The sequence below is a fragment of the Elephas maximus genome, chromosome 3, assembly GCF_024166365.1.
Source record: "Elephas maximus indicus isolate mEleMax1 chromosome 3, mEleMax1 primary haplotype, whole genome shotgun sequence".
NCBI lineage: Eukaryota > Metazoa > Chordata > Mammalia > Proboscidea > Elephantidae > Elephas > Elephas maximus.
Genome location: NC_064821.1, coordinates 196,461,180 through 196,533,268, shown reverse-complemented (window position 1 = coordinate 196,533,268; position 72,089 = coordinate 196,461,180). Strand labels below are relative to the sequence as shown.

General features: G+C 40.2%; 2 protein-coding genes and 1 pseudogene across 2 annotated transcripts; all 3 read right to left on the bottom strand.

The window, feature by feature from the left end:
• Nucleotides 1–7,906: 7,906 nt before the first annotated feature.
• LOC126071503 (olfactory receptor 10R2-like) lies at nt 7,907–9,939 on the bottom strand (annotated as a pseudogene).
• A 23,582-nt stretch (nt 9,940–33,521) lies between these two features.
• On the bottom strand, nt 33,522–34,463 carry LOC126071502 (olfactory receptor 10R2-like). The gene has a single exon (XM_049875690.1). It carries the CDS (start codon nt 34,461–34,463, stop codon nt 33,522–33,524), a length of 942 nt encoding a protein of 313 aa, XP_049731647.1.
• A 21,600-nt stretch (nt 34,464–56,063) lies between these two features.
• LOC126071501 (olfactory receptor 10R2-like) lies at nt 56,064–57,005 on the bottom strand. The gene has a single exon (XM_049875689.1). It carries the CDS (start codon nt 57,003–57,005, stop codon nt 56,064–56,066), a length of 942 nt encoding a protein of 313 aa, XP_049731646.1.
• Between the last annotated feature and the right edge of the window lie 15,084 nt (nt 57,006–72,089).

Here is a 72,089-nt window from a genome sequence, read left to right as displayed (position 1 = left end):
TCCTCCCATCCCCCCTCCAGACAGGAGATGCCAACACAGTCTCAAGTGTCCACCTGATACAAATAGCTCACTCTTCATCAGCATCTCTCTCCTACCCACTGTCCAGTCCCTTCCATGTCTGATGAGTTGTCTTCAGGAATGGTTCCTGTCCTGGACCAATAGAAGGTTTGGGGACCATGACCACCGGGATTCCTCTAGTCTCAGTCAGACCGTTAAGTATGGTCTTTTTGTGAGAATTTGGGGTCTGCATCCCACTGTTCTTCTGCTCCCTCAGGGGTTCTCTGTTGTGCTCTCTGTCAGGGCAGTCATCGGTTGTGGCCGGGCACCAACTAGTTCTTCTGGTCTCAGGATGATGTAAGTCTCTGGTTCATGTGGCCCTTTCTGTCTCTTGGGCTCATAGTTACCGTGTGACCTTGGTGTTCTTCATTCTCCTTTGATCCAGGTGGGTTGAGACCAATTAATGCTTCATAGATGGCCGCTTGTTAGGATTTAAGACCCCAGATGCCACATTTCAAAGTGGGATGCAGAATGTTTTCATAATAGAATTATTTTGCCAATTGACTTAGAAGTCCCCTTAAACCATGGTCCCCAAACCCCCACCCTTGCTCCACTGACCTTTGAAGCATTCAGTTTATCCTGGAAACTTCTTTGCTTTTGGTCCAGTCCAGTTGAGCTGACCTTCCATGTATTGAGTATTGTCTTTCCCTTCACCTAAAGCAGATCTTATCTACTAACTAATCAGTAAAAAAACCCTCTTCCACCCTCCCTCCCTCCCCCCTGGTAACCACAAAAGTATGTGTTCTTCTCAGTTGATGCTATTTCTCAAGATCTTATAATAGTGGTCTTATACAATATTTGTCCTTTTGCCTCTGGCTAATTTCGCTCAGCATAATGCCTTCCAGGTTCCTCCATGTTATGAAATGTTTCACAGATTCGTCACTGTTCTTTATCGATGCATAGTATTCCATTGTGTGAATGTACTACAATTTATTTATCCATTCATCCGTTGATGGACACCTTGGTTACTTCCAGCTTTTTGCTATTGTAAACAGAGCTGCAATAAACATGGGTGTGCATATATCTGTTTGTGTGAAGGCTCTTATTTCTCTAGGATATATTTCGAGGAGTGGGATTTCTGGGTTGTATGGTAGTTCTATTTCTAACTTTTTAAGATAACACCAGATAGATTTCCAAAGTGGTTGTGCCATTTTACATTCCCACCAGCAGTGTATAAGAGTTCCGAACTCTCCGCAGCCTCTCCAACATTTATTAGTTTGTGTTTTTTGGATTAATGCCAGCCTCGTTGGAGTGAGATGGAATCTCATCATAGTTTTAATTTGCATTTCTCTAATGGCTAATGATCGAAAGCATTTTCTCATGTATCTGTTAGCTGCCTGAATATCTTCTTTAGTGAAGTGCATGTTCATATCCTTTGCCCACTTCTTGATTGGGTTGTTTGTCTTTTTGTGGTTGAGTTTTAACAGAATCATATAGTTTTTAGAGATCAGGCGCTGGTCGGAGATGTCATAGCTGAAAATTCTTTCCCAGTCTGTAGGTGGTCTTTTTACTCTTTTGGCGAAGACCTTAGATGAGCATAGGTGTTTGATTTTTAGGCGCTCCCAGTTATCTGGTTTCTCTTCATCATTTTTGGTAATGTTTTGTATTCTGTTTATGCCTTGTATTAGGGCTCCTAATGTTGTCCCTATTTTTTCTTCCATGATCTTTATCGTTTTAGTCTTTATGTTTAGGTCTTTGATCCACTTGGAGTTAGTTTTTGTGCATGGTGTGAGGTATGGGTCCTGTTTCATTTTTTGCAAATGGATATCAGGTTATGCCAGCACCATTTGTTAAAAAGACTATCTTTTCCCCAATTAACTGACACTGGGCCTTTGTCAAATATCAGCTGCTCATATGTGGATGGATTTATATCTGGGTTCTCAATTCTGTTCCATTGGTCTATGTGCCTGTTGTTTGTACCAGTACCAAGCTGTTTTGACTACTGTGGCTGTATAATAGGTTCTAAAATCAGGTAGAGTGAGGCCTCCCACTTTCTTCTTCTTTTTCAGAATGCTTTACTTATCCGAGGCTTCTTTCCCTTCCATATGAGGTTGATGATTTGTTTCTCCATCACATTAAAAAATGACATTGGAATTTGGATCGGAAGTGCATTGTATGTATAGATGGCTTTTGAGTACCTTGTGTCTTTGGTGTTCTTCATTCTCTTTCAGACCAGGTGGGTTCAGACCAATTGATGCATCTTAGAGGGCCACTTGCTAGCATTTAAGACCCCAGACACCAGTCTCCAAAGTGGAATGCAGAATGTTTTCTTAATATATTTTATTATGCCAATTGACTTTGGTGTCCCCTGAGACCATGGTCCCCAAACCCCCACCCCTGCTATGCTGGCCTTCAAAGCATTAAGTTAATTTAGGAAACTTCTTTGCTTTTGGTTTAGTCCAGTTGTGCTGACCTCTTCTGTACTGTGTGTTGTGTTTCCCTTCACCTAAAGTAGCTCTTATCTACTATACCCATCTCCCTCCCTTCCTCTCTTCCCCCTGTTGTAACCATCGAAGAATATATTCACAGTTTAAGCGTTTCTTGAGTTCTTATAATTGTGGTCTTATACAATACTTTTCCTTTTGCAACTGACTAATTTCACTCAGCTTAATGCCTTCCAGATTCCTCCATGTTATGAAATGTTTCACAGATTCCTCACTGTTTTTTTTATCAGTGCGTAGTATTCCATTGTGTGAATATACCATGATTTCCGTTGATGGACACCGTGGTTGCTTCCATCTTTTGGCTATTGTAAATAGTGCTGCAATAAACATGGGTGTGCATATATCTGTTCGTGTAAAGGCTCTCATTTCTCTAGGATGTATTCCAAGGGGTGGGATTGGTGGATCCTATGGTAGTTCTATTTCTAGCTTTTTAAGGAAGCACCAAATTGATTTCCAAAGTGGTTGCACCATTTTAGATTGCCACCAGCAGAGGATAAGTGTTCCAGTCTCTCCACAACCTCTCCAACATCTATTATTTTTTGTTTTTTGGATTAATGCCAGCCTTGTTGGAGTGAGATGGAATCTCATTGTAGTTTTGACTTGCATTTCTCTAATGGCTAATGATCGTGAGCATTTCTTCATGTATCTGTTACCTACATGAATTTCTTCTTAGTGAAGTGCCTGTTCATATCTTTTGCCCATGTTTTACTTGGTTATTTGCCTTTTTGTAGCTGAGTTTTTGCAGTATCATGTAGATTTTAGAGATCAAGTGCTGATGGGAAATGTCATAGCTAAAAACTTTTTCACAGTCTGTAGATAATCTTTTTACACTTTTGGTGAAGTCTTTGGATGAGCATAGGTGTTTGATTTTTAGGAGCTCCCAGTTATCTAGTTTCTCTTCTGCATTGTTAGTAATGTTTTGTATACTGTTTATGCCATGTATTAGGGCTCCTAACGCTGTCCCTATTTTTCTGCCATAATCTTTACCTTTTTAGATTTTATATCTAGATCTTTGATCCATTTTGAGTTCGTTTTCGTGCATGGTATGAGGTATGGGTCTTGTTTCTTTTTTTTTGGCAGATGGATATCCAGTTATGCCAGCACCATTTGTTAAAAAGACTGTCTTTTCCCCCTTTTAACTGTTTTCGGGCCTTTGTCAAATATCAACTGCTAATATGCAGATGCATTTCTGTCTGTGTTCTTAATTTTGTTCCATTGGTCTGTGTATCTGTTGTTGAACCAGTACCAGGCTGTTTTGACTACTGTGGCGGTATAATAGGTTCTAAAATCAGAGAGAGTGAGGCCTCCCACTTTGTTCTTTGTCAGTAATGCTTTACTTATCCAAGGCTTCTTTCCCTTCCATATGAAGTTGGTGATTTTTTTTTCCATCTCATTAAAGAATATCGTTGGGATTTGGATCGGAATTGCATTGTATGTATAGATTGCTTTTGGCAGAATAGACATTTTTACACTGTTAAGTCTTCCTATCCGTAAGCAAGGTATGCTTTTCCACTTAGGTAGGTGTCTTTTGGTTTCTGGCAGTAGTGTTTTGTAGTTTTCTTTGTATAAGTTTTTACATCTCTGGGAAGATTTATTCCTAAGTATTTTATCTTCTTGGGGGCTACTGTAAATGATATTGATTTGGTGATTTCCTCTTCGATGTTCTTTTTGTTGGTGTAGGGGAATCCAATTGATTTTTGTATGTTTATCTTGTATCCTGATACTCTGCTGAACTCTTCTATTAGTTTCAGTAGTTTTCTTGGGAATTCCTTAGGGTTTTCTGTGTATAAGATCATGTCATCTGCAAATAGAGGTAATTTTACTTCTTCTTTGTCAACCTGGAAGCCTTTTTTTTCTTTGTCTAGCTTAATTACTCTGGCTAGGACCTCCAGCACAATATTGAATATGAGTGGTGATAAATGGCATCCTTGTCTGGTTCCCATTCTCAAGGGGAATGTTTTCAGGCTCTCTCCATTTAGAATGATGTTGGCTATTGGCTTTGTATTAATGGTCTTTATTATGTTGAGGAATTTTCCTTCTATTCCTATTTTGCTCAGAGTTTTTATCATGAATGGATGTTGAACTTTATCAAACGTCTTTTGTGCATCAATTGATAAAATCATGTGATTCTTGTCTTTTGTTTTATTTATGTGATGGATTACATTAACTGTTTTTCTATTGTTGAACTATCCCTGCTGGTATGAATCCCACTTGGTCATGGTTAATTTTTTTTTTTTTGACATGTTGAATTCTATTGGCTTGAATATTGTTGAGGGTTTTTGTATCTAAGCTCATGAGGGATAACCCCCCCCAAAATAAAAACAACTGCTGTCAAGTTGATTCTGACTCATAGCGACACTATAGGACAGGGTAGAACTGCCCCATAGAGTTTCCAAGGAGCATGTGGTGGATTCAAATGGAGAATCATCCCCCACATGTCTCTGAGGAAAGCATGTCCCTGTTCCCTGGAGCATACAGGTGGGTGGGTTCTACAGACAGACCATGGGCACCCAATGCTTTTGGTTGTTCTGCGTTATTGCCTCATTTCCTTCCTGGTGTCTTGAAGGATTCTGTTTATGAAACTTTTGTATTCTGCCTCTGGTAATTCCAGGAATGCACTTTCATTTAGAAGATCCCTGGATTCTTTGTTTTGAGAGCTTGTTGAGGTGATCATGGTCTGTTTCTTTATGTGACTTGATACTGACTGTTGTCCCCGAGCCATCTATAAGTTTTAGTTTATTTTATGTTTGCTTACTGTGTCATAGCCCCTGCTTTGTTTTGTTTTGATACGCCCAAATGGGTTGCTTGAGTGAGCTAGCTTGATAATTTTCACCCTTGGAGCTCTGATGTCCTGTCCCCAGATGGCTAGAGCTGTTATCAGGTATATCAGTCTAAGAGTCCATTCACTTTTCTTGTATGAATTCAGGTCAGGTGTCCAGGTAGCTGATCATCAAGTGTGTGGGACGGGCTCTGTTCTACAGTCTTACTGGGGCAGGGTGATTGGTGTAGGTACCAGCATCTGGTTGCAGCAGAGGATCACACTTTGAACAAGGCTGAGAATCATCCCCCACATGTCTCTGAGGAAAGCACGTCCCTGTTCCCTGGAGCATACAGGTGGGTGGGTTCTACAGACAGACCATGGGCACCCAATGCTTTCGGTTGTAAGAACTGGAAGGTACCAGTTATCCTTGGACCTCTGTCATGGGTGGCTGGGTGACCTGAGTGGAGTTATCAGTCCTTGGGCCCCTGATGTGGGTAGGTAAGGACCCTATTTAATAAGCAAATCAATGCCGAACATCAAATGCCCACCTTTCTGCCACACAGCTGAAACGGTTGGAGTCTGCCAACAAGGGCCTATTCTCCTGAAATAGGCCCACACAGGTCCTTGCAGATGGAAAATTTACTCTAAGTCCATGGACCGTTTATGCTCGGACAGGAGCCGCTTCTGTCCTGAGCTCCCCAGTTAGTGTGGGTGGCAAATTATCTTTTCCCCTAATTGCAAATTTATTCCTCCTTCATGGCTGGGAGGATGGCTCTAGGCTCTCAACAGGGCCTATCTCAGGCCCAGGGAAATCAGCCGCTGAAGCTGGCTTTGGGGGGTGGGGGCACGGTAAAATATATACAAGTACTTAGCTTTTGCAGGGAGCACCATTCTTCTCTGGGTCCTGAGGTGTGAGTAGGCTGTGTGGCTGGCTGTTTCTCCCTGAGGAAACTGCAGCCGAACGCTAGTTCCAGCCCAGTGCCACTGCTGCCACTCCCGGGAATGGTGCCTAAGGGCTCCCTGCAATTCAGGTCCAGTAACTCCTCTCTGCTTCTGAACCATCTCTTCCTCCTCCTGCCCCTCAGTTCATTTTCTAAGCTTTCTAAGTTCAGTGCTCCTAGCTGTCATAAATATACTTGTTTCACTTGTTTTTTCGGGTCTTTGTTGTAAAGAGGGCTTACCTGAAGTGTGTTTCTATTCCTCCATCTTGACTCTGCCTCAGGCCTTTCTTTTGAGGCAACTCTGAGTAGGTTCAAATGGCCGACTTTTCAGTTAGTAGTCAAGCACTTAACCATTTGTGCCACCCAAGGGAAAACCGTGGTGGCATAGTGGTTAAGTGCTATGGCTGCTAACCAAAGGGTCGGCAGTTCCAATCTGCCAGGCGCTCCTTGGAAACTCTATGGGGCAGTTCTACTCTGTCTTATAGGGTCACTATGAGTTGGAATCAACTCGACAGCACTGGCTTTGGTTTTGGTTTTGCCACCCAAGGCCACCATTCATAAGTATAGGGTTGTACATAAATAACATAAATTTTTTTAGCCTAGAAGACCTAGGTTTCAGAGAAGGGCGCACTGGTAGGGAAGTAATAAAAACTTAGGCTGCATTAACATAAAATTGACTTCCAGAACAGGGAAGGTGGTCATTCCAGCCTTGTCTATAGTATCCATGTCCTGGTGATTTATTTTAAGAACACAAAATGGGAACCTTGGCAGCGTAGTGGTTAAGACCTATACCTACTAACCATAAAGGTCAGCAATTTGAATCCACCAGGGGCCCTTTGGAAACCTATGGGGTAGTTCTACTTTGTCCTATAGGGTTTCTATGAGTCAGAATCGACTCCATGGCCTCAGGCTATTAACAAAACAGGAAATATCTAGAGAAGAATTCAGAGAAAGCTGATTAGGATTTTGAGACGTGTGGGAACTGTGATATATATCATGAAGATCAAAGAAGTCTTCAGATAGGTTAAAAGTGTTGCAAGGGAAGCATACATTATCTGTCTTCAAACGTTTGAATGGCTGATTAAATATGAGCTATGCATCGCCAGAGGTAATAACTACAACCAAGAAAAGGAAGATATACAAAGCTGGAACTTTTTAACAATCAGAGATACTTAACAGTGGTATGACTTCCTATTTAGCAGTTAACCAGAAGCCAGGATGCTTCGAGTTAAACTTGTGCAATATCGAGCAATTGAAAGTGATAGCCTTGGGTTCTCTCCAACGCTGGTAGCTCGTGATTATATAAACAATGAAAAATTATATGAACTGATTACATTTTCCTCATGATCTTTTCATGAAGGGTCTTACCATGATTTTCATAAACCCTGGAGGAGTTGTAATTGTTGAATCTAAATTACCATTCACATCATGTTACTTATCCTTCATTGAAGACACTAAAATAATTTTTTAACTCAGTATCCTGAGTTATTTGTGCAAGTTTGAAATTGTTTGAGGTTAGGGTCTAATTAAAAATCAACCCACTTTTAAAGCTACACCCCACAAGGCCCACCAAAATAATACCATGGAAAAGCTTGAAACGTGAGGCCAGTAAAGGGTTATCTAAAGGAAAGACAGCAATGTTATTAATATTGTAACTATTGCTATATTCTCTGAAAGGGTGTTTCAAGTGATGTAAAAAATTCTCATTGTAGAACCTTAGGATAAAATCCTCCTCGGCCAATCACTTTCCAAATGGCCATCTGGACATCCTTGTTCCTGAGGCTATATACCATGGGATTTAATAATGGAGTAACTACTGTATAGGTCACTGTTACCAGCTTATCTTTGCTGGATGAGAACTTGGGTGATGGTCTAAGATAGACAAAGGAAGCACAGCCATAGGGGACAACAACCACAGTGAGATGGGAGGCACAAGTAGAGAAGGCTTTTCACTTGCCTTCGGCTGTTGGGATTTTCAGGATGGTGCGGACAATGAAGCCATAAGAGATGCAAATGAAAGTCATGGGAACCATGAGTGCTAGAACTCCACCAATGAAGATGATCAGTTCGTTGATGTTGCTATCAGTACAGGCAAGTCGGATGACTGGTGAGATGTCACAGAAGTAGTGGTTGACCTTGTTGGGGCCACAGAAAGGGAGTCTAAAGACTAAAAGGGTTCCTACCAATGAGAACAGAAAGCCAATCCCAGCGCAAGAGGCTGCCAGTTGTCCACATATCTGCCAGCTCATAAGAATGGGGTAGCGAAGTGGATGGCAGATGGCAGCTTAGCGGTCGTAACCCATCGCTCCCAGTAGCATGCAATTAGTGACAGCAAAACCAAGGAAGAAGAACATCTGAGTGGCACAGCTAATAAATGAGATTGCTCTGAGTACAGACAACAGGTTTATGAGCATCTTGGGCAAAACAACAAATGTATAGCATGTCTCAGAGATGGAGAGGATCCCTAGGAAGAAGTACATAGGAATATGGAGGTTGCAATCCAGGCGGATGACAGTGACAATGGTGATGTTCCCACTGAAGATAATCAGGTACAGGCAGAGAAAAACAGCAAAGAGAATGAGTTGAGTTTCTCCAAGGCTGGAGAATCCCAGCAAGAGGAACTCTGTGACAGAGGAGACATTAGCTTGGTTGACCTGATTCTGGGAATTGACCTAAGGAGAAGAGGAATGAAGCAACAGATTATGTTAACCCTGAAAGACGCAAAAAGGTGGTCCACTACAATTTGAGGAGCAATAAATAGGAGAATGGAGAAAGACAATTACTCGGAAAAAGCATCTTATTGATTATGTGACTTCATGGAATTGTTTCAAAACACTCGGAGAGATGACAGCTATTTCCTGTGGTATTTCTACGTCTCTAAAAATACTGAAGTCTAGGTGATTTGTTCATGCCACCTACTTCAAATAGTAATTAGGGAATGGAAATAAAAACTTCCTTTGTAACAACCTTCGTTCTATCATTTACCAGCTCATTAATCCTCTGTGTCTCAGTTTCCTCATTGGTAGAACAGAGATACTAATAGGACCTCTTTCTCTATCCTAAATTTTTATTAAAATTAAAGAACTTAGCCGACCACATGCACATTGCAATCTTTCAGTAAATGTCAGCTTTTGCTACATATCATGTTATTTGATTTTCAAGAAGTGGGTGCTGATTTTTCTTCTTGGGGTTCCTTTAAGCTTCTCTCCTTTTAACGTTTTTTTTTTTTTAATTTTAAATGGTATTATTTTATTTTCACATGAACTACTGGACCAACATTGGACCTCAACTCCTATTCCTGCATGTTTTTAGTGACAATAATATTATATTGCCTTCATTTCATCCTTTCAGTAAATCACAAAACCTATCTTTGACCCACTTGATAGGAGTTGGAAGAGACCTTAGTGCATGTATAGGCAGTTGGTACACCTAAGTAGCTCTAGAAAAACAAAGTTATAACAGTCAGATCAGTCATTGATTCTACTAACTTCTTATCATCCTGCCAAGAAGATGGACCTGATTTAGACTTCCCCTATAATTGTAGTGCTAACCTACTATAGTGCTGACCTAGACAAAGGAGGAAATCCAAGCTACCAGGCTTCTTCTCAAAATGAGCTATTACATCTCTTCATCACAATTTTCTTGGATTTCAAGCAGAGCCCATTATTGACCATGTCTGACCTCTAGGCATTACAGCTCCTCCAATTTCTCCTAGACTAATAGTGGGCAGATCCATTTCCCCTTAATTCAACTCGAATCAAGGGTAAATTCCATAAAGCAATTAAGACCCATTGAAAATGGCCAAATAAATTAAAGAATATAAAAACACAGAAATTGATCATAAAATCAAAGTTCTTTAGCTAATGTAACTGAATTCAAGAGACCCACTGATTGCTGATCCTACACAATTTAGGTGTAATTCTTTCATCCACTACCATTTCTGAGTGTTTTCTATTGGGTATTTCCACTTTCAAAGAAGGGATTGGAGCGGAAATATCAGTTTAGTTTTTCTATCCAAGTGGATCATAGTATAACCAGTAGGTCAACATTTGTATGTTACTTGAGTAGGCAAATTTTTACTTCCACTCATTTAGTCATTCACCAATGTGTTAACTTATTAAGAAATTAAATTACTAAATGCATACTAAGTAGAAGGTCTGAAAAGGAAGATCATTCAGTTAGAAACTCACTGTTTTTGCTCCTTAATTAGCTATTATACTTTTCTTTTAAACTTTTGTCACCAGAGAATATTTTCATGTGGCATCCAAAAACTGATGATGAATGAGGTAGATGTTTAAAACTCATTCTTGAGAGGGAGTTATGGGAATCTTGCCTTTCTTTCTCGATTCTTTAGTAAAGACTTCCTAAAAAAAAAGGAAGCATTTTATCAGACACAGATGATGGAGAGGGAGTCAAGGCCATGGGCTTACGAGAGCATATTTTATGGTATTTCTTTGAACACCTCCTGATGCCTATCACAGCTCAACTGGTAATGTTCTTTTTTCCTACCCCTCAAGCCCTGTACTATTCTTCATTTTTTTAAACCTACCATACATATTTTTACCTTGCTCGTCTTACCATCACTAAGCAACTAGATAGACTAAAGCTCAGGGGATAATTACAGTATTTCTAAAATTATCACTGGTATCACTTCTCTATCAGTCTCTATCAGACACCAAATCCTATCTTCACTCAAATTTCCCACATAAAATAAACCAACAAGGGCATTTCCTCACATTCCCTAACACATAGTTATTAGAACTCAGTGAAATCCAGAATCTTCTAATCAAATGAGGCTACAAAATAAATATTCTCAGAACCATTTCTATTCTGAAGTGGCACTATTCTATTCTTTCTACCACCGGCATCTCAATGCCCCAAACTGTGAATCCCTACCTGCTCTGCTGAGAATTCTGAGAAGTATCCCCAAAGCATCATTAAAGAACTTTTCTTTTGTCTCTTATTAGTTGTGGCCCCAACATGCTGGTTGATATTTATACTTTTCAAAACTCCAGGGGGCCATTATTGCAACATTTTTTTTGGTACAGTTCCATCTCTGCCCCAATTAGTGAAAAGAATGAAAAAATACTATGGGTCCCACAGGAAAAAAGGAACAGGGGAGAAAAACTGGCATTGGCAATCAGTTGGTTGTCTCTCCCAGGTTCCCTGATGGTTCATTAAGGAGTTGAAGACTGCTGCAAATTAAAGAAGAGGAAGTAACTGTGGAAAACCCACATTATAGAAGGTAATGCAGAGCTATCTTTCTGAGGTCTTTTTAATGAAGGGGAAGGCCTCTTCTTAGGCTTCACCATGAAAAATACTTTCTTTATCTTTGTCAAAGAAAAAACAAAGTTCTTTAAGTCTAGGTTCATCTGAAACCTCTAAATTCAATCTCTGCAACAAGGAGAGAAGCATAGTGTGAGGAATAGGAAAAAGAGTGATGTCTTGGCGGGCAAAGTTGAAATCTTAAAGACTAGCTATGAAGAAAGATACAGGGACTGAGGGAAAGTTGTGTAGTGTTTAAGTGTAGGTCACAGAGGTGATAATCTGTTTTTCCTAGCTTCCTGGAAATTAAAAGACCTAAATGTCCATCAGTGGATGAACGGATAAGCAAAATATGGTACATCTGTACAATGGAATATTACTCAGCCATAAAGAGAAATGAAGTCCTGATCCATGCTACAACACAATGAACCTTGAAAACATTATGCTGAGAGATACTCCAAACTCCCATAAGGATCAATTTACTGGGATGAGGGCTGGGGACCGCAGTCTCAGGGGACATCTAGCTCAACTGAAATAAGATAGTTCATAAGGAAAATGTTCTACATCCTACTTTGGTGAATAGTGTTTGGGGTCTTAAAAGCTTGTAAATAACCATTTAATATTCTCTGACTGGTCTCAGCCTGTCTGTAGCAAGGAAGAATGAAGAAAACCGAAGACACAGGGAAAGATTAGTTCAAAGGTTAATGGAATACAACTACCACAGTCTCCAACAAGACTGAGTCCAGCACAGCTAGGTGGTGCCCGGCTACCACCACTGTCTTCTCTGACAGGGGTCACAATAGACGGGTCCTGGACAGAGCTGGAGAAAAATGTAGAACAAAATTTTGACTCAAAAAAAAAAAAGACTTACTGGTTTGATGGAGACTGGAGAAACCCTGAGAGTCTGGCCACTGGACACCCTTTTAACTCAGTCCTGAAGTCACTCCTGTGGTTCACCCTTTACCCAAAGTTTAGATAGGCCCATAAAACAAGCAATAATACAGGTAGCTCAACCATGTACATGAGATTAAATGGGCACACCAGCCCAGAGGCAAGGATGAGAAGGCAGGAGGAGACAGGAAAGCTGGATGAATGGAGCCCAAGGTCGAAAAGGGGAGAGGGTTGACATATCTCAGGTTTGGCAGCCAATGTCACAAAACAACATGTGTATTAATTGTTTAATGAGAAACTAAATTTGCTCTGTAAACTTTTACTTGAAGCACACACACACAAAAAAAATTATGCTGAGTGAAATAAATCAATCGAAAAAGGATAAATGCTGTATGATCTCACTTATATAAAATAACAGGAATAAACAAATGTACAGAGACCAAAGTTTATTAATGGCTACCAGGGATGAGAGAGAGGGGGAAAGTGGGAGTCATTACTTAGGAAACAGTGAGTTTCTGTTTATTATACTGGGGAATCTGGCATTATGGGTGGTGGCTCTACAACATGATTAATGTAATTGGTATCATAAAATTGTACACTTGAAAAATGTTAAACTGGCAAATGTTGGGTTATATATATTTTTGCAATAATAATACTAATAAAAGATCTCCAATCAAGTGTCTGCCTCAGAGTATGGAATAGGATTAAAGCCTGTGGGCAACATCCACAAGAAGTTGTATATTTCCCCAATCATCCTCATTCTTTCCTGCAATTCTCCGATGGTCTGACTCAGGATAGATGAGGGGGCTGTGAGGATGGAGAAAGATGAATTAAGTGCCTATTCTATATTTATGTGCCACTCTTTTCCACCTTGAATTTAAAATGAGGTTAAAGTTTAAGTTCTCTATTGCTGGACTCAACCAACACAGTGTATAGACCTTTAAGTTTCCTGGAAAGTGTTATTCTTCCTCCTCGGTGAGATAATAATGGAAAAATGCACTCTCTCTACCCTTCCTCAAGATTTCATGAGGGACTCATTAGAAGATGGCAGAGAAGATTGAAGGCACCTAGCAACAGGGTCTTCCTCAACTGAGTCTACTCACTGCAGATCCTGTCAGTGGCTCCCAACAGTGATGTTTCTGTCAGCAATTCCAGAAGTTACTCTGAGAGCAGTAGAATCTCCCAAATGAGATGTGGTTCCTCACTCAGAGCCTTTTTCAAGTTATATCAGCCATTGTGAGAAACTACCAGCAGAAACCTGGCAGCAGCTGCTGCAGCTTCCAGCAATTTTCAAATGTTCACAACAGTTTGTCCTAGGAACAGCCCAGAGCATAAGTTTTTTTGGACATCTGGTCTTCTCAGTGTATCTTCCTAAATAAATTATTTCTCCACAGGGTGCAGGCTAAGTCCCCAGCCTTTGTGTTACATAACTTTTGTGTTACATAACATAACTCAAGAAACCTGTTCAAAGACCACTGAAACTTCAGGACAGGAATAAATCTGCAAAATACTGCAGTTAGTCCCATTTCTAGAATTACTTCTTGACACAATTGTGTGGACTTCAGGCAGGATCTCAAACCAGAAACTACTACCTATTTCATTCTCATGTATTTGAGACCCACTTTCAAGGAAATTAAATACAGTCATTTCTTCTTATAATTTTTATTGTGCTTTAAGTGAAAGTTTACAAATTAAGTCAGTCTCTCACACAAAAACTTATATACACCTTGCTACATACTCCCAGGTACTCTCCCCTTACTGATACAGCCCGCTACCTCCCTCCACTCTCTCTTTTCGTATCCATTTCGCCAGCTTCTAACCCCCTCCACCCCCTCATCTCCCCTCCAGGCAGGAGATGCCAACATAGTCTCAAGTGTCCACCTGATCCAAGAAGCTCACTCCTCACCAGCATCCTTCTCCAACCCATTGTCCAGTCCAATCCATGTCTGAAGAGTTGGCTTTGGGAATGGTTCCTGCCCTGGGCCAACAGAAGGTCTGGGGACCATGAACACAGCGGTCCTTCTAGTCTCAGTCAGACCATTAAGTCTGGTCTTTTTATGAGAATTTGAGGTCTGCATCCCACTGCTCTCCTGCTCCCTCAGGGGTTCTCTGTTGTGTTCCCTGTCAGAGCAGTCATCGGTTGTGGCCAGGCACCATTTAGTTCTTCTGGTCTCAGGATGATGTAGTCTCTGGTTCATGTGGCCCTTTTTGTCTCTTGGGCTCGTAATTACCTTGTGTCTTTGGTGCTTTTCATTCTCCTTTGATCCAGGTGGGTTAAGACTAATTGATGGCCACTTGCTAGCATTTAAGACCCCAGACACCACTCTTCATAGTGGGATGCAGAATGTTTTCTTAATAGATTTTATTATGCCAATTGACTTATATGTCCCCTGAAACCATGGTCTCCAAACCCCTGCCCCTGCTACACTGGCCTCCGAAGCATTCAGTTTATTCAGGAAACTTCTTTGCTTTTGGCTTAGTCCCATTGTGCTGACCTCCCCTGTATTGTGTGTTGTCTTTCCCTTTACCTAAAGTAGTTCTTATCTACTTTAGGTAGATAAGAATGCTCCTCTCCCACCCTCCCTCCCTCCCCCCTCTCATAACCACAAAATAGTATTTTCTTCTCAGTTTAAGCTATTTCTCAAGTTCTGATAATAGTGGTCTTATAAAATATTTGTCCTTTTGCAACTGACTAATTTCACTCAGCATAATGCCTTCCAGGTTTCTCCATGTTATGAAATGTTTCACAGATTCCTCACTATTCTTTATCGATGCGTAGTATTCGATTGTGTGAATATACCATAATTTATTTATCCATTCATCCGTTGATGGGCACCTTGGTTGCTTCCATCTTTTTGCTATCGTAAACAGTGCTTCACAATCATTTCTTTTTAGTAGAGTTGAAATTCAGGTTTCCAATGAAATTAAAGTGAAGCATATTCTACTTCTGATATTTGCATATGATTTACGTATGCCAGCAAGGAAATGGCTCTGGCTTTCCTTTAATTTCATATTCAGAGAAAGGTATAAAAACTAAAATCAAATTGAGACTCTGTCCCCAGGAAACTTTGTCTTTAAATGCCTTGTATCACTTTCATTGACTCATTCCTAAACCACTGCTCTAAAAATGCCTTTCGTGGTTTTCCAAGGGTAATCAGTTACCACTCCCAATTATGCCCTATGCATAATATGTGAAACAAGGTTTCACTTGTACTTTCCAGCAATAGGAAATCAATTCTAATTTTTATAGTTACATTCTTCAGGATTCTGTGAGATAGCTCCTAAGACTCTTCATTTTTCATTCTCTTCCCTCTACCCAAAAAGCACGAGGAAGAGAAAACAAACAGATTATATTGTGTTAAAGAAAAATGGAAAAGATACTTGGTGAAGAAAAAGATGGTATATAAGAAAAACGAAGTTAAACATATTTTAAAAATAGGGAACCTCAAAGAAGAAAAAGTAAAACAGAAAAAAAAAAATCCAATGGATAGTATTAGAAAACATTCCTGAACTGAAAAAGAAATGTGTGAATTTGACAGAATGAAAGCAGTGTTTCCAGGGTACTTTTGCTACCATATTACTAAGTAATATAAAAGCTAAGAACACATACTCCATGTATAAATGATAGAAATAGAAAGATAAAAGAAGAAACCTTTTAAAATTATATTATAAAAATGGATGGCAGTGTACTAGTAGCTCCTCAGGTTTTCAAGTGATAGAAACACAATACTACCTAGCACAAGGAAAAGAATTCATTTGCTTAAATAACTGAATTTCAAGATCGTCCTTTTCAGATATGGCTTGATTCAGGGACCTAAACTACATTATTATGGTCAGTCTTGACTCAGAGTTTAAGTTTCCTAGGACTGCAATAAGAAAGTTTTACAAATTGGGTGACTTAGAAAACCAAAACCCGTCACAGTCGAGTTGATTCCAACTCATAGCGACAGTATAAGGCAGGGTAGAACTGCCCAGTAGGGTTTCTAAGGTTGTAACCTTTAGGGAATGGAAACCCTAGTGGTGTAGGGGTTAAGAACTACAGCTGCTAACCAAGAGGTCAGCAGTTTGAATCTACCAGGTACTCCTCAGAAACTCTATGGGGTAGTTCTACTCTGCTCTATAGGGTCGAGACGAGTTGGAATCGACTCCACGGCAATGTTTTTTTGTTGTTGTTGTTTTTTATCTTTAGGGAAGCAGGCTGCCACATCTTTCTCCCACAGAGAGGCTGGCCGGTTCGAACCATTGACCTTTCAGTTAGCAGCCTAGTACTTAACCATACCTTCAGGTGATGTATAAGAACTTAAATTTATTGCCTCACAGTTACAGAGGCTTGACCTATAAGAACTTAAATTTATTTCCTTACAGTTATGGAGGCTAGGAACCTGAAATCATGGTGCCAGTTGTGTTGATTCCTTTTGAGAGTTCTGAGGTACAATCTGTTTCACGTCTTTTCCTAGCTCTAAGTATGGCTGTTGGTCCTTGGTTTTCCTTGGCTTGTAGATTACTCCAAGTAAGCCTCCATCTTCACATGACCATCTTTCCTCTGTGTCTTTCTGTGTCTCTTCTCTTCCTTTATAAGGACATGATTCGTACTCTGTATGGCTTCACGTAAACTGATAAGATCTTCAGAGACCCTATTTTCCAATAAGTTCACATTCACAAATACAGGGGTTTAGGACTTCAATATATCTTTTTGGGGAACACAATTCAATCCATAGCTGAGGTGAACCTTAAAAAAAAAAATCAATCCTCCAACACTATATATCCTCATCTATAATTTTTTTTTTTATAATTTACTTTTCCTCCTTAACACGTCATAATATATGTGCATAAGTGATTATATTTTTGCTTTTATATATCTTATTTATTTTCTATCTCCATGGGTGATTTTTTTTCTGTTTTTCTAAATATTTTATCCACATCTCCTAGTATATTGCCTGACACTCAATAAATATTTGTCAAATGAATGAATAAATATTTTTCCTCTTTTATTTGAATTGGCTTCACTAATTGTTCTAGCTTTATCCTTAAGCAAGTTTTATCCAAAAAAACAGGAAACAAGTAAAAATTAATGCCTCAAACCTCCATTCTTAGTAGTAGAATTCAAAAAGGTTGAAAGATTCTTTATCTTACACACATATATATAAATTTTCATGAAGATTCTGACTGGGTACACTGGAAGATGGAGCCATGTAAGATTGAGTGCACAGGTGTTTTTACCAAGCCCTACAGCAAGGATGGAAACCCCAGTGGCATAGTGGTTAAATGCTACAGCTGCTAACCAAAAGATTGGCAGTTCAAATCCACCAGACGCTCCTTGGAAACTCTATGGGGCAGTTCTACTCTGTCCTACAGGGTTGTTATGAGTTGGAATCGATTTGATGGCAACAGGTCTGGTTTGGCTTATGGCAAGGACACCCCAGTAGTGTAGAGGTTAAGAGTTCAGCTGCTCACCAAAAGGTTGGCAGTTTAGTTCCACCAGGTGCTAGTGGTTGAGAGTTGCAGCTGCTTACCTAAAGGTTGGCAGTTCAATACCACCAGGTACTCCTTGGAAACTGTATGGGGCAGTTCTATTCTGTCCTATAGGGTCGCTATGAGTTGGAATCAACTTAATGGCAATGATTTTTTTTTTTTTTTTTTAATAGCAAGGGGTAGAGCCCTGGTTGCACAGTGGTTAAGAGCTTGGCTGCTAAACAAAAGGTTAGCAGTTGGAATCCACCAGCCACTCCTTGGAAACCCTATGGTCAATTCTACCCTGTCTTATAAAGTTGCTATGAGTCAGAATTGACTAGATGGCAATGGATTTTTTATAGCAAGGGGGTGGGTCGGGAAGGGTTTTTCCCCTGACTGAAATACTTGAAATTGTTCCTGGATCAATTAGATCTCATTGTACTGCAATAAAAGGAAAAATCCAACCTGGAGTGAGTTCAGGAGGAAAAACGGTTATATCAGAACACACACTGGAACATCAAATTATGAGCAAGTTGTGAATCATAAATTCCTGATATTACCAGAGGTTCAATGTATGTGTTTTCTTTAGAGCACACCGATAGTAATAATAATAATAATCATACATCGTACAAGGATTGCACTTACTGCTAACTTCTCATCCGAAAGTATGAAGACAAGAAAACAGGAGAACATCACCCTAAAATTTCTGAAAAAAAATTTTTTTTTAAGTGCAGAATTATATCTCCAGTGAAAATATTCTTCAAGATTGAAGACAAAATAAAGGTATTTTCAAATAATAGAAAACTATAAAATTGGTCACCGAAAGACCTGCACTGCATAAAATACTAAAGGTAGTTTTTCAAGCTATATGCAAATTATGCAGATAGAAACTCAAACATTCTGGCGGCAGGGAGTGAATATTTTCTTGTTTTTTTCATGTCGAGGGCTTTCTGAGTAAAGAAACCTGGGACCTCAGAACACACCTTGGGACTTAAAAGATGACTAAATAGTAAGAGATTTACTGCCCCTGAGGTATCAAAACAAACAAACAAAAACCACTACCTTCAATTCGATTCTGACTCATAGCGACCCTATAGGACCAAGTAGAACTGCCCGATAGTTTCCAAAGAAAGCCTGGCGGATTTGAACCGCCGACCTCTTGGTTAGCACCCGTAGCACTTAACCACTATGCCACCAGGGTTTCCCCAGAGTTATGTACGTTTAAATGGGGGGGAGGGGCGGGAGGTGAAGAAACCTAGAGCCGATGAACCAGTCATTCATATTCCAAAAGATGACAACTAGAAAGCAAATGTTTACCTCCCACTTACAGGAGTGAAGGGTGTTATTCCTATATAAGCAACCAGATTTTTAATTTCAGGATTTCGCATATGGAATACTATAGTGCATGCAGGTAGCAACTGATTCTCATCACATAGCCCCAGGTGAATTGGTTCAAAGAGAATCAATGTAGTTATTAAGTAATAATAATTTATCCTTGCTCCAGAAACCTCATGTTTACCTTCAGGATAATATAAATAAATATAGATATTAAAACCTTATCATCAAGAAGGAATCATGAGCATTAAAATAATAAATATTGGATTAAATATAAAAGACTTCTTTTGTTCTTAATATCTTTAAAATATGTATGAATAAAGCAAAAGTGTATTTATTTTCCCATGGGGTTTTTAATGTCTATAGATATAATACACTTCAGCATAAAAGACAAGGTGGGGGTAAATGAACTTACACAGTTGCAAGCTTTCTACATTTTAAATGAAGTCATACAAAGTTAACTCTAATTTCTGACCTGCTCTTCTCTGCTTGAACTTGCAGTGTGTGGAGGCTACAGCATATGGGACATCAAAAGTAGCCCTCCAGCCCAGGCAGTTTCAACAGTACGATCCCAACAGACATTTTCCCAGAAAATTCCATGGTTCAGCACCTTCTCCTGGATGGCTTTGCCCAGTACCCCAGTGGGCAACTTCTCAGCAAGTTCTAAAGCATAGCAGATTTCATAGATGGCTTCCCCCAGGAACCAAGAGGGTGGTATCCAGAGGGATTTATACTGATTTCAAGACTTATTTATAAGATACAATAAACAGGACAGTGTGGCATTGGTGTAAAAATAGACAAATAGGTCAATAAACAAAACAGTCTAGAAATAGATTCACATGTGTACGGTCAGATGATTTTCTATACGGCTGCAAAACAATTTGATGGAGAAAGTATAATCTTTTCAACAATGGTACATTTGGATAGAAAAAAATCGTGACTTTTTCTCACACTATATACTAAACTCAAAATGTATCATATGCTAGTTGCACAAGCTAATATACTATAAAACTTCTGGAAGAAAACATTGAGTGAAATCTTAGTGACCTAGGGTTTGGTAAAAATTTCTTAAATACTGTACAAAACTCATGAACTATAAAAGTCAAAATCAATAAACTGGAAATTACCAAAATTAAAGAAAACTTTTTTTTTTCCAAAAGGCACTGGTACAAAGCTAAAAGTAGGTCACAACTGAGTGAAAATATTTGCATAATACAAAAATGTGATTAAAAAAATACTAATACCTATGAAAACCCCAATCAACACCCTTTCCCCTCCCCCATCTCTGTCTTGCTAACCACAAGTTTGTATTGAGCAACATTTTTCAGGAAGTCGCAGCAGGTAGTGGTTCCATCCATTGAACTGGCCCAAGCTACACCTTGAAGCATGCGCAGATTGAAGAGATCATGACCCTCAACCAACCCCAGACCCGACTGTCACTGGAAAGAAACATATTTCCCAGCCCATGATTTCACCTGATACCCTTTAAGAAGCGAGGAGTCCCACCACACACACACATCCGACTGAAGATGATTTAAATATCAGGACCTCCAAGTATGGGCATGGGAAGGCTAAGGGTGGAGAGCTCCGGGTACCAAACCCAACCCCACAACACCATGGGAAACAAAAAGCTCCCCAGCCCCCTCAGAGGCCGAGCACGTGGCCCTATGGTTGCTAGACCCCTCCTCGCTCCTTGTATGGCAGACAATAAACTTGCCACTTTCTGTTTCCCTTGCAATTAGTGTCTGTCTTCTTTCAATCAGCTAATAAGACAGGGCAAGAACCCGAGTGGCATTTGGTTACACCTAGAAAATATAAAGAACTTTTAAAACTTAATAAGAAGATAAATGATCCAATTAAGAAATTGGAAAGACAGAGATACACCCCAAGCAGAGAATAAACAAAAGATTTCAAAAGGCACTCATATACACACAAAAAGATGTTCAGCATGATTTAGTCATCAGTGAAATTCAAATATTAACCACAGTTGGACGCCATTATGCAGCTACTTAATGGGTGAAACTGAGACTAATTATACCAAGTTTTGTTGAGTTTATCAAGCAAATAAAAACTCTCAAAAATTGTTTGGAGTGTAAGATGGCAAGACTACTTTTCATAACTGGCTCTTATAAAATATAAAGCTAACATATATTTATTATATAACCCAGGAATTGCTCACCTAGATATTTGTCCAATAGAAATGAAAAATCTCTATACAAATATGTGTGCAAAAATGTTCACCCAGCTCTATTCCTAAGAAAAAAACTGGGAAAAACCTAAGTGTTCATCAGCAGATGACTGGATAAAGAAATTGTTGTATATTTATATAATGGAATAAAAAGAATACACTTCTAAATCACATACAACGTGGGAAAATCTCAAACACGTGCTGAGTGCAAGAAGCTAGAAAGTAAAAAGTACATACGATGTGATTGTATTCATATGAAACTCAAGTATAATCAAATGTAACGTTTACTGCCAGAAAGCAGATCATTGACAGTGATATAAGGAACTGATTGGGAAAGGGCATGAGATAATTTTTTTTGGTGCTGAAAATGGTGTATATATTGATCACAGTGGTGGTTCGTTGGGTGTACATATTTGGCAAAACACATCAAACCACACACTTAAAATTGGTGCTTTTAATGCATATGTTATACCTCAATAAATTTGATTATAAGATTGTCATAGAGTAAACATCTATATTCTGAATAGTACAAAATTGAGAGATGTACTAAAAGAGACGAGACAGAACGACCTGGAAAAAAGGCTTAACTCTACGCCATGGAATCCAGGAATTCAAAATGGCAACTCAGCAGTGACATTTTATAGGAGACCACTGACTATGAAACACATTATTTGATTGGTATTTTCAAACTTAGATCATTGCAAGACATTATTTGATTGGTAACCACAGGCTTAGATCATCAAAAGGCATTGTTCGATTGGTAGTCAATCATTTTAAGACAAGGCTTCCTGTGCCCAGTTCTTTAAGGCGATTGGCTTAAAAGGGTATAGTCTCTTAGACCGGTTACGGCGCAGCAATTACACAGATATGTGACAGGGTGTAGTTACAGGGTGTAGTGACAGGGGTCACAGTGTAGCTACGTCATCATTACCGGACATTCCACTCTTAGTAGGAAAGATGGTTACCTCTAGGGTGAAAACGAAAGCGAAAACAGGGAATTCCACCCAATCTTCAAATTGGGCATTTCAGATCATAACAGGTACCTCAAATTTTTCTTCAATTCCCTTACATGAGATGAAGCATAAACAAATGAGCAGTGAGCTTCACACCATATATAGAAGTTAATGCTATAAAGCTTTTATAAGCAAATACAAAGGAATTCTTCAACCTTGGTTTAGGCAAATGTTTCTTATAGAAGACACGAGTAATATGCTATTGAGAAAGTAGAAATACAAGTCATAGACTTGTATTTTAACTTGGGGAGAATATTCACATTACATGTATCTTACAAGCAACTTTGATCTAGTATATATAAACTACTAGAATTTAATAATTAAAAGACAAACATTAAATTGGGCAGAATACTAAGACAGTTTACTAAAAAGATATGTGAATAGTCAACATGTACATGAAAAAATCACTAGGTATAATTATTTATCGGGATAATGCAAAATAAAACTAAATGAGATATTACTACTCCCCCTACTATAATTATTATTATTTAAAAAAAAAAAAACTGGCAACACAAAAAGTTGGACAGGACATGAAGCAACTGTTGGTGGTATTATGTCGTACCCACTTTGGAAACAATTTTGGCAGCATCTGGTAGAGTTAAATATAAACCTACCCCGAAAACAAACCAAACCAAACCCAATTGTCAACAAGTTGATTCCGACTCATACTAACCCTATAGGACAGAGTAGGACTGCCCCCCTGGGGTTTCCAAGGCTGTAAATCTTTATGGAAGCAGACTGCCACATCTTTCTCCCCTGCAGGAGCTGTGGATTCAAACCACGGATCTCTCAGTTAGCAGCCAAGCACTTAACCACCGCACCACCAGGCCTCCTTACGCCTAGCCTATAACACAGAAATTCTACTCCTAGACATATAGGGTCACTATGAGTCAGAATCGACTTGACAGCAGTGGGGTTTTTTTTTTTTTTTTTAGACATATAAGAGAGAAAAATGACAAAAAGACTTATATGTACAAAATATGTTCTTAGCAGGTTTATTTTTAACAACAGAATAAGCCAAATGCAAATCAACAGATAAATGGATAAACATGCTTTGGCATATCCATACAGGGGAATCCTATTCAGCGATAAAAAGAACAAGCTGCTGATACATGTCAGTATTATGTTGTATGCAAGAATTAAGACACCCAGAGTATATATCAGTCCAGACACGTCAAATTCAAGAAAGACACATGTTATCTTGAGGTAGAGAGTCAACTGGAAAGTGGCATGAGAAAACTTTGAGGGTGTTGGAATTATCGTATACCTTGACTCCTGTGGGAAACCCTGGTGGCATAATGGTTAAGTGCTACAGCTGCTAACCAAAAGGTCAGCAGTTCAGATCCACCAGGTGCTCCTTGGAAACTCTATGGGGCACTTCTACTCTGTCCTGTAGGGTCGCTATGAGTTGGAATCAACTCAACGGCAATGGGTTTGATTGGTGTGGTGGTTAAATGGATGAATGTATTTGTCACAACTCAGATAACTTACACTTAAAATACTTGAATTATATGTAAATTATTAATTAACAAATAAAGATAAGGAGCAAAGTGAATGTAAAGGGAAATTAAAACCACCATGATTAGAGGAAGAGAAGGTTGGAAAAGAGAAGAGATAGAATTTAGTAAGTAGTTACAAATTTTAAAAAACCTAATCAACAAAATATACTTAAGAAAGAGAAAGCAGAGGAAAAGAACTTTATCTGATAGTTCTAATATGGAGAAAACAACAACAAAGGACCCATGGTAATAACTTAAAAAACAGTTGGCCAATTAGAGAACATGAGCCAAAACAAGGAAAGTCTCCAATTAACAGTTGAATGCTTTTGATAACAACACAAGAGGGCACTCTACAGCCACGGAACTAGAAATATTATCAGAGACCATCTGCCAGGCGCTTCTCGGAAACTCTATGGGGCAGTTCTACTCTGTCCTATAGGGTCGCTATGAGTCGGAATCGGCTGGACGGCACAGGGTCTGGTTTTTTTTTTTTTTTTTTTTTGGTTTATCCTTCTATAAGAAAACCAATCTCAGTAAACATGAACTGTGACAAGGATTGTGATCACATACCACACAAATTTATTATAATAAAAAAAAACCTCGGCAGAACACCATCCCTATGAGAAATGACTGTGTCTGTGTGGAGAAAACTGAGATGCACAGTCCAAGTGCTACTTCAAATAAAGAACTTGTTGCCCAGCTGCTGGGAGTGCTGTCAGTAGTCAGGCTTCAGCTGTTAGCCCCTTCAGGAACTTCTCCAGCAACATAGACACCGTGCCCAAAGTAATAGCCCTTCCTGGGAAAGACCATGCCCAAACACTGATTGGCACAGGGTGTAAAGTCCTGGCCATCTTGGTCTAGCTCATGACAGCTCTGAATGGCCATTCTAGCTATAGACTTAACAGCTGAGTCAGCTGAGGCTGGGCCTGGGATGGCATTCAGCTAGAATTTTCTCTGCCCTATTCTGCTTTCCTTCCCTCCCTTCCACAGGGATTAATCCCATAGCATTTATTAATGAACTTCCTGGATGCAAAACTACAGAACGGAGTTGGCTTCCAGAGAAAGCTACCTGGAAGAGCCTAGAAGACATGCTCACAAAATAGATAAAAACTCAAGCCAAATATTTCAAAATGAGGTAAATGGAATTAAAGGAGTAATAGAAAATATGATATAATAGCAACAATCAGAATTTAAAAGAATTCATGAGTGTTTGGAGGAAAAGTAATTTGGAAAAGAGGGGAGAGAATATAGGAAATAGAAATGAAAGAAAAAATTTTATAAAGGAAGTCTAAACTTGAAGAAATATAAGACTGAATAAACATAACAGATGATATAACATGAAAAATATGGAAAAGGGGGAGGAAGATAGAGAAAAAGATAAAAAAATAATCTAGAGAATATATTTTTTCTATTTTTATTATCACAAAGCTAGAACCAGGCAAATACTAATGCGAGATATTAGAAGCCACAAGAGTGGTTTCCGTTGCAGAAGAGGGAATGGATAGTGAGTGATATTCTATTTTTTGTTGTAATATTCTATTTCTTGACATATTCATGTTCATTTTGTGAAAATTCATTGATCTTTCATGATTCTGCATTTTTCTGTAAGTACCTTTTGTTTAAATAAAAAAGTGAAAATGATACACTGTTTTATTTAAAAGGGATGCAATATATTTCACACGAGGGTACTAATTTGTCCAGACATGGACCCGTAACTTGAAACTTGCTTCCAAAAACAGATAGTGCCAAGAGACTGAAGAAAAAGGCGGGCAACTCCAGGGTGGTGGTGAAGGAATTAATTAGGGAGATTTACAGACGAGGTAAGTCCTGGACAGCTGCAGGACCAAAGTGGATCTCCCTGCCCTGCAGTGGGAGGGCTGAGGTTTTATAATGGAGGACCATAGTTGCTCCAGGCCAGGGATTACATAAGAATGCAAATTGTAGCAAACTGGTCATGAGGGCACTCAACTTCAGCCTTGCAAAGCTTGTTTCCTCTTCAGTCCACCCCCCGCCCCAGACCAGCTCTTACAGTCTGGCACGTTTTCTCTCTTGTGTCATAGTACCAAAGACCTCGTACCCCTTCCACCTGGAACAGATATAGAAGTGGGGTTGGCCAGGTGCATGTGGTGCTCGTGCACGTGCAAGAGACAGAGAAAGTGACTGTGTGCCCAGAACAGGGGGGGAGGCTTCTCTAATAAGGAAAAGGAACTGGAAGAGAGAAGGTGACCCAATTCCCAGCCTCCTTATTAGAGAATACTCTGGGACCCAGGCCTTTACTTAGGCAGCCTGGATGGGAGGCGTAGAGGCAGACCATTCCCCCAACAATCCGCCCTCTGACTCTCATCAAGGTGCCAGAAAAAGAGGCATAGCCATATCAAGTCCTGGTATGTCCGCATTTCAGATGTTGAGCTGCATGTCTGTGGTTTGATGCATTAACTGTGGTGGATGTTATATGTGTGCATCATTTGAGGCAGCAATTAATGAAGGTGACTAGTAGGAGTGTTCACAAGCTGTTTGATCAGGCCTGCTTGGAGGAGAGATCTCAACCAGTCATCCCAGGTGGGCTTACTCCAAGCCAACTGAATAGATCAAAGGTCTGCATTTGTCCAATCTTTGGTATGTATAACATATCCTGATTCATTTATGTAAAAACAGCATATTTCCCCCAACATGGCACATTATATGAACAGTACACATTTCAGTACAAGTAATACAAAAGCTCCCTTTCTCAGCACAATTGAACAAGGTATTACCACCCAGTAACGTGCTGTTTACATTTTTAACACACAGAGAGAAATTTCCTTCAAAAGTTGGAGCACTCCTCACAAGCAGCTTTCCATGAGTTGTGGAGTCGGCCGTACTCATGGACCACATGATCTCCTCAGTACACCAGGTTACTCATTCAGTTGGTCCACAGGTTGTCCTCCTTGTTGACAAATCATATGGAACAATGTGGGGAGAGGGCTCATCATCTCATTTCAAATGTTGACAGAGCCGATAGTCTGAATGGTAGCTCTAGCAAAAGCCTGTATCATTGGGGCCCACGGATGAGGGGCCTGTCCATCATTGTGAGGTAATCTGGGAAGAAAAAGAAAAGAGACAACATTATAATTTCTCCCTCCTCTCCCCTATCTCCCATACAACTTGAGATGAGGGTTGCCCAAGCTAGCGACCCGTGTTGTCTGTCCTCGTCTTGAAGTAGTGACCTCTGTGGGAACCCAGATCTTCTGTCAGGAACAGCTGTACACAAAAGAAATGCATTTTATAGACTAGACAGTTTGATCAAACATATGGTATAAATGACAAATGCCCTTGCAGGAAACTGCTGCATTGAGACCCCAAACTGCTTGCCTGAGATGTATAATACTTCAGGCTGGGGCTGCCTCGTCCTCTTCTATCAGCCGTTTAAGCCTATCCATAGAACTACTCAATTACCCCTGTGGCTTGGGGGTGATATAGAGTGTAAAGAGTTCATTGAAGATCCAGTGGAACCCTCTGTATAGGATAAGAGACCCCAATATGATTTACCTGCCAAGAATGCCCTGGCCTATTGACTCAGGAGTCTCTCTCTGGGCAGGTTTTAGCCTTGTCCAGGCTGTCGTAGGCAGGTCAGCTTTTCTATGCTGTCCCACGTTTTCTGATGACAGTGGCAGTCCATGCATGTAGGCTCAGTCTAGGATGGTGTAAGAATCTCCATGGGCCGTCCTCTCTTAAATCCAGGAGGTGATCAGTTGCACATCTCTTTGCTGTAGAGAACGCTTTAGCCTCTGCAGTCAGTTGGCAGGTGCAATCTACTCACTAATTGTTTTCCCCTCTCAGCATAGGGGCCTTTCTGTTGATCATTCACACAAGTAACAGAAGCTTATCAGGAATGGAACCGATTTTTTTTTTTTTTTTTTTTTGGTCCAGATGTCCATGTCCATAGGGGCTTGCTTTACATGTCAGTCTGAGGGTTGTCAGTGGCAAGACTGAATGGCCAGATAATAAAATCTATTAAGAAAACATTCTGCATCCCACTTTGGAGAGTGGCGTCTGGGGTCTTATACGCTAGCAAGCGGCCATCTAAGATGCATCAATTGGTCTCAACCCCCCAGTCCAAAGGAGAATGAAGAACACCAAAGACACAAGGTAATTATGAGCCCAAGAGACAGGAAGAACCACATAAACCAGAGACTACATCAGCCTGAGACCAGAACTAGATGGTGCCCAGATACAACTGATGACTGTCCAGACAGGGAACACAACAGAGAACCCCTGAGGGAGCAGGAGAGCAGTGGGATCCAGACCTCAAATTCTCATAAAAAGACCAGACTTAATGGTCTGACAGAGCCTAGAAGGACCCCGGAGGTCATGGTCCCCAGACCTTCTGTTAGCCCAAGACAGGAACCATTCCCAAAGCCAGCTCTTCAAACAAGGATTGGACTGGACTATGGGATAGAAAATGACACTGGGGAAGAGTGAGCTTCTTGGATCAAGTAGACACAAGAGAGCATGTGGGCAGCTCCTGACTGGAGGGGAGATGAGAAGGCAGAAGGGTCAGAAGCTGGCCAAATGGACACAAAAATAGAGAGTGGAGGGAAGGAGTGTGCTGTCTCATTAGGGGGAGAGCAACTAGGAGTATATAGCAAGGTGTATATAAATTTTTGTATGAGAGACTGACTTGTAAACTTTCACTTCAAAAAAATTAAAAAAAAAAAAAAGATTGAATGGGCAGGCTATTATTTATAGGCCAAGTCACAGTTTCTGTGTGCCCCCGTGAAAAATGGCCCTAATGGTAGCAATTCCCATGAGGACTTGGGGCAAAAGTTTACAAAGGTGTACATTAATACATCAACATCATCAATACATATAATGGCGGTTTGTAGGGGCCATGAAGGCACTTATCCATAGTCAGACTTTGGCAAAGGTCTCAACAATGGTGATCTCAGACCCAAAAGTTTTCCTCATTTTGGTGCCAAGTGTTATAGAGATCACAGTTACCTGTGCAATGGTAGCTGAAAGCCCAAGACATACAATTCTTTTAATTTCCTCACTGAACTTTAATTGTACCATAAGGTCTTTGGTCCTCCCTGATGACAGAGGGACCTAGGCTTAATCTTCCATCTTAATTATTTCTGAAAGTCAGAGGATCTGGGCAAAGCTGGCAGAGCCTTCAGTCATTTGTGGAGCCTCCACCATACCAGGTGTAAGCATGGGTTCAGCCCAGTTGCCTGGTAACATGGAGGCGGGCCCTTCTATTTTAGTTTTCCCCTTACTATTGCAGCTTCAGCTGTGTTGCTGCTTGATTATCTTGGCAGGAACAGTTATCAGAGAATTCCAGAGAGGGCCTCTAGGTCCCTTCAAGGTCACTTAACACAAGCTATCTTAAAGGGCTTTTTTACTCCATTTTTTTCTCTGCTGTTTTAACTCTTGCTTTGCACTGGAGGTTGCAGGGCGTTCTCAGCACTGGGGATCTGCTTAGCCCCCCTGACTATCTCTGGTTTATTGTTGGAGGGCTTTTAGCAATGGCTAAGTGATCGTTTCCCTAGCCCTTGAATCCCCCAATCTTTACAAATCTGCAGGTGAGCATTTTTTTGTTGCTTATCCTGTTCACAGATGCAGCTGCTCAATACATCACTCATGGCCACACATGACTGCTGCACATCCCTTTCCAAATGTAGTTCTTTTTGCAAAGCTCTTATGCGTGCTTCAGCAGCTAGCTGGGCTTTGGTGGGCAACCGAACAGCCTGGGGCAACAGCCATCTACAGCTGCTGCTGTTCTCCTAGCTTCTTTTCCATACTTATGAAGGCACACATCTGCTCACAACCAAGCTATGCCACTTCGCATTTTCAGGGAGTCTCTGTACTTACACGGTGGTCCACGACAAGCATACGGGTCAGACCTCTATGCGTGGAGGTCACTGGCCAACTGGGATTTCCTCTGCAGAAAGGCGTATGGGCCAGGCATCCCCACATGGAAGTTGCTGGCCAACCCAGGATTTCCCCCACAGAAAGGCATACAGGCCAGACATCCCCACATGGAGGCCACTGGCCAACCTGGGATTTTCCCTGCAGAGGCCTCACTCCCACCCACCATTTCCTCAGTCTCCTGGCTAGCTCGCCAATTGTCCAGGCATAGACCAATAACTTGTAACTTGCCTCCAAAAATGGAGGGTGCCAAGGGACTGAAGAAAGAGGTGGGCAACTCCAGTGTGACAGCAAAGGAGTTTATTAGGGAGACTTACAGATGAGGTAAGTCCTGGGCGGCTGCAGTACCAAAGCAGATCTCTTCACCCTGCAGTGGGAGAGCAGAGGTTTTATAGTGGTGGTGGATAATAGCAGCTCCATGCCAGGGGCATACATAAGAATGTAAACTGTAGAGAACTGGTGGGCACTCATGTTCAGCCTTGTGAAGCTTATTTCCCCTTCAGCCCACCTCCCAAGACCAGCTCTTACAATATGACGTGTTTTCCCTCTTGTGCCACAGTACAAGAGACTCTGTTCCCTTCCCACCGGGAACAGATATTGAAGTGGGGTTGGCCCAGAGCCATGTTGTGCTCACACATGTGCAAGAGGCAGAGAAACTTGCTGTGTGCCCAGAACAGGGGGAAGGCTTCTCTGAAAAGGGAAAGGAACTGGGAGAGAGAAGTCTACCAAATTTCCAGCTTCCTTATCAAAAAATGCCCTAGGACCACAACCTTTACTTAGGCAGCCTGGATGGGGGGTGTAGAGGTAGACCATTCCCCCAACATAACTGTACTATTTTGTATTCTCTGCATTTTCTCTATTTCCTCTGAGAATCTTTTGCTTTTCCTATTTGGCTTCTGTATTTCATGTTCAAGGCTTGCTTTGAACATCCAAGGGGTTCAAATATATTTGAACCCCTTGGATGTTCAAATATATTTCAGACAGTGGTATTAAAAGCTTGTTAGAACCTCTCTGTATACGGGAGGGGGTGTTGTGGCCTGATAGGCTCCGGCGTGGGCATGTCAGGCAGAACCAGGCTATTCATTTTATTGAGGTAACCTCTAACCTCCAGTCACTTTCCAGAGGAAGAAATTTCATTTTGTCACTGAAAGGTTTAATACTGACTGTCAGCCTTTTGGGGCCTGAATGTGGGAAGGGGTTGGCGATGTTTCCTATAAAAGAGTACTCACACTTAATCCTTCTGCCCTCAGTACACTCCTCACACTTTCTCAGTTCTGCCTGGTATCTCTGGTCCAGATCGCTCCTGGCTTAATTGCCATAGAAGTAAACCTCCAGTCTGACTCTCGCGTGGAAGATGTCTAAAACAATGCTACAGAAATTGCAGACTGCAGTCTAGTGCCAGTCCCTGAGCTCTCTGTTGTTGGTCTGTGATCAGGCAGGTATAGAAAACCAATTGATTGTTAATCAACTTTTATAGAATGTGGTATTACTGAGACTTAAAGGATGCAAACAGTGGACACATCTTTTTAAACAAGCTGTACAAGAGTTCAGATGTACTTTATGTTTCTAAAGATTCGTTTTCATTGTATTTAACTGAAGGATTGATATGTGATAAAATCACTTTTCTAAAGATTCATTTTAATTGTATTTTACTGAAGTATTGGTCTGTGAAAAAGAAAACCGGTCCTTCATGTGAGTGATTTGAGAAGCACTGATCAAGCAGCCACGTGTTCCTTATTAAGACCTTAAGTGGCCAGGGATAATTTAGAAGAAACCACAAATAAAAACTCAATAAATTCCAAAAAATAGAACTAATGTTAATAACATTTTTCACTAGCACAAAACAAAGCTAGTAATACATAATAACAAAAAGCAAACCAAACCTGTTGCCATCGAGTCAATTCTGACTCATAGCGACCCTATGGGACAGAGTGGAACTGCGTCATAGGGTTTCCAAGGAGCAGCTGGTGGATTTGAACCGCTGACCTCTTGTTTAGCAGCCAACCTCTTAACCACTGCACCACCAGGGTTCCTGAATACATAATGGAAGTAGTTTAAATATCAGCACGGAAATATCTATAATAAAGAAATACTACTTCCTAAAAATATGTTGATAAGTGACAATTGCAAACATTAGGTAAAAAAAAAAAATTAGGTAAAAAAAAAAAAAAAAGCAACAGAATAAAATAATGGAGATAGACAATGCTATGCTTATGGATACATTTAGTACCTCCCTTAAATGCCTTCATAATTTAACTAGTAAAAATGAAAATAAAAGACATCATTGTAAGACTGAAAAGTAGGAGACAAAAATAGGAATAGAGGTAGTAATGCAAAAGTAGAAAAGAACATTATTTATGATTTTATATACTTTAATTTAAAAATATAAATAAAAGTAGCAAGGGAGAGTATAGTTACATTTTACCCTAGAAAAGGAGGTCACACATTAAATATAACCTTCAGTTTTATGCATTATGATTTAAAAATAATATTCATCGCTGCTGAATAGCTAGAGGATTGTACCCAAAAAGATGAAAAAAAAGATGAGGTGTCTAAAATTCAGGTCACATGAGTAACGGAAAGAGAATTTTCTAGTTGTCATCATAACTGTGTCAAACATCTCGGATGCAGGATTGGATTTTCTGTGTGATGTAAGAGATGGAAAGTACAAAAACTACAGACAGGAAAATGTCAGCTAAAATGAGGAGAAATAATGAGAGCTGAGTACAACAGGAATGTCCATTTTGGGAAGTCAGCGGTGGCTAGTTTCTCTCAGAGATGCTAGTGAAAGAATTTATGTACAGGTTGAAGATGGGACTGGATGATCACCTATGTCCTTCCATGTGTCATATTATGTAGTTTGATGGTAAGTTTAAAACTGTGTATCTCCCTCTTCTTAACAAATTCAGTGTGGAAGACCATGCAGTCATATTCTTAAGCTTGAGGTAGACTGGATGGCTGATTATTCTTTTTCCATTCACTTTTGTAGCTTACCCTCTGCGTAACATAAACAGTGATTCCCAGGGACGGTCAGAAACGGCATCTAGAAATGCCATTTCTAGAGACTCTGAAAGAAATTAAGGTCCTTGCAGAGATGTGAAAAGCCTCAAATAATAATAGTCTTGCATTATGTATGGTTTCATATATTGCATATGTTTTCTTTCATATTATCCATTTGATACAAAAACCCAGTGAAGTAGGAAAGAAAAATTACATTATTCCCATCTTAATATTAAAAATTAGGCTCAGAGAAAAAAAAAGGTAGCTTTCTTAAAGTTATGACCTAACCAGTATCTAATTAAGTCTTCTAATTATATATGCAATGACTTTTTTCCCCAGTACGTCATACTGTTAGATCTAAGCCACTCAGGTTTAGACACGTCATTTTAGACTGGACATAACCTTAAGCAAAGAATATGATCAGAGGAGACTGTGGGAAAACAACCCAAATTCAAGGCAAGCAATGACAGTTGTTAAGACTTTTTTGAGAACTATGAATCTAGAGGAAGAACAGGCTGAGGAGGAGGAGAGTTATCTTGTATTTCCAAATACTTTGTTATCTCCCTAAATCTTTACAACAACCCAGAGAAGAGCCTATTAATATCCTCTCTTTACATAGGAGAAGAGTAAGTCCCTAGAGTACCAAACAACTCATCAAAAACTACACAGTTACAGAGATAAATAAAATAGATATTCCCATAATTAAAACAATTATGGATCCATATTTTTATTGACCCATATGTATGAGTAATATTGAAAAGTGTTCTAATTATAAAGTCTTAGAAGAAAACCCAATCTTCCCAAACACTTTCCTAATAGCCATCTGGACATCTTTGTTCCTGAGGCTGTATATCATGGGGTTCAACAGTGGGGTGATGATGGTATAGGTCACTGTCACCAGCCTATCTTTGCCTGATGTGTGTTTGATTGAGGGCCGCAGGTAGACAGAGGAAGCACAGCCATAGTGGACAATAACCACAGTGAGATGGGAGGCACAGGTGGAGAAGGCTTTTCGCTTGCCTTCAGCAGATGGGATCCTCAGGATGGTGTGGACAATGAAGCCATAAGAGATGCAGATGAAGAGCAAGGGCACAAGAAGTACAAAGACTCCAGCAATGAAGATGACTAGTTCACTAATGTGGGCATCAGCACAGGCAAGACGAATGACAGGGGAAATATCACAAAAGTAGTGGTCGACCTTGTTGGGCCCACAGAAAGGGAGGCTAAACACCACAACTGTACCTACCAGAGATGTCAGGAAGCCACAAATAATAGTAATTACTGCCAGCTGTCCAAATACCCTCCAGCTCATGAGAATGGGGTACTGCAAAGGCTGGCAGATGGCAGCATAGCGATCATAACCCATCACTCCCAGAAGAAGGCAATTGGTGACAGCAAAACCAAGGAAGAAGAACATCTGGGTGGCACAACTCATGAAGGAGAGTGTCCTGAGTACAGAGAGCAAGTTGATGAGCATCTTGGGCAGGATAACAATTGTGTATAAGGTCTCAGAGATTGAGAGAACACACAGAAAAAAATACATGGGTGTATGGAGGCTTCGATCCAGGAGGATGACTGAGATGATGGTAAAGTTTCCACTGAGAATGATCAAATAGAGAGAGGAAAAGACCACAAAAAGGACAAACTGCAGTTCCCCAAGACTGGAGAAACCCATCAACAGGAACTCAGTGACAAGGGAGGAGTTGGCCATAGAGAGTTGATCCTGTGGAATAAAGCCAAAATGATCAGGTTCAGAGATCTTTGAAACAGAAAACTAAGGGAAAATTACCCTTTATTAAGAATAAAACAAACAAAAAACTAGTGCCAATCTGGTACAAATGAGAAACAACAGGCATGGGAGAGAAAAAAAGAATCATAAACTTACCAGAAATTATTCTCAACTGATATGCACCCAAAGTGCTGTTTTTCAGCCAGTGATATTACCAGTGGATTTGGGAACAAGTGTTCCCATGCAGTGTATAAACAGTTGCTCACATAGATCCTATCCTTGTTTGCCCCGACTCTCATGCAGCATTATGTAGTCTCCACTCATTTTTTTTTTTTTTTTTTGGTAAAGGAATCCCCAAAAGAGTTTTTATGTACATTAATTGTGATTTTAAGCAGTTATTCTTTTATCCAGATTACTGATAGATATATTCAGTAAGCTATAGCATTCTGAAGACCTACCCCCACATCCTTTTAATATATTCCCCATCTAAGGAAACATCCATTTATGTGTCTTGCCTTTAAATAATATAGCTCTCTTTCAAGACTAATCATATAACTCATCTCCATTCAGTCATTTGTTAAAATTAATTAGGTTTAGAAATACTGCTACTGCCTTAGAACTACCTTTATGACTCTTCTATAAACTCTTACAGGATAGAAGGTCTGGTTTCTCCATACAGAAACACATGGCCAGACTAGTTCAGTTTTGCTTCAGCATTCACTGGTTGCCTATTCAGACGCGCGTCCTCCACTTGATATACCTAACTTGGAGACTCAAGAGGCTATCATTCCTAGGAGCTGTCTCTGAATTCCTGAGTATGGAGGCTCAGATATTTTCGCTAGGGTTTATGGCACAGTTCCTATTGCTAGTACTAGGTTGTATGTGTGTGTGTGTATATGTGTATGTGTGTGTAAAAATGTGTAAGAACACAGCACTTAACCAATTTGACATTTTCCACATGTACAATTCAATAAAAACCATTATGTCAATATTGTTGTGCAAACATCACCAATATCCATTGTCAAATTCTCCATCCCCACAAATAAAATACTTAATACTACCTAAACAATGATTCCTTCCTTTCCTCATCCTTCCCGCCCCTGATAACCTTATTAACTCTAATTTCTATATATTTGCCTATTCTAGGTATTTCATTGAAGCATTCTTACCCTCCCTCACCACCTGCCCAAATCTATTGCTTCACTAGGATTATGTATCTCAATGAAAAGTTTCAAAATCCTCTTAGTCATCTAAGATGCAAATTTTAGAGAGATTTTTAAACCCACTATTTCTTCCATCCTTCTCATCCAACCTAGTTTCATGATACAATACTTCTAGGATTCATTCCCTCCTTTTTATAGGAAATTAGCTGTTACCTGCACTATTAGAAGAGCCTTATAAGCAGACTCCCTGGATTCCATCTCTTCCTACTCTAAGCCATCCTCACAATAGCAGCAGAGTTCTTTTTCTATAGGAAAAGTCTGATTCTATTAGTAAAATGAAATGACTCTCGATTATCTATAAAACAAAGTAAAAACACTATAATCCAGGTCCTTCCTATTTTTCCCCAAACTACATTTCCACTCACAGCTGCCATTATATACTTCTCCACGTGCCATTAGCATTGATGCGCATATGGAGAAGTATATAATGAGCATTGAACTATTTTGAACAACTATGATATTTTTCATATTACCGCCTTGTCATAGATTGAATTACGTCCCCCCAAAAATGTGTGTATCAACTTGGTTAGGTAGTGATTCCCAGTATCGTGTGGTTGTCTTCCATTTTGTGATTGTAATTTTAATGTTGAGCAGATTAGGGTGTGATTGTAACACCACCCTTAGGTCACCTCCCTGATCCAAGGTAAAGGGAGTTTCCATGGGGCATGGCCTGTACCACCTTTTATCTCTCAAAAGATAAAAGGAAAGGGAAGCAAGCAGAGAGTCGGGGACCTCATACCACCAAAAAAGCAGCACCAGGAGCAGAGGACGTCCTTTGGACCTGGGGGTCCCTGTGCCTGAGAAGATCCTCGACCAGGCGAAGGAGCCAACAGAGAGAAAGGCTTTCCTGGAGCTGACACCCTGAATTTGTACTTGTAACCTACTAGACTGTGAGAGAATAAATTTGTCTTGTTAAAGCCATTCACTTGTGGTATTTCTGTTAGAGCAGCACTAGATTAACGAAGATGCTCCAGAATCTGGAAATATTCCATGCTTTGTATTTGTGGTTATTGTTGTTCTTGTATTTTTTTTTTATATTGTACCCTTCTTTCAATTCCCAAATTAAATATCACATACTCATTGATTGCTTCCCACAAGTTCCTAATCATGCTGTATCACTTCTCCCTCTGTGTTTCCTTAGTAATAACGAAAATTTTACTTGCTTTGCCACTAATACTGTAAGTTTGTTTTTGGCTCCCCAAAGTATAACCTATCAGAGACAAAAACTGTATCTCTATCATATACAAGAATACTCAGTATATACTCAAAAACTAACTTGCTGAAAATAAATAAATTGAGAATTATCCCAGTTTCCCCTCTAAATTATGTGAAACTCATACGGTCGCTATGAGTCGGAATCGACTCAATAGCAGTGGGTTTGGTTTTTGGGTTTTCATAAGTAGATGGCATTTGATTCCAGGGATTTTCCAAACTTGTTTCCTGAGCATTAAGCTAGGGCATAGCATTAACCTTCTGCTTCAACAGTTTGAGATGACACCAATCTCTAAATATAGAGGAAAAAGATCCATTAAATGTTGCTGCTATCTCATTTTTATTTCTGATCATCCAGTGGTTTCCTGCATTATCTCACTTGCTAACATTTTTATTTTAATATGAGAACCACTATTATTGGGCTTGAAATGCCTCTCAAACAACTAAATTCCTAATATCAAAGATCTATTGCCTAGAAAATGGTCTAACAAATTTTCAAAAAGGGGCTACCATCAAGAGCTTTAACTATTATTTCTACATCTTTTCAATTGTTTGGTCTCTAAACTGTATAAATAAGTAATACACTGCATGCTGTTTGACCAGAACAAAAGCTCCGCTAGATCCTTCCTGAGACACCATCTCTTTGCCTTTCTAATTTCCTGGTCTCCTCTCTTTGGTATTTTCTCTTTTACAGGATCATCCCCGGAATGAAAGGTAACTTGATATCCAAAAAAAATTGGCGTTCCTGAGGGGAAAGAAAGGCCAGTTACTCAATAGCTATCTCATGATGAGGGTCGCCTGCCTTTTCAAACTCATCCTTGGAACCCATGTGGGAACTATAACTTGAAAATAAAATTTACCATGGAAAACTTTGACTCCACGCTAACACAGCCTATGATGCCGTGTAAAATATTTGGAAATAGGAGTTCCAAGAGCTTGGATGTGATGTTATTATAGGTTTACAGAATAGCTTGGCAAATGAAAGAGAGGAAAAAGAAAGCAAAAGATGAAGAGGGTAATTAAATAACCTGTCTAACAAGTTTAAAGAGCGATTTAATATTCATTATCCTGTTCAATGACTCTTCATCATCTATAGGGTAAAGTGCAATGTCCTTAAGCTAAGTAATAAGGCACCCGATGCTCTGTTCTCACCTATATCTACAACCTCTTCTTCTAACTCTTTAACATCAAGCCAACATCACACACAAATCACACAGAAATACTTACAGCTCCCTATATATGCATTTGGATTTCAAGACTCTGTGTTGAGAGAGAGGCACAGACAGACCGAGGGAGAATCTTAGCCTCCAGTATCCTCTTACCTCCATCTGTGGCCAGCTCATTTTTCACAGTTTTTTAAGTCACCACCTGGTGAGCTATCTCTAATCTGTCAAAGAGACTTTGCTGTTCTCTTCTCAGTGTTTCTGAAGCTTGGTTCATGTGTTCTTATCAAAATTCTCTACATGTTACATTCAAATTATTTTTCCTATCTGACTTTCCAGTACACTTGTAAACCTCAAGGCTATGCCTTATTCCACTTTGTATCCTCAGCACAGAATCCAGTGTTTAAATAATTGAAACATAAATTCTTAATAAATAAATAGAATAGTCCATGAGTGAATTAATAATGATCCCAATTAGTTCATTTTATAGAAGCCTGGTTCCCTTGTGTACTACCCTGTGTCTCCTAAGTCAAAACACTTTCTGTGTTCCCCATACCTTCTATGTAATTGATGTATTTTTGTTTTCTTTCTTTCTAAGACTAAGACTCCGTCATCCCTGTGAAAAATAAAAACCTACAGCTCTCCCTTCTTTTTGACTCTGATTTCAATCTTTATCTTTACATTTTCTACCATCCAGTTGCACTTTCTGTCATTTGATCACATTTTGTATTTTCCACTACTACTAACTAGGGATAAACAGATCACTAACTCATCAGAAAACCCAATAGCTTTGAAATTTAACATACAAATAAAAGACTGGGCTGTCACTCCTCTTTTTAACAGGAAATTGAAGTTTCACATTCCTTCAAATCAGAGTTCTGGTGCCCAGTGGCATGCAGGTGTCCTTACTCTCAAACACTTCCTAGAAATATCCGTAAAGTTTTCCTTATAAAATTTGCCAAATTATCCCACCTGTTATGATGCTCTAGGGTTCTTCTTCCATGTGGACCAGCATAAGAAAGTCCTCTACATTATTCCACAGAGCAATATCACCTGTGCATTTTCTCCAGGGGCATTTTTGAAATTGCCTCAATAACATCACCCATGGTCTTTCTTTTTTACATTAGCTGTGGCCTCAACTGTGTAATGGAAACCCTGGTGGCATAGTGGTTAAGTGCTACGACTGCTAACCTAAAGGTCAGCAGTTCAAATCCGCCAGGGGCTCCTTGGAAACTCTATAGGGCAGTTCTACTCTGTCCTATACGGTCACTATGAGTTGGAATCGACTTGACGGCAACGGGTTTGGTTTGGTTTTTTGGTGGCCTCAGTGCCTTGGTTGGTAATTGAGACATTCACCTCCGTGGGGAGCAAATTACCATCTCGTGCCCAATACTTGTCCATCACGTCCCCCGTTAGAGAGTAAAATCATGGTAATACACCCTGAGGATCGGTTAGCCAAAGAGAAGGCCCTGTCTAATACACTATGGGAATTATTTGGCTTCCTCTTAGAAATTCTCTGGGGACTCATTAGAGAGATGGAGATTTTCTGGGTACCATTTGTGAAAAAACACATCAATGACAAATACTTTCTTCCAGTTACCCTATCTGGTGCACCTAAATGTTCATTTTTACGTTGGAGAAAAAGATCCTTCTTTAAGACATTTCACATTCCCACTTCTGAAAACTAGAAGAAGGGGAGAAAGATATGAAGAATGGAGGGCAGACTGTTAAAATGGCAGAGGTAGCCTGAATCTTTCAGATACATAGGGAACATGTTTGTTCCTGGAATATAATGTGAGCTTGATAAACATTTCTTCAATCAGCAAATCAATCATTCATGTTTGGGGTATGGGATAAAAATGTGAAACTCTTGGGTATAGGTTTCAGCAGAGCCTATCATCTTTGTCAAAACTGCAGGTTGATTGCTTCATTCTATAAGTCTAGACACTGATTTTGGAAATGGGGAAATTCTAGAAACTTGCAGATGTCTCCCTGAGGAACTCATCTGAGGGTGCTCTGATAAGTCATATCAGAGATGCTTCGAGTTCGGGACAGTAGGAGAAAAGCCCAAGTTCTTCTTTTGGGGACTTTCGGTAGCTTCTCTGACCTCAGCTGAGTACAGAGCCAACATCCAGCATCAACTTATCAGCCACGTAAGTGAACAACCTTAGAAATGGATTCTTCAGTGCTAGTTAAGCCAAACCTTCTGACCCTATATGTAGCACATGTAAGTTGTTTCCACTGAGTTCTTCCAAAACGCAGATTCATGCACAGAATAAATCTTTGTTATTTTAAGCAAAATAAATTTTAGTGTACCTTGTGATATAACAATAAATAACCAGAACATAATTTTTTTATCTAAAATCAGTGTGCTGTAATAAACAAAACTTAAAACATGTAGCATTAATTTTGGGCTTAGTGGTAGGAAGAACCTGTAAGGGTCTTGAGGAGTCTGTTACTATGATCTGGAAGGGCCTTGAGGAGACTGTGGGTAAGGACTTAGAAGGACAGAGAGAAAAATGTTAGTAGCATTTGGTTATAAGAGGACACTTACGGTGTATTGCTGAGAAGTTTGTCAGCACTGCCACATGCCATAACCTAGAAAATAGAAAGGGTAACTAATAAACTAATGAGTCTGCCTGGGAAGATTTCTGGAGAGATTATAGAATGCTCCAACCTATCATAAAACATGAGAAAAAAATAGATAAATGGAAGAAGGTACTGTAAATGTTTTAGAAATAGAAAGGATACAGGACTTGCTGAGTTTAAAAGCACAGTTGTTTCTCCTCCCCCGTCTCTCCCAACAAAAATTATCAAATTAATAATTGTCTTCTGGGAAAAGATCAAATCCAAGGTGCTATCAGGAATCCATTGCCTCAGGGTAAAGATCTCAAGAACATTGAAAACTATGCCTAATCAAGCTTCTAAGTATGTAAGGGCATGTCTCATAAACCCTGTAAGTTAAAAAATAGAACTTTTAAGATACTTAAGGGTACTGTTATATAGCAGACTCACAAGTGGGTCATAATAAAAGATAAATGTGGGTGTGAATTTTGTCTAATGGAATTAATTATAAATTGATATATAAGAAACTCACAAAAAAATTAAAAGAATTATTTCAACCTATGAGTTGGAATCAACCAGACAGCAACGGCTTTATGGGTACTATAGGGGACAAAGACAGTAAAAATGAAGAGACCTTTGAACTCCCAACTTTCTTACATAGAAAAAACAAGTTGAGAAAATTATTCATGTGCAGGTATCAGTTACTTCTTACGGATAAGAAGGGATGACCCAAAGGGTGGGAAAAGATCTCAGAGGTTAGGTCCCAGGGCAATGGTGAATCCTTTCCAGAATTAGGATTAGGCTCTAGTTAAAGGGCAGAAAACGTGTTCCTAGATGGATTTCAAAATTGCTATGGACCACTGACAGCTATGTGCCACCTTTCTCCCTTATTTTTTTAAAAGGCAGCGTCTATTGCAGATATCCTATTCCTATCTCACCATTGGGTATTGGATGTATCAGGAGCAGATAACTACTGTTTTAGTTAACAGACCTCAGACTGAAATAAACAACACCAAAAGAGATTAATCTTCACCTGATTTAGATAATGGATCCTGGACCTTGAGCCTCAGACCACTGAATGTTGTAATTGGATGAGACTTAGGAGGGTCAAGAAAGAAGATGAATGTATAGTACACATGGGAAAAAAATGTGAATAATTTCTGATCAGAAGGCAGACTATATAAAATTAAATTGATCTTCTTTCCATTGAGATATGGGGTCTACATCCCTGCCCCTTGAATCTGGTTGGGTCCATATGACTGCTTTGATCAATAGAATACAAGTATAGTGATGCTATGCCTTAAAAGATTAGCAGTTCCTACTTCCTGCTTTTTGGAAAATTCCCTCTTTGAACCCTGCCTCCATGCTGTGAGGAAGATAAAGGAATTCCATGGACAGGTTCACATGGAGAGAAACTGAAACTCTCAGCTGACAGCCCTGGTTCAGCTCTTAGTCATCATCCAGCATCATCTTTTCATTCATATGAGTAGTCCATCTTAGAAGTGGATCCCTTAGCCCCAGTCAAGCTGCCCAGTTGCCTTTGCATAGACCAGAGACAAGCCACCCTCATAAAGCTTTCCCCAAATTGCAGACTTTTGAGTAAAATTAATGGGTTTTTTAAATTATAAACTCCTGGGGGGACATAAATATTGCTACACTTTCATGTATACATCCATATGTTCTATTTGGCTTTGTAGAGTAGTCACTCATTTAAAGTTAAGAGATATGTACTCATCACCTATTGTAATCCAATTACTGTGTGAAGGATAGAGATAAAAGTGGAAGGGGTAAGTAACTGGGTATGACAAAGTACTTTATCTGACACCACTGACAGTCTGGTAGAAGAGATGAGATGTGAACGCAGCTTAGTAAAAGCATAAGTGAGAACTTTGTTTCTATGATGTTTTGAAGAATAAAAATCTGTAAATGCTTAATAAAATAGATGAAAATGGAAGGAGGCTGTGGTGGCGATAGGATTATACAATGGACAAAGGAAGTTATGCTCTTTTCGGCTGAGGATTTCTTTGTTTTCTAGTCCAGTATTAGCCCAGTCTCCATGAGGATCCTACATTTCAAGCCATAAGCAGAGGGATCTGATGTCCAGGACAGCAAATTTGGGTTTATTTTTTACTTCTGTTTTATGTCACTATGGCTGTAGAATGATGAGGTAAGACCAATGTGGTCATTCTATCACTGCAATTTATTTTTCTGTTGAAGCATTATTCTCCTGATTATTGATATAATCTGTCATAAGAACACCTTCAAATCCTCCATATTTATACTAACAAAAAAAAGGGAGCTGAGAAGACCCAAACACCAAGAATATCATACAAAATTAAAGCCATAAAGTAAGACAGATAAAAATTTTTAAAACCACATTAGTGTCAGACCGCTGTAGGAATTATTCCATGCACTAGTGTTGGACACCAAGTGCAGCCACATTTTATGAAAGTTGATTAAAATGTTAAGAGTCCATTTCTGGAGCTTCCTGCTAATCACCCCTTCTTTCTGCAGTAACACCAAAAAACCAAACCCAGTGCCGTCGAGTCGATTCCAACTCATAGCAACCCTATAAGACAGAGTAGAACTGCCCCATAGAGTTTCCAAGGAGCGCCTGGCAGATTTGAACTGCCAACCCCTTGGTTACCAGCCACAGGACTTAGCTACTATGCCACCAGTGTTTCCTCTTCCTGCAGTATAGAATTTAAATCATTTTCCTGATGTTTACATACACTGTATTCAGAAACTTTGACTTCTAGACTGCATAGTAGCTCCTTTTAATTTTTTTTTAAAACAAATGTGACATAAAAAAAAAAAAAAACAGTACTTTCAGAAATTTTATTGCTGTCTTCACAAGGATAGCCTTTCCGTTTGCTCCATGGTGAGTTTTTTTCTGAAATTCAGCATTAAAGAACAAGTTAAATCCATTAAGAAATCTGTAAGGTAACTGCAGGGATGCTAATTAATTTCTCTGGACATTATAATCAGATTATTAAATGTATACATTCTGTGGCACAAGGATATAAGTAATCTCTCAATCAGGCTAAAAGAAATATTGAACATAAAAAAGAAAAGCACTGAACGTAAAATAAAGGATAAAATGGTAAGAATAGAGTTAAATGGCTTAGATGAGTTTGGCCAGGAATGAGGCCTCTCATGATTTGGGTTCATGGTTGGGCTTTCAATAATCTGTGAACTCCTTAAATTGCAAACAAATTTTCTTTTTCTATTTTTTTCTGCTTATATGTGCTTGAGGACAATTTAATATATCGGATACATAGCTTTCAACAAATTTTCAACTATGTGTCTCCGGCAATGTGTGATCTACAGTGATTAAGATGATTGTCCATGGCCATTCCACTGGCCAGACCAACTATTTGTCTCTTTATTTAGACAATAACTTTCTGAACTCAATATTTACCAATAAACCCCATCATAACACCTCATTCTAGAGGAAAAGAGGCATCAGTGTAACATCACATTAAAAAAAGTTTTTCTTAGTTTCAATTGAAGCTCAGAAACTGAAGAAATAGTATCTTGTACAGTCACATTCTTTCAAGAATTGGTTATAGTTGTAATGCACATATGATAAAAAGGGAACTGCGTACGACATCTAAAGTATGATATTTTGATGACCCAGTTTTAGAGATCATTTCTTTCACAACACTTTCCTGATAGCAAACTAGACATTCTTGTGTCTGAGGCTATATACCAGGGATTTTAGTAATACAGTGATAATGGTGTACGTCATTGTTACCAGCCGGTCCTTGTTGAAGACATAGCTTGCTGCAGCTAAAGTGGTTACAAAGCCATAGAGAGGGCGGCTGGACTTCCCGTCTCTCAACTTTCACTCTTAAGATGTACACTCATTAACCATAGCCCCAGTTTTCATGGGCTGTGATGGTCTACCCATTAATTGTCCTAATTCTGAAGCAACATATTTGTTCACTCTAGCATGGGTTGGCCACATAGCTCTAAGTCTAAAAATTGTGGAAGATTGATTTAGTTGTCTCTAGAAATGAAATTTCCTTACTAATGAACATGCACATAAACACAGTCATCTAGTTGTTTCCTACCTAGACATTAACAGGTCACAGGCAAATACAAAACTCCATGTTGCCTCTTAGATGACCTTGAAAAACTTTTTCTGTAAAATGTCAATGTAAATATTTGGAACTTTGTAAGTCAAGAATTAAATCTCGGGATACTATGTGGTTGTTATTAGTTGCTGTCCAGTTGGCTTTGACTCATGCTCCGCCCATATATAATAGAACAAAATATTACCCCATCCTGAGCCAACTCCATTATCACTTACACACTAATATAACAAGAAAAAAAAAAGCTCCTACCTGACACTACTCTTTTTTCCTGTAGTGGGCTGTCCTGGAAGGTGGTATGCTTTTCACATAACCACCAGCTTCTGTTGTTGTTGTTAGGTGCTGTCAAGTCTGTTTCAATTCACAGAAACCCAAGAGAATGAAACGCCGCCTGATCCTGCACCGTCTTCACAATTGTTGCTACGTTTGAGCCCATTGTTCCAGCCATCCTGTTGAGGGTCTTCCTCTTTTTTGCTGACCCTCTACTTTACCAAGCATGATGTCCTTCTCCACTTCTGAGACATTATAAGATAAAAAGCAACCACCCAAAAGGAAGGAGACAGGCAATTTGGTCAGACTGGGAGAATGTGAGGAAGTTTTGTAGCATTTGTTTTAATTGTGACAAAATGTGTATAATATAAATTTGCCATTTTAACCACTTTAAGTGTGCAATTCAGTGGCATTAGTTACATTCACAATGTTGTGCAAACATCACCAGGAAGAGTGGTATCTGTGTACTCTCTTCTTAGCAGAGATCAGCATGGTACGTCATAATCCACTGGTTCTCACACATGAGGATGTATCCTCATCACCTGGAAGGCTTATTGAACACAAATTTCTCAGCCCCACTCCCAGAGATTCTGACTTTCGGTTGGAGCTCGAAAATTTGCATTTATAACAAATTCCTACAACACACTGATAATGTTGGTTTGAATTTTACATTTTGAAAACCATGGCCATAATAAACGTCTGTTGAATGATTTTGGTTGAACCAACACATATTGGTCCTGGATGCTATTCTTGGAAAAACCTCCCATAACTCTGAGGGCTTTATGAAGATCTTTGGTGTACGCCAGTGGTTTTCAAAGGCCAGTTCACATGTTTTCCTTTTTTTTTTTTTTTAATTTTTATTAAGCTTCAAGTGAACATTTACCATTCCAATCAGTCTGTCACATGTAGGTTTACATACATCTTACTCCCTTCTCCCACTTGCTCTCCCCCTATTGAGTCAGCCCTTACAGTCTCTCGTTTCGTGCCAATTTTGCCATCTTCCCTCTCTCTCTATCTTCCCATCCCCCCTCCAGTCAAGAGTTGCCAACACACTCTCCCATGTCCACCTGATTTAATTAGCTCACTCTTCATCAGCATCTCTCTCCCCCCCACTGACCAGTCCTTTTCATGCCTGATGATTTGTCTTCGGGGATGGTTCCTGTCCTGTGCCATCAGAAGTTCTGGGGAGCATTGTCTCTGGGATTCCTCTAGTGGCAATCATACCATTAGGTGTGGTCTTTTAATGAGAATTTGGGGTCTGTATCCCATTGGTCTCCTGCTCCCTCAGGAGTTGTCTGTTGTGCTCCCTGACAGGACAGACATTGATTGTGGCCGGGCACCAACTAGTTCTTCTGGTCTCAGGATAATGTAGGTCTCTGGTTCAAGTGGCCCTTTCTGTCTCTTGGGTTCTTAGTTGTCGTGTGACCTTGGTGTTCTTCCTTTGCCTTTGCTCCAGGTGGGTTGAGACCAATTAATGTATTTTAGATGGCCGCTTGTTGGCATTTAGGACCCCAGGCGCCACAATTCAAAGTGGGATGCAGAGTGTTTTCATAATAGAATTGTTTTGCCCATTGACTTAGAAGTCCTCTCAAACCAAGTTCCCCAGACCCCAGCCCCTGCTTCGCTGACCTTTGAAGCTTTCATTTTATCTCGGAAACCTCTTTACTTTTAATCCAGTCCAATTAGGCTGACCTTCCTTGTATTGAGTGTTGTCTTTCCCTTCACCCAAAGCAGTTCTCATCTACAGATTGATCAATAAAAAGCCCTCTCCCTCCCTCCCTCCCTCCCCGCTTTGTAACCACATAAGTCTGTGTTCTCCGTTTTTTCTATTTCTCAAGATCTTATAATAGTGGTCTTATACAATATTTGTCCTTTTGCAACTGACTCATTTCGCTCAGCATGATGCCTTCCAGATTCCTCCATGTTATGAAATGTTTCAGAGATTCGTCACTGTTCTTTATCGATGCGTAGTATTCCATTGTGTGAATGTACTACAATTTATTTATCCATTTGTCCGTTGATGGACATCTTGGTTGCTTCCAGCTTTTTGCTATTGTAAACAGAGCTGCAATAAACATGGGTGTGCATATATCTGTTTGTGTGAAGGCTCTTGTATCTTTAGGGTATATTCCGAGGAGTGGGATTTCTGGGTTGTATGGTAGTTCTATTTCTAACTGTTTAAGATAATGCCAGATGGATTTCCAAAGTGTTTGTACCATTTTACAATCCCACCAGCAGTGTATGAGAGTTCCAATCTCTCCGCAGCCTCTCCAACATTTATTATTTTGTGTTTTTTGGATTAATGCCAGCCTTGTTGGAGTGAGATGGAATCTCATCGTAGTTTTAATTTGCATTTCTCTAATGGCTAATGATCGAGAGCATTTTCTCATGTATCTGTTGGCTGCCTGAATATCTTCCTTAGTGAAATGTGTGTTCATATCCTTTGCCCACTTCTTGATTGGGTTGTTTGTCTTTTTGTGGTTGAGTTTTCACAGAATCATGTAGATTTTAGAGATCAGGTGCTGGTCTGAGATGTCATAGCTGAATATTCTTTCCCAGTCTGTAGGTGGTCTTTTTACTCTTTTGGTGAAGTCTTTAGATGAGGATAGGTGTTTGATTTTTAGGAGCTCCCAGTAATCGGGTTTCTCTTCATCATTTTTGGTAATGTTTTGTATTCTGTTTATGCCCTGTATTAGGGCTCCTAGGGTAGATCCTATTTTTTCTTCCATGATTTTTGTCGTTTTAGTCTTTATGTTTAGGTCTTTGATCCACTTGGAGTTAGTTTTTGTGCATGGTGTGAGGTATGGGTCCTGTTTCATTCTTTTGCAAATGGATATCCAGGTATGCCAGCACCATTTGTTAAAAAGACTATTATTTCCCCAGTTGACTGACACTGGTCCTTTGTCAAATATCAGCTGCTCATGTGTGGATGGATTTATATCTGGATTCTCAATTCTGTTCCATTGGTCTATGTGCCTGTTGTTGTACCAGTACCAGGCTGTTTTGACTACTGTAGCTATATAATAGGTTCTGAAATCAGGTAGGGTGAGGCCTCCCACTTTCTTTTTCTTTTTCAGTATTGTTTTGCTTATCCGGGGGTTCTTTCCTTTCCATATGAAATTAGTGATTTGTTTCTCTATCCCCTTAAAGTATGACATTGGTATTTGGATTGGAAGTGCGTTATATGTATAAATGGCTTTTGGTAGAATAGACATTTTTACGATGTTAAGTCTTTCTATCCATGAGCAGGGTATGTTTTTCCACTTAAGTATGTCCTTTTGAATTTCTTGTAGCAGAGTTTTATAGTTTTCTTTGTATAGGTCTTTTACATCCTTGGTAAGATTTATTCCTAAGTATTTTATCTTCTTGGGGGCTACTGTGAATGGTATTGATTTGGTTATTTCCTCTTCGGTGTTCTTTTTGTTGATGTAGAGGAATCCAAGTGATTTTTGTATGTTTATTTTATATCCTGAGACTCTTCCAAACTCTTCTATTAGTTTCAGTAGTTTTCTGGAGGATTCCTTAGGGTTTTCCATGTATACGATCATGTCATCTGCAAATAGTGATAGCTTTAATTCCTCCTTACCAATCTGGATACCCTTTATTTCTTTGTCTAGCCTAATTGCCCTGGCTAGGACTTCAAGTACGATGTTGAATAAGAGCGGTGATAAAGGGCATCCTTGTCTGGTTCCCATTCTCAAGGGAAATGCTTTCAGGTTCTCTCCATTTAGAGTGATATTGGCTGTTGGCTTTGCATAGATGCCCTTTATTATGTTGAGGAATTTTCCTTCAATTCCTATTTTGGTTAGAGTTTTTATCATAAATGGGTGTTGAACTTTGTCAAATGCCTTTTCTGCATCTATTGATAAGATCATGTGGTTTTTATCTTTTGTTTTATTTATGTGATGGATTATATTAATGGTTTTTCTGATATTAAACCAGCCTTGCATACCTGGTATAAATCCCACTTGATCAGGGTGTATTATTTTTTTGATGTGTTGTTGGATTCTATTGGCTAGAATTTTGTTGAGGATTTTTGCATCTATGTTCATGAGGGATATAGGTCTAAAATTTTCTTTTTTTGTAATGTCTTTACCTGGTTTTGGTATCAGGGAGACGGTAGCTTCATAGAATGAGTTGGGTAGTATTCCGTCTTTTTCTATACTTTGATATACCTTCAACAGTAATGGTGTTAAGTCTTCTCTGAAGGTTTGGTAGAACTCTGCAGTGAAGCCATCTGGGCCAGGACTTATTTTTGTTGGAAGTTTTTTGATTACCATTTCAATCTCTTTTTTTGTTATGGGTCTATTTAGTTGTTCTACTTCTGAATGTGTTAGTTTAGGTAGGTAGTATTGTTCCAAGAATTTATCCATTTCTTCTAGGTTTTCAAATTTGTTAGAGTACAATTTTTCATAGTAATCTAAAATGATTCTTTTAATTTCATTTGGTTCTGTTGTGATGTGGTCCTTCTCGTTTCTTATTCGGGTTATTTGTTTCCTTTCCTGTTTTTCTTTAGTCAGTCTAGCCAATGGTTTATCAATTTTGTTAATTTTTTCAAAGAACCAGCTTTTGGCTTTGTTAATTCTTTCAATTGTTTTTCTGTTCTCTAATTCATTTAGTTCAGCTCTAATTTTTATTATTTGTTTTCTTCTGGTGGCTGATGTGTTCTTTTGTTGCTCACTTTCTATTTGTTCAAGTTGTCGGGACAGTTCTCTGATTTTGGCTCTTTCTTCTTTTTGTATGTGTGCATTTATCGATATAAATTGGCCTCTGAGGACTGCTTTTGCTGTGTCCCAGAGGTTTTGATAGGAAGTATTTTCATTCTCGTTGCTTTCTAAGAATTTCCTTATTCCCTCCTTGATGTCTTCTATAACCCAGTCTTTTTTCAGGAGGGTATTGTTCAGTTTCCAAGTATTTGATTTCTTTTCCCTAGTTTTTCTGTTATTGATTTCTAGCTTCATTGCCTTGTGGTCTGAGAAGATGCTTTGTAATATTTCGATGTTTTGGATTCTGCAAAGATTTGTTTTATGACCTAATATGTGGTCTATTCTAGAGAATGTTCCATGTGCACTAGAAAAAAAAGTATATTTTGCAGCAGTTGGGTGGAGAGTTCTGTATAAGTCAATGAGGTCAAGTTGGTTGATTGTTGTAAGTAGGTCTTCCGTGTCTCTATTGAGCTTCTTACTGGATGTCCTGTCCTTCTCCGAAAGTGGTGTGTTGAAGTCTCCTACTATATATGTGGAGGTGTCTATCTCACTTTTCAATTCTGTTAAAATTTGATTTATATATCTTGCAGCCCTGTCATTAGGTGCGTAAATATTTAATATGGTTATGTCTTCCTGATCAATTGTCCCCTTTATCATTATATAGTGTCCTTCTTTATCCTTTGTGGTGAATTTAAGTCTAAAGTCTATTTTGTCAGAAATTAATATTGCTACTCCTCTTCTTTTTTGCTTATTGTTTGCTTGATATATTTTTTTCCATCCTTTGAGTTTTAGTTTGTTTGTGTCTCTAAGTCTAAGGTGTGTCTCTTGTAGGCAGCATATAGATGGATCGTGTTTTTTTTATCCAGTCCGTGACTCTCTGTCTCTTTATTGGTGCATTTAGTCCATTTACATTCAGCGTAATTATAGATAAGTAAGTTTTTAGTGCTGTCATTTTGATGTCTTTTCATGTGTCTTGTTGGCCATTTCATTTTTCCACATGCTTTTTTGTGCTGAGACGTTTTTCTTAGTAGCTTGTGAGATCCTCATTTTCATAATGTTTAACTTTGTGTTTATTGAGTCGTTACGTTTTTCTTGGCTTTTTTCTTGAGTTATGGAATTGATATTCCTTTTTGTGGTTACCTTTTTATTTACCCCTATTTTTCTAAGTAAAAACCTACCTTGTATCCTTCTATATCGCCTTGTATCACTCTCCATCTGGCAGTTCAATGCCTCCTATATTTAGTCCCTCTTTTTGATTATTGTGATCGTTTATCTATTGATGTCCATGATTTCCTGTTGTGTGTATTATTTTGTTTATTTATTTATTTTTTAGAATTAGTCTTAATTTGTTTGTTTTTGTGCTTTCCCTATTTGAGTTGCGTTGATATCAGGACGTTCTGTTTTGTGACCTTGTATTGTGCTGGTACCTGATATTATTGGTCATCCGGCCAAACAATCTCCTTTAGCATTTCTTGCAGTCTTGGTTTAGTTTTTGCAAATTCTCTAAACTTGTGTTTATCTGTAAATATCTTAATTTCTCCTTCATATTTCAGAGAGAGTTTTGCTGGATATATGATCCTTGGTTGGCAGTTTTTCTCCTTCAGTGCTCTGTTTACGTCGTCCCATTCCCTTCTTGCCTGCATGGTTTCTGCTGAGTAGTCTGAACTTATTCTTATTGATTCTCCCTTGAAGGAAACCTTTCTTTTCTCCCTGGCTGCTTTTAAAATTTTCTGTTTGTCTTTGGTTTTGGCAAGTTTGATGATAATATGTCTTGGTGTTTTTCTTTTTGGATCAATCTTAAATGGGGTTCGATGAGCATCTTGGATAGATATCCTTTCGTCATTCATGATGTCAGGGAAGTTTTCTGTCAGGAGTTCTTCAACTATTTTCTCTGTGTTTTCTGTCCCCCCTCCCTGTTCTGGGACTCCAATCACTCGCAAGTTATCCTTCTTGATAGAGTCCCACATGATTCTTAAGGTTTCTTCATTTTTTTTAATTCTTTTCATCTGACTTTTTTTCAGCTATGTTGGTGTTGTTTCCCTGGTCCTCCAGAAGTCCCAGTCTACATTCTAATTGCTCGAGTCCGCTCCTCTGACTTTCTATTGCGTTGTGAAATTCTGTAATTTTATTGTTAATCTTTTGGATTTCTACATGCTGTCTCTCTATGGATTCTTGCAACTTGTTAATTTTTCCACTATGTTCTTGAATAATCTTTTTGAGTTCTTCAACAGTTTTATCAGTGTGTTCCTTGGCTTTTTCTGCATTTATCCTAATTTCATTTGTGATATCTTTAAGCTTTCTGTAAATTAGTTTTTTATATTCTGTATCTGATAATTCCAGGATTGTATCTTCATTTGGGAAAGATTCTGATTCTTTTGTTTGGGGGGTTGGAGAAGCTGTTATGGTCTGTTTCTTTATGTGGTTTGATATGGACTGCTGTCTCCGAGCCATCACTGGGAAACTAGATTTTCCAGGTAGTCGGCTAAAAGAAAATGCAGTCAGATCCCTATCTGAATTCTCCCTCTGGCTCCGGGTATTCGGATGTTAATGGGGCCGCCTGGGGAGGGTGGGGGAGGGATCAGAGAGCTAGGAGTCTAGCACCACAGAATATAGAGCTGAACACCGCGTTCACGCTCCACCCCCGTTCGCCAAATCCGGGCGGGAAGGGTCCCCGGCTAGGACGCTGCTTTCCTTGCTCGGAGACCAGTCGCTTCCTCCCGCGGACTTCTCCCTCCGGTGCGCGGCACCGCTCGCACGCACTGGGTGGGCGTTTCCTGCACGAACGGTTGGGCCCGCCCTCAGGGTCTATTCAGGCGATTATAATTGGGCCCCGCAGTCACGCCCTGCCCGTGCGCGCGCCCAAATCCCAGCGGGACGACTTCCGGGTTGGGACGCTGCTTTCCCCGTTCTGGAACCAGTCACTTCCTCCCGGGGACTTCTTCTGGTGCGTCACACCTCTCGAGCCAACTGGGTGGGCGTCACCCGCACGGCCAGGTGGGCCCACCCCCTGGGTCAATTCAGGGTAATAAAAATGGACCCCGCGCTCATGCCCCGCCCACGCGCGCGCCCAAATCCCAGCAGGACGGCACCCCGTCTGGGACGCTGTTTTCCCTGCTCCGGGAGCAATCACTTCCTCCCGGGGACTTCTCCTTCTGGTGCGCCACACCTCTCGCGCGAACTGGGTGGGTGTCACTCACACGACCAGGTGGTCCCGCCCCCTGGGTCAATTCAGGGTAATAAAAATGGACCCCGCGCTCATGCCCCACCCGCACGCGCACCCAGATCCCAGCGGAATGGCTCCCTGTCTGGGCTGCTGCCTTCCCCGCCTTGAGACCAGTCACCTCCGGGGATTTCTCCCTCTGGTGTGCCCACACACGTGGACTGGGTGTGCGTCCTCCCGCACGAACGTGTGGGCGCCGCCCCGGGGTCACTTTAGGGAAATATAGTTGACCCCCCCCCCCGCTCGCGCCCCGTCCGCCTCTCGCCTAACTCCCGGCGGGACGGCACCCCAGCTGGGACGCTGTTCTCCCCACTCCCAGATCAGTCACTGCCTCCCAGGTGCTTCTCCCTCCGGCTGCACCTCTACGCGGCCCGCGCCAACCAGCTAGACTTCCTCCCGGGATGGGTTGGGGGGGAAGGGGTGGGCCCCCTTTCTGTGCCGTCTGCCCCCCTGGGCTCTGCCCCAGATCGGGCTCCGAAGGTCACCTGCCTGGTACGCTGGCTCCTGGTTCTGAAAACGGTCGCTGTCTGCCCGTATTTTTTCGTTTTCTGTCTCTAAGTCAGTGCTTATTGTTCAGAGTTCGTAGATTGTTATGTATGTGATCGATTCCCTTGTTTTTCCGAGTCTTTGTTGCAAGAGGGATCCGAGGTAGCGTCCACCTAGTCCACCATCTTGGCCCCGCCTATCCTTTTTTTTAATGATTACTTTTTATTACATTTTACTGAAGTATTGGCCTGCGATGAAATGGAAAAATAAACCTGGTCCTTCACTGCAGATACTTTGCAAAGAATTGATCAAGAGGCCATGTGTTCTTTACAGAAGGTTAAATCGGTCCTACACAAAAGTGCCATTGGGATGGCCTAACATAAAGAAATGTCCAGATCTAGAGTTCTTTGCTGTAAGTTGGTTTCCTTTCATTGGCTTACCTGGCCCCTATGCAGGTGTATTTTTTCAGCTTTCTCTCTTTGACTTAGAACAACTTTAGTAATCCATTTTCATGCTTATGTAATTGGTTTGATATTTCCCCTCTGCTGTCCACTCTTGTTTGCCTTTTTGAAGAGTACTTTTATGTTTTTTATATTCCGCTATCATTTTAGTGAGTTTATAGTTACAACATATACGTTAAATCCAAAATAAAATTTTTTAATTAGTTCCAAATGAAATTAATTGACTGATGCTGTCAGAAATGTAACAAAAAGCAAATAAACACAAATGCAGGGAAGCATTGTAATTAAACACAACGGATCTATTACAGATCACATATACATAAAACAAATGATGATATATGTCATGGATTGAATTATGTCCCCCCAAAAATGTGTGTATCAACTTGGTTAGGCCATGATTTTCAGTATTGTGTGGTTGTCCTCCATTTTATGATTGTAATTTTATGTTCAGAGTTTTCAGATGGGATTGTAACACCACCCTTACTCAGGTCACCTCCCTGAGCCAATGTAAAGGGAGTTTCCCTGGGGTGTGGCCTGCACCACCTTTTATCTCTCAAGAGATAAAAGGAAAGGGAAGCAAGGAGAGAGTTGGAGACCTCATACCACCAAGGATGCAACACCGGGAGCAGAGCAAGTCCTTTAGACCCAGGTCCCTGCCCCTGAGAAGCTCCTCGACCATGGTAAGATTGAGGACAAGGACCTTCCTCCAGGGCCGACAGAGAGGGAAAACCTTCCCCTGGAGAGGAAACCTTGAATTTGGATTTTTAGCCTGCTTTACAGTGAGGAAATAAATTTCTCTGTGTTAAAGCCATCCACATGTGGTATTTCTGTTACGGCTTTACTAGATGACTAAGATAATATAGTGTACTAAAATAGTTTAATTAATACAATTAAGATAATATCTATAATATGTGTATTAAAATTTTAATCTAAATGAAAGTACTTCATCATATTAAATGACCTGATACAATTCAGAAGAAACCACAAAAAAATTCAATACATCAAAAAAAAAAAAAATAGAATTACGTCCACATTCTCAAACTAACACAAAACAAAGCTAGAAATGAAAAATACCAGTACCAGCAAGGAAATATGTATAACATGTATAATAAGTACCTTATTCTTTTAAAAAAAAATTGGTCAATAAACTATGATTGCTTACTTGATAGGAAAAAATGAGAACAGAATAACATAATGGAGGTTCTCAGAGCTGTACTTATACTGACTTGTAGTGCCTTAAATGCCTTCACTATCTGACTAGTAAGAATAAAAATTCCATAATCACTGTAAAGTTGAAAAATAGCAACAGAAGTGTCAGTACTTTAAAAATAGGACACTATTTACGATTGTATATATTTCAATTTAAGAATAAAAGGGTACAATTACATTTTACCATGGAAAAGGAGGTCATGTTAAATATGAGCTTCAGTTTTATGCATTATTATTTTAAGATAATATTGATAAGCTGCAGCATATCTAGAAAACTGCTCCCAAGAATGTGAGGTGTCTAAAATTTAGTCTTCCACTTTGTGTGGCTTCACATTTTACGCATGCTTTCTTTTATTTTATCCGTTTGGTTCAAATAAAAACCCTATACGAAAGAAAAATTATATTAATCTTATTTGTATATAATAAAAGCCTTATTTCTGTGGAAAAAATGTAGCTGTCTCAACATCATGACCTAGCCAGCGTCTAATCTGAAATCATCTAGTTACAAATAGAGTGACCTTTTTTCCTCCAACAGATCATACTGTTAGATGTAAGCCACATTCAGGTTAGGGAACCTCATTTTAGGCTGGGCATAATCCTTTTTTTTTTAAATAATCCTAAGCAAAGAGCATGATCAATGGAGATTGATGATAAACAAGCCAAAGGACAAAAGATGATGGTTTTTAAAACCCTCTTGAGAACTATACATCTAGAGAAATAGGAGGAGGGTGTGGAGAGTGATGATTCATTACCAGATACTCTGATTCTCTACAACAACCCAGAGAAGAAAATATTATTATCTCTACTTCACACACAAAAACATTAAGGCCTCACAATGTCAAACAACTTACCCAAGACCACACAGTTATACAGATAAGTAGAACAGACACTCTTAGGACTTAAAAAAAAAAAAAAATTGTTCCATTTTTGATTGTCACAGACATGTATGTACACTTTTAAAATATTCTAATTATAAAGCCTTAGGGAAAAAAACAGCCTTCCCAATCATTTTCCTAATAGTGGTCTGGACATCTTTGTTCCTGAGGCTGTATACCACGGGGTTTAACAGTGGGGTGATGATGGTGTAGGTCACTGTCACCAGCCTATCTTTGCCTGATGTGTGTTTGGCTGAGGGCCTCAGGTAGACAGAGGAAGCACAGCTATAGGGGACGATAACCACTGTGAGATGAGAGGCACAGGTGGAGAAGGCTTTTCGCTTGCCTTCAGCAGATGGGATCCTCAGGATGGTGCAGACAATGAATCCATAGGAGATGCAGATGAAGAACAAGGGCACAAGAAGCATAAGGGCCCCACCAATAAAGATGACCAATTCATTAATGTGGGCATCAGCACAGGCAAGGCGAATGACAGGGGAAATATCACAAAAGTAGTGGTCAACCTTATTGGGCCCACAGAAAGGGAGGCTAAACACCAAAACTGTGGCTACCAGAGATGTCAGGAAGCCACAAATAATGGAAATTACTGCCAGTTGTCCACATACCTTCCAGCTCATGAGAATGGGGTAGTGCAAAGGCTGGCAGATGGCAGCATAGCGATCATAACCCTTCACTCCCTGAATAAAGGAATTGTTGAGAGCAAAACCAAGGAAGAAGAACATCTGGGTGGCACAACTCATGAAGGAGAGTGTCCTGAGTACAGAGAGCAAGTTGATGAGCATCTTGGGCAGGATAACAATTGTGTATAAGGTCTCAGAGACAGAAAGGACACACAGAAAGAAGTACATAGGAGTGTGTAGGTTGTGATCTAGGCGGATGACTGAGATGATGGTGATGTTTCCAGTCAGGATGATCAAATAGAGGGAGAGGAAAACCACAAAGAGGACAAGCTGCAGTTTCCCAAGTCTGGAGAAACCCATCAACAGGAACTCAGTGACAAAGGAGGAATTGGCCATGGAGAGTTGATCTCATGGAGTAAAGTCAGTATGATCAGGTTCAAAGGCCTTTGGAATTGAAGAACGAAGAATTAGCCCTCCTAAAGTAGGGAGTGCCAGTCTAGTTTGAATTAGAAACAACAAGCATTGGAGTAAAAAAAAATTTAAAAAAAAGGTACTGTAAACTAACAAGAAATTGTTCTAATTTGATACATTATTTTTCTACAATTTTAGCAATAAAGCTACAAGTGTTCACATGAAGTATACTCACATAAATCCCATCTTTCATGTTCCTCCCACCCCGATGAAGACTTATGTAGTCTCTGCTCAATATTTTTGTAGTCTAATTACTTTAAAAAAAAAAAAAGTTTTATCTGCATTATCATTTTAAGTGGTTATTTTTTTATTCAGATTACCGATAAAAGATTGTATTCTATGAGCTATAGCACCCATGTCTGAGAACCCACTCCCATCTTCCTCTAATACATTCTGTATCTGGATCAACATCAGTTTATCTGTCTTTGTCTCACTTGCCCGTAAACAATAGGGTTTCTGTTCACAAGAAATAATATAACCCATTTCCATGTAGTCATTTATAACGTTAATTTGGTTGGGAACTACAGCTACTTCCTTAGAATTAGCTTTATGACCCTTATACAAACTCTTACAAGATACTAGACCTTGTTTCTCCTTAAAGAAAACACATGGCTAGAATAATTTAGTTTTGCTTCAGTGTTCACTGGTTGCCCATTTAAACATATGTCCCATCTATGATATACCTGACTTGGATACTGAACAAACTTCTGTTTCCAAGATCTGTCTCTGTAATGCTAAGTAGATACTTGCCTAGACAAAGGTTTAACAAAATTTATAAATGAGATTAGAATCAAGAGATTTACCTCTTATTTCAAAATCTTTTAAATTGTTTTATCTATAGACTTTATAAATAAGGAATGCACAGCATGCTGTTTGACTAGAATCAAATCCTCACTAAAATTAATGTCCTTCCTGAGACACCATCTCTTTACCTTTCCATCTCCTGGTCTTCTCTCTTTGATATCTTCTCTTAAAGCATCATCCCCAGAATGAAAAGGTAACTTAGTATCCAAAAAATGTTGGATTGCCTGAAAGGAAAGAGAGGCCATGTTACTCAATGGCTACCTCATAACCCTCATCAGTCACCTGCCTTTTCAAACTTATTCTTGGAAACTACGTGGGAACTAAAACTTGAAAATAAAATTCCCCATCAAAAATTTCAGCTCCACTCAACCCAGCCTTGGATGCTGCATAAAATATTCAGAAATAAGAAAGAAATGTTAAGAGCTTGGATATGAAGATATTGCAGATTTACAGAAAAGCTTGGGAAAATGAGAAAGAAAACAGAAGAGGTAATTGAATTTTCTAACAAGTGGAAAGGCTGAATTAATTATTCTTTGTTCCTTCTCTGTGACTCTTTAGAACCTGTAGGGTAAAATCAATTCTTAAGCTAGATAATAAGGCACCTGATGCTTTGTCCCCACCTACATCCACAACCTCAGCCTCCAACTCACAGAAATACTCGCAGTTCCCTATATACGCCTATGGGTTTCAAAATAAAAGGGAAGGAGAAACAGAGGACAATCTTAGACTCCAATATCCTTTCACCTTCTGTGGCCAACTCATTCTTCACACTTTTCAAGGCACAAATTGTTGAACTTTCTGTAATCTGTCTAAAGAGAGTTTTCTGTTCTTAGTGTTTCTAAAGCTTGTTTCATCTGCTTTAGTCACAATCCTCTACCAGTTCGTCTTGGTTATCTAGTGCTCTATAACAGAAATACCACAAGTGGATGACTTTAACAAAGAGAAATTTATTTTCTCACAGTCCAATAGGCTTACAAGTCCAAATTCAGGGTGTCAGTCCAGGGGAAAGTTTTCTCTGTCAGCTCTGGAGGAAGGTCCATGTCATAAATCTTCCCCTGGTCTAGGAGCATCCCTGCACAGGAACCTCAGGTCCAAAGAACATGCTCCGGTCCTGTCACTAATTTCTTCGTAGTATGAGGTCCCCATGTCTCTCTGCTCACTTCTCTCTTTTATATCTCAAAAGAGATTGGCTTAAGACACTATCTAACCTTGTAGATCTCATTAATATAACTGCCACTAATCAATCTCATTACATCATAGTGATAGGATTTAGAACACAGGGAAATCACATCAGCTGACAAAATGGTAGACAATCTTACAATTCTGGGAATTATGATCTACCCAAGTTGACAGATATTTTGGGGGGCACAATTCAATCCATGGCAATGTTATATCCAAATTATTTTTCCTGTCTTCCCAATAGACTTGTGTACAGCAAGGATAAAGACTACACCTTATTCCACTTTTATCTTCAGAACATAACCCAATACTTATATAAATGAGATACAAGTGCTTAAAGAATAAATGAAATAGTGTATTTATTAATTAATAATGATTTCAATTGCTTCATTTTATAGGAGCAGGGTTCTCCTGTTCACCATCATGTGTCTCCTAAGTCAAAACACTTTCTGTGTTCCCCATACATTCTATGTACTCTGTACAGTTTCTTTTATTCCCTTCGAAAACTAATACTGTGTCCTCCCTGTGAAAAATCAAAATTCACCCTGTGGTCCTCCCTTCTTCTTGGCCCTTATATTTTCATCCATTTAGCTGTCCTTTCAGTCATTTGATTACATTTTTTATTTTTCACTAAATATTATATATTATTTTTCCATAAGTCATGGGAAAACCACCAAAATTTTAAATATACAAATAAAATACTGGACTAGCATGACTTTTCTCAATAAGCAAATCAAAGTCCTCATGTAAAAATGAAAGTTTTCCATTCCTTCAGATCAGAGTTCTGGGCCCGGTGGTATGCACGTATCCTGACTCTCAAACACTTCTGGGAAAGTTTCCAGGTAAGATTTACCAAAATTATCTCCCTTGCCATGATTTTCCAGGATTCAGTTTCCATTTTCCAGGAACTCCCCAGACCAGCATAAGAAAATCCTCCAAATTAGTCCACAGAACGATATCACCTATGCATTTTCTCCATGGACATTTTAGCAATTGTATCAAGGAGCATCACCAATGGTGTTTCCTTTTTACATTAGCTGTGGCCTCAATGCCTTGTGTGATAATTGAGATACCTCTATAGGGAGCCAATTACCACACTGCGCTCAATGCTTGTTCACTATTTCCCCAATTATCACATAGAACCATAGTAATACACTATGGAAAGAAATTGGCCAAAGAGAAGTCCCTTTCTAATATACCATGGAATTAGTTGGCTTCCTCTTAGATAGTCTCTGGGGACTGATTAGAGAGGTGAAGATTTTCTTGGCGCTATTTAGTAGGAATCGACTGCAATGGGTTTGGGTTTTTTTAATTTCACATGTATACATTTTATATACATACACGTATACACACACACATATACATATACATATAAACCAAAAAAAAAAAAAAACCCAGTGCTGCCAAGTCGATTCTGACTGAAAGCAACCCTATAGGACAGAGTGGAACTGCCCCACAGAGTTTCCAAGGAGTGTCCGGCAGATTCGAACTGCCGACCCTTTGGTTAGCAGCCATAGCACTTAACCACTATGCCACTAGGGTTTCCATATATATGTGTGTGTATACACACACACACCAGTGGAAAATACCTCCCTGTGTTTCTCTGCCCAATATTTCTTAATTTTTATTCTTAGGTTGGAGAAAAAAGATCTTCTGTTAAGCCATTTCACCTTCCCACTTCTGAAAGAGGGAAGAGAGGGAGAAAGATATGAAGAATGGAGAGAATGTTAAAATTTCAGAAGTGGCAAAAAAAAGTCTTTAAGGAAACATGCTTTTTTTCTGGAACACAATGTAAGCCTATAAGCATGTATTCAGTTAATCAATCAATAATTATTGGGGTATGGATAAAAATGTGAAAGTGCCCTGGTACACACAATTTCAGATTGCATCTTGCTTCATTCTGTCAGTAAACCAGAAACTGGTGATGCAAATGGGACAAATGCTAGAAATTCATGATGAGTCTCGGATTCATGCAGCCTACTTAAAAGTCATACCAGAGATGTTCAGGATTAGGACAGTAAGAGAAAATCCTAAGTTCTTCACTAAAGAACTCTTGGTGGTTTCTCTTTCCTCCAGATACGGTAAAGATGGGGTCTGTGGCTAGATTTTCAGGAAGTCAGGAATCACTTTTCCGGAAAGATTCATCCACAGGGTCTATCTTCTTTCTAGGTGTGCAGAAGATAAGAGACTACCATACTTTTTTTTTAAAACACTGTTCACATAGAAAGATGGTATATATATATATGTATACACTTTCCTCTTGAATCTAGGTGGTCTTGGTGAATGATCTTGTAAAAATGGCATGTTATGGTGTCTGACCTCCTCTAATTTCACAAGGGGAAAGGAGAATCAAGATCAATAGCCTAAGGCTGGTTGCTGTGAAATGGAGGTCAGACATACTTCCTCTCTCCAAACTTTTTACCAATTCTCAGACCAGCCATCCCTCCCACAGTACTCTCTACTTCTCTGTTGGGTTTGATAATTCATTGCAATGGGCACACAGAACTCACAGACAATACGCACGATTATGGAGTTTTTTAGGGAAGTAACGGTAAGACTCAGGATCAGAAATAATTCGAGATACAGTTTGTTAAGTATCCCCCAAAATATATGTCAACTTGGCTAGGCCATGATTCCTAGTATTATCTGATTGTCCACCATTTTGTCATCTGTTGTGATCTTCTTATGTGTTGCAAATCGTACCTCTATGATGTTAATGAGGCAGGTTTAGAAGCAGTTATGTTAATGAGGCAGGACACAATCTACAAGATTAGATTGCATCTTGAGCAGTCTCTTTTGAGATATAAAAGAGAGAAGCCAGTAAAGAGACAGGGGGACCTCCTACCACGAAGGAAGCAGAGCTGGGAGCAGAGCACATCCTTTGGACCCAGGGTCCCTGTGCTGAGACACTCCTAGACCAGATGAAAATTGATGACAAGGACTTTCCCCCAGAGCTGACAGAGAGAGAAGGCCTTCCCCTGAACCTCTCACCCTGAATTCAGACTTCTAACCTCCTAAACTGAGAGAATAAATTCCTGTTTGCTAAGGCCATGCACATGTGGTATTTCTGTCATAGCAGCACTAGATAAATAAAACACAGGACTTTAATCAGGACAGCTTGTCACCAGCCATACCACAGGCAGGCTTCTCTCTGGCCCTCAGCCTTTTGACTTCACCTCTGCCCTGCTCAAGCAAGTGTTACAAACCTCCTAGCTCCATGGGACAGTAAGCCCCACCACAGCCATCTCCCACCAGTCTCCTGGTACCCATCGTCTCACACCGCTATGGTTCTTGCTACTGCTGTGCTGCAGTCTTTTGCTGTCTTCCATGTCACAGCTCCTTCCCTCTGTCTGTCTCCTGGGCCCAGGAGGTTCTCAGCCCAGGGGTCCCAGATCCAAAGAATGCACTGCACTCCTAGCTCTTCTTTCTTGGGGGTAACGAGGTACCCCCTTTTCCACCTCTTTTATGGCTCATTTTAAGTCTAGCGAGATGGCAAAACTGACCAATCCCCTTGTTAGGGTTCCATATACTTTATTTACATGGCCCCACCCCCAGAAGGGTTCCATGCACCTTATTTGCTCTATTAGCAAGCTATCCAATTCTTTGGTGAGCCACAAGCACCTCATTTTCATAGTCTCACCCAGTATTTGGAGGGAGTTAAAAGATCACGGTGAGAAAGGCCATATGAAAGTGATTCATCACAACACAAAACACAGACCTCTTTGACCAATAGCTTATAGCAGAAATAATGCATTATCAGTTTTTAAGCCCTATTCTCTAGAGTCTTCCATCTATTATTTTCTGTCCTTGGAACATCCATTCTTTTATTTTTAACAAATGTACCAAAGTAATGAATGACATTAATGTAACTGGAGTGTTCCAGGCCTGCTTGGCACTGCCGTACACACATGAAATGGGTAAATGCAAAAGAAGCAGCTTTATTTGGTCTGCCAAGAAAAGCACACCGGCACTTGTGTCGCCAAGATGACTCACAGACAATAGCCCAAAGGGTTTATATGAGTGAAGTAAGTCGGGTCTGGGGTCTTCAGGAATGCCTTGAGGTGAGGCCCCTTGCTGAATGGTCTGTCTTGAAAAGGCATTCCTAGGGCAGTCTGGCCTCTCTGTGCTTGCTTAGTCTAAAAAGGGGGGAGGGGTGTCTCTCAAACCAGATCTTAGACCCCTCACTTCTGAAAGCCCTCCCCCAATCTTGGGCCACTAAAGTTTGGTTCTGTCTCATGGGAGAAGAGTTCTGGGGTCACCCAGAGGACAGGGTCGATGGTTCTGCACATGTCAGGCAGGCCAGATCTAGTTTTTGCCAGTTTCAGCTGGTCCTGAGACCTTGGCCAGAAACAGCAAGCATACCTAAATAAGGAAATAGCTTAAACACAGGGTGTTAGTTCCGATAGCACAGAAGATGGCAGGCACAGCCCTTTGGTTTTTCAAGACAGTGAGCAGGCTGCCGGTCTCATTCCCTCCTTTTCTTTTCAGGATTTGGATGTTCATACCAAATCCTGACTCTCCTCAGGGTGGGGACAAAGATCATTATTCTTTAACTGCTTCAGGCTGAACAGGGGCATTGGCAAGAACTGAAATCTAGCTTGTACAGGTTCAGGAGGGATGGGTCTGTAACCTCAGAGAATATACAGGCCTGAGGCCTGTAACCTTTTTCTATACATTGTATAAGTACTTCTAAGAGGCAGGGTCCAAAAAGGCAAATGGCAAAAATAATTAATATAGGGGTTGTTATTGGCCAAACCCATCTGAGCAAAGTGGATACCCAACCACTTGCTCCTTTGGGGTTAAAATGAGGAGTCAAGAGGTTTTACATGAGCCGATGCAGCCAAGCTGCTTTCGCATGGGGTAAAACAAGGAATAAACAAATAAGTAAGACCCACATTTTCTTATTTAGAACAAGGAGCTCTAGCAGCTGAAGTTTAGACTGTTGGAAAGTAGCTGAAGGTTTCAAGACTCTACCGAGAGCAGGAAAAGTGATTAAATTCCCATGGCAGTAGGTAAAGTAAGGACAAAAGGTAAAAGATTAGAACAAACAGCAAGCAAAGTAACACTTATGCACCACGGATCAACCATTGATACTTGCCACTTATCTGGAGTGTCTTTCTTTTTCTTGAACAGCCACCACAACCCTGTTACTAGTTCAGCCTCTCAGTTGTTGATGTTCTGCAAAGTCTGTTGTTCAAGGTCAGGTGTAGGAGCCAACTTGATTCTGATGTGGTGAATCTAGGCATTCTTCTCGCTGACCTTCACAGCTGTGGGTGTGGACATCAGCACTTCATATGGACTATTCTATTTTTCAGCCAAGGTGTTGGCATCCCAGGTTTTAACAAATATCTAGCTTCCTGGCTTGGGAGTAGAATAGTCTGCCAGGTGGGGCTGGGTTACCTGTGGAGAGATACAACAGTTTCCCCCGCGAGACGCAGGTACTGTTTTACAAACAGTTCACCTTGTTTGTAAATATTGTCAGCCCCTAAGTCTCTAGTCACATTGTTGTAGTCTAAATCTGAGGCATTGTAGTTATGGAGCAATAAATAAATGCCCAGAAAATAAACTCAAATGGATTTACTTTTAACTTAGTTGTAGGAGTAACTCTTACCCTGAACAGAACCATAGGGAGGACTTTATTGTAGGTCAACTTGGTTTCTTGACACAAATTAGCTAGATGTATTCTAATGGTCCAGTTTATTCTTTCAACTTTTCTACTGGATTGAGGCCTCCAGGCACTATGCAAGCACCACTCAATCCCAAGGTGTGTAGTGACCGAGTCCCCTGGGCAGTGAAATGGGGTCCATTGTTACTTTCAATGACTGGGGCAAGCCGAACTTTGAGTTGGTGTATTTTTTCACCCATTTTGCCTTTGTTAGTCTCACAGCCTGTATCAGGACAATCAGCTCAGCCTTCTGAGATGAGGTACCACTGGGGAGACTATTTGCCTCTAGAACCTTGGTAAGGTTGACGATTGTGTAGCCTGACTTGTGTTGTCCTCTTTCCATGAAGCTGCTCCCATTGGTGAAGGGCTCGAGATCAGCAGTAGTCAAAGGCTGGCCCAATGAGTTGATGAATGGCCACCTGGGTTTCTCAGCTTAGGGGGTGCTGTCTGACCTGTGGTGGTGTGATGTTGGGTAGAAGCTGAACTTTGACCAGTACCACTTTGTGGGAATATCCTGGCCACTGAGTGGCCCAAACAATAAGGTTAATTTTCTTTTCTAGGTACTGGTTTGGGAAGAGCACCTCCCCTTGATGGTGCAGCTCTGTCTCTCAGCAGAACAGGATATGGGCCTTCTAACCATGTTCAGTGGAAACATCAACATGCATCTGTCCTTGCTCAAAAAGGATATCAGCCTGTAGTTTACTAAGTAGGTCCCTCCGCAACAATGGGACAGGGCATTCAGGCATATACAAGAAGGAGAGGGTCAGGGTCTTTGCTTCTCCCAGGAGAGAGCAGGTTAGAGGCTGGAGAAAAGGTCAGGCATCTTCCTTCTCGGATACGCCCACCACAGAAATCTTTTTCTTAGTGGCTAGACTCACTAGGTGAGTTAAAACCAAGTGGGAGGTGCCAGTATCCACCAATAACTTAGTCAATTTTTCCTCCACGTTCATTATAACCAGAGGTTTGGGTGGAGGACCGTCCTCTCTAATCAAAATCTTCCTCTAAACTTAAGGCTGGCAGCTGAGTGGTCTCTGTGTTTGATCTCGACAGCTTTGGGCACTGTTTCTTCCAGTGGCCTTCTTCTTTACAGCAGGCACACTAGTCTCTGCCCAAGTGAGCTTTATTGTGGGCTCCAGGCATCAGAGGCCTTCCTGTAGGGCTGAGGCCAGCAAGGTCACCTGTCATTTGGCCCTTTGATCTTCTTTAGCATCTAGTGTCTTTTCTTTCTCCTTTTCTCCATTGTCATAAACTCAAAAGTCCAATTCAACCAAGTGAATGATATTCATAGTAATGCTTCCTTCAGTTTTCTGAAGTTCCTTCTTAATATCTGGAGAGTTCTATTCAATAAAGATAGCATTAACCATCCTGCTATATTCACGCTGCTCTGGGTCTAAGTCCATACACTGTCTGAAGGTAGAGAAGATTCTTTCTAAGAAGATAGAGGGGTCCTCATCTGATTTCTGTCTGACTTCATAAACTCTATTTAAAGTCTTTTGTTTTGGGACCCAATTCTTAAGCCCCACAAGTAAACAATCCCAATACTGAGTGAGGCTACCATACTCATCCACATTTTTTGGCTTCCAGTGAGGGTCCCGGATAAGGATGGCCTCATCCAGCATTGAGCACCTGGCTGATCATCGATTCAGCTCTGGGTATCCTCTTGAGCTTTCTCAATCACCATTCATCTCTCCTGCAAGGTTAGTATGGTATTTAAAACAGACTGACAATCTGCCCACGAGGGCTCAAAGGAGTTGAAAATGAAGGTGAACAACTCATACATTTTGACTAGGTCCTAACAGTACCCTGGGGTATGATTTTTTCAGTTATACAAGTCAGGAGTGGTGAAGGGGATATGAACCCTCACCATGGCCCCCAGCTGGTCTGGATTGGCTGTTGGGGTCTGCTGAAGAGGGCATTGCCCCATTGCTCCTTAGTCATGGCTCTGCCCAGATATGGGCTCTTATCGGGTTGAATCAGGAATATGACAGGGCATCCCCTGCCTTGTGTGGGGTGGAGAAAGGGAGCCTTTCCCTGCCTCTGGAGTCCCAGTAGCCGCTTCCTCTCCCAAACCCTGATATGGTACTGGAGGGTATGGAAGGAGCAGCTGTGGTGGAACCGATGAATCATAATGATTCGCTCCTGTTAATACAGGGACTGAAGGCTTTTTCTTAGTTTCTTTTTAAACAAGGATATTATAAGATTGTTGAGTTTCTTCATCATGGGGTCATGACCAAACTTATCACAATGTTTTAAAATATACCCTAAGGTGTATGCTCCCAGTGTTTCTCTTTTTTTCTAACTATAACAAATTCTTTTACCTAATACCAGGATTCCAAAACTAGCTAGTAACTGACCAGTTAAACAACCTAACACTTATTTCTTCCCTTATTCTGCTCAAATACCAGGCCCCAAAAGAGACCTCAACACAGGTATTGCCTCCCTTTTCCTGCTCAAATACTGGATCCCAAAGGAGCCCTCAATGCAGGTCCAAATAGCACAGCAATCAAGTTGAAAAAATGATGAAGTAAAAGAGCTGAACTGAAGATTTCAAAAGGCAGCTCAAGAAGACAAAGTAAAGTAGTATGATAACATGTGCAAAAAGTTGGAGATAGAAAACCAAAAGGGAAGAACACACTCAGCATTTCTCAGGCTGAAAGAAGTGAAGAAAAGATTCAAGCCTTGAGTTGCAATACTGAAGGATTCTACGGGGAAAATATTAAACTACACAGGAAGCATCAAAAGAAGATGAAAGGAATACAAATAGTCACCGTACCTAAAAGAATTTGTCAGTGTTCAATCACTTCAGGAGGTAACATATGATCAGGAACAGACGGTACTGAAGAAAGAAGTTCAAGCTGCTTTGAAGGCATTGGCGAAAAACAAGGCTCCAGGAATTGACAGAATACCGATTGAGATGTTTCAACAAACAAAGGCAGTACTGGAAGTGATCACTCATCTATGCCAAGAAATTTGGAAGACGCCTACCTGACCAACTGACTGGAAGAGATCCATATTTATGCCTATACCCAAGAAAGGTGATCCAACTGAACGTGAAAATTATCAAACAATATCACACACAAGCAAAATTTTGCTGAAGATCGATCATTAAAAGCAGCTGCAGCAGTATGTTGACAGGGAACTGCCAGAAATTCATGCTGGCTTTAGAAGAGGATGTGGAACCAGGGATATCCTTGCTGATGTCAGATGGATCCTGGCTGAAAGCAGAGAATACCAGAAAGATGTTTGTCTATGTTATATTGACTATGCTAAGGCATTCGACTGTGTGGATCAGAACAAATTATATATAACGTTGTGGAGAATGAGAATTCCAGAGCATTTAATTGTGTTTGTCTTGGTCATCTAGTGCTGCTATAACAGAAATACCACAAGTGGATGGCTTTAACAAAGAGAACTTTATTCTCTCACAGTCCAGTAAGCTAGAAGTCTGAATTCAGGGTGTTGGCTCCAGGGGAAGGCTTTGTCTCTGTCAGCTCTGGAGGAAGGTCCTTGTCATCAGTCTTACCTTGGTCTGGAAGCATTTCAGTGCAGGAACCTCTAGTGCAAAGGACATGCTTTGCTCCCAGCACTGCTTTCTTGGTGGTGCGAAGTCCCCATGTCTCTTTGCTCATTTCTCTCTTTTATATCTCCAAGAGACTGGCTTAAGACACTATCTAATCTTGTAGACCTCATCAATATAACTTTCACTAACCCAACTTATTACATTATAGTAATAGGATTTCCAAAACATAGGGAAATCACATCAGATGATAAAATGGGAGACAACCATATAATCACACAAGGGAATCATGACCTAGCCAAGTTGACAGATATTTGGGGGGGACACAATTCAATCCATGACAGTGTTCATGAGGAATCTGTACATGGATCAAGAGGCAGCTGTTCAAACAGAACAAGGGGTTACTGATTCTTTTAAAGTCAGGAAAGTTGTGTGTCCTTTCACCATACCTATTCAATCGGTATGCTTAGCAAATAATCCGGGAAGCTGGACTACATGAAGAAGAATGGGGCATGAGGATTGGAGGAAGACTGATGAACGGCCACGTTATCCAGATGACACAACCTTGCTTGCTCAAAGTGAAAAGGACTTGAAGCTCTTACTGATGAAGATCAAAGACTAGAGCCTTCAGTATGGATTACAGCCCAACATAAAGAAAACAAAAATCCTCAGACATGAAACAATAAGCAACATCATGATAAACGGAGAAAAGACTGAGGTTGTCAAGGATTTCATTGTACTTGGGTCCATTATCAACACCCATGGAAACAGCAGTCAAGAAATCAAAAGATGCATTGCATTGGGCAAATCTGCTGCAAAAGACCTCTTTAAAGTGTTGAAAAGCAAAGATGTCACCTTGAGGACTAAGGTGTGCCTGACCAAAGCCACAGTGTTTTTAATCACCTTGTATGCATGTGGGGCTGTTCTGCTCTGTTCTATAGGGTCGCTATGAGTTGGAATCGACTCGACAGCACTGGAATTTATGCATGCAAAAGCTGGACAATGAATCAGGAAGACCAAAGAAGAACTGATGCCTTTGAATTGTGGCGTTGGTGAAGAATACTGAATACACCATGGACTGCCAAAAGAACAAACAAATCTGTCTTGGAAGAAGTACAACCAGAATGCTTCTTAGAAGCAAGAATGGTGAGACTACATCTCATGTACTTTGGACATATTATCAGGAGGAATCAGTCCCTGGAGGAGGACATGATGATTGGTAAAGTAGTGGGTCAGCGAAAAAGAGGAAGACTCTCAATGAGATGGACTGACACAGTGGCTGCAACCATGGGCTCAAGCATAGCAACCATTGTCAGGATGGCACATGTGACCCTAGTACTCCACAATATGTTTTCTCCTTTTCAAAATGGGCAATTCAGAGCTTGACATAACTAACACTACGAGGAACTTACAAGTTTTTTTTTTTTTTCCCTCCACCTGCCTTCTCCTTTCCGCATACTTTTGTTAATGGCTTTGTTAATGGCCACCTGGGAATTATGACCCCCACAAATAAAGATTAGACCCCAGATGTCCGGTCTATAAATCTTTAGCTTGATAAAGAGATGTCCAGCATGTATCTCTTTAGCATGATAAGGAGTCTCTTGTCGTTATCTTGTAATGTATAACTCAACCGGCCATCTGTGGGCCATGTTCCAAAAAAGTCACTTCTAAACCTTGTAAAAATCACATATAAGCTCATATGTAAAACGACTTTCGGGACTCCATAAAGACAGCCTGTGTTGCTATCAGACTTTCATTGGGGCCACCTCCTAAATAAATTTTCTCTCTTTCTGACTTGGTGTATGTTCCATTGGCTTGATTGCACCAGGGAACGGACTCTAATCAGGTAACATGCAGGACTGGGCAGTGTTTCATTCTGTTGTGCATAGGGTTGCTATAGTAAGAACCGACTTGATGGCACCTAACAACAACAACATGAGATTGAATTACAGATGAAGTCCCAAACAAATTAACCAAGTCCCAAATAAATCATCTACCCGTGTTGCCAAGGTTCTTCTCTCGCTTTCTGAGAACAACTGTTGGGCCCCAGGCAGATCTGCCTAGGGGGCCAGAGGCAAAGGCCCTTTGGAGAAATCTCCAGTGCACACTGAGTGTTCTTCTCAGTTCCCAGGTGGGCCCCTCGGGACACCTAATGACGTCCTTCTGGCTGGCTCACCAAAAATGTATTTGGACTGTCCAAGGCCTGCTTCAGACGGCCATACAGACACAAAATGGGTGAAAGCAAAAGAAGAAGCTTTATTTGGTTGGCCAAGCAAAGAAGCACACAGGGATTTGTATCACTAAGATGGCTCCAAGAACAATAGTCCAAGGGGTTTATATGTGTGAAGTAAACCGGGTCAGAGGTCTTCAGGAACTTCTTGAGGTGGGGTCAGCTTGCTGATTGGTCTGGCCTGAAAAGGCATTTACGGGGCAGTCCGGCCTTTCTGCGCTTGCTCAGTCTAAAAAGGGGGTGGAGGGCATCTCTCAAAATGGATCTTAGTCTCAGAACCCTCACATCTGAAAGCTTTCCTCCAATCTTGGGCTGCTAAAGTTTGGATCCCTCTGGTGGGAGAAGAGTTCTGGGGTTCCCAGAGGATGGGGTAGATTATTCTTCATGTGTCTGGCAGACCAGATCTAGTTCTTGACATTTTCAACTAGTCCTGTGCCCCTAGTCTCTTGTTTTCCTCAACTTGGCCAGAAACAGGAAACATACCTAAATAAAGAGATAGATTACGAACAAGGAGTTAATTCCTATATCATAGAAGACGGAGGTACAGCCCTTTGCTTATTCAAGGTGGCAGGCAGGGTTCCAGTCTCAATGATATTATGGGAAACTGTACACAAGAGGAAAGGCTGTACAAGGGAAATCTCAATACACTCTGCTCAGTTTTTCTATAGGCCTAAAACCTCTCCAAAAAATAAAGTCTATTAACCCATCAGCCTCAGCTGAGCACACACCCAACAGTCAAAAAAAAAAAAAACCAAACCCGTTGCTGTCAAGTTGATTCCAACTCATGGTGACCCTATAGGACAGGGTAGAGTTGGTCCATACAGGTTCCAAGGAGCCCCTAGTGGATTTGAACTGCTGACCTTTTTGTTAGCAGCCATAGCACTTAACCATTACACCACCGAGGTTTCCAGTCAACTTACTGGCCACAAAAACTGAGCAATCTTGGAAGTGGATCCAACAGCTCCAGTTGAGCATTCCTATCTGACCTCTGTTCTAGGGTAGAATCACAAAAAAAGTGTTGCAAAGGAAAAATAATGATTTTATTATGCATATGCACAAAGAAGCAAAAGTGGGAAATGGACAAACATCTTTCCAGAGCCCTGTCTGCCCGAATCCAAGGAATGTCACAGAATAGGAAAAGTGGGAAACGGACAAGAATGCTGCCAGGGCTGTGTACGTGTAAGTCCAAAGAATGTTACAGTATCATCAGTGTATAAACCATTGAAATCGTCACCTTTTTACAGATTGGCTAAAAGCTGCTAAATCACTATGATTCTACATTTTGAATTGTCTTTCTTAATAATCACTGGTATAAATTTCAGTATCAAGGGTTGGGAGGGTCTTCACTGGTCCAACAAATCTTAGTATTTACTAAATGCTGACAGAAAAAGATAAGACTGGAAAATATGTGGGTCTTTTGTTTTCTGTGTCTGATATGTTTATATGAAAGATTCTCTAAAAGATGTTTTCCAAGAATGTCCTAGCAATTGTTTTCATACCTCAGCGTCCAAATGATGTGTCCTTGTGAGCTCTTGTGAGTCCAGCTCCAACTGGGTCACATCCCTTATACTGGAGGACAGGGAATAACGGCTCCAATTTTAACTCCTAAATCAC

Excerpts from the sequence above, each read along its gene's own strand:
- LOC126071502 (XM_049875690.1), bottom strand. The coding sequence starts at position 34,463 with ATGGCCAACTCCTCCCTTGTCACTGAGTTCCTGTTGATGGGTTTCTCC.
- LOC126071501 (XM_049875689.1), bottom strand. The coding sequence starts at position 57,005 with ATGGCCAATTCCTCCTTTGTCACTGAGTTCCTGTTGATGGGTTTCTCC.